Consider the following 72,089-nt stretch of genomic DNA (forward strand, 5'->3'; position numbering starts at 1 on the left):
GTCTTAGGGCTCAAGTGATTCACCGAAGCGATGAGACCTTGAAAGCTGCTTTTTTAAGTGTCATTAGCGGGACTTTCTGTCAATCGGGGAAGGTTTTTGCTGACAACACCTGGAGATATCAGAAGTGAGAATGTTGCATAGTTGGCCAAACAAAGGATGATACAAATAGGTATCGTCCGGGGATAGGCAAGCTCAACATCCTATATCAATGTGTGTCGATTTCCCGATAACGAAAAGTGGCTTAGTTTGGAGCATCCAATGATTAGCTTAGCCCGGTAAGCCCACATATGAAGTAGGAGAATCATAGTACCAGAATGACTCGCTCATTCACAATCAGACATTTTGACACTAGCCAGAGCGTACTACTACAGCAATGGGAAATTCCTCAAGTAGCAAATAGTATAGAACTGGAAAAGGAAGTTTAATTCTCAAAGACTTATAAAGAAAGAAATCTAAAGCAAAATACTCTACCTCTTCTGGGCTATCATGCTGACGATCGTATAGGCGCCATCTTAGATAGTATAGGTGAATTGTATGTGTAAGGCTTGTGCATCCATGGGGTTTAGTGATTGAGATCTGATGTCGCTGGACGTTGAATTGACTAAACCATGCCAGTGGGCCTATCTTTCTCTTCAAGAAGATTCAGGGGAGAGAACCACACCTTATGAAGAGAGTGATGAGACCACTCCGAGAACGAGACACCCTTGGTCCTATTTATTATGGCCAAAAAGACGGTTCCAACGGGTTTTCCTAAAGATCAATCCCTTTCCGGAGCGAAACTTCCATCTTGGAGGAAGGAACGGGATTCGCAGCGGGCACAGCAAGCAACAAGGCATGAGCTAATTATTCAACAAAAGCAAGGAAAAAGGTATTCGCACCGGCAACTCAAAAAACTAGATTTGATCACTGAGAGCCGGCAAGAAGGGCAGGAGCTTTTTAGACCGAGGCTGGGGGTTTACAAAAAAAATATTTACAGAAATCGGAATGAAATAGTCCATTCCCTAAACGGAATAGACAGAAACGACAGAAGTCGACCGATGGAAGTCGAAACTGTCACATTATTACAGCCCAAAAACAAGGTATAGATTACATTGGATTCATTCATTCCTATATCTTTCAATCGGTCTCAGGTCTGAGGTCATGGCATCCTTGCTTAAAAGAGTTCCTCTCCTCTGGCCCTGGCCTAGTAGCTCGGGTCGGGCATGCCCTTGATTCTTTTCTTTCTCATCTACGAAGCTGGTCGCCTCTGTCCATTTTTTAAGATAATAATGTTAGATTTTGTTTCCGGGCTGAGAGACCCGTGTTTAGTCGGTGAACCCCGTTGAGGCGGTAAATGAAATTGAGGGTCCACACAATCCTGAAAAAGATGCGGACTGGCGAGAGCCTTTTATATTATAGAATATCTTAGAAACGGGAGGTTGCCCGATGAAGCTCTCAATAGGGTGGAGATAAAGAGGCGTGCTGTTCGATATACTTACATCAGCAACACCCTCTACCAGAGATCCATTGATCAGCTCTTCCTAATCTGCCTCTCGCATAAACATAAAGAAGCTCGGTAAGTCATGGAAGATGTAGACGCCGGTGTGTGTGGTGCTCATCAGTGAGGGCCTAAACTAGAATATTTAATATTATAGTAAAGATAACAGAAATGGCTGACTACTGGTTGGAAAGGGAAGGATTGGTCAATAGGTTCCAATGAGTACTTCAACTATCCATTGAAAGATTTTTAGCAAAAGCTAAAGTCCACACTACTTCTCTTCTCATTCGGCAACGCAAAGGCAAAGAGGAAAGCTGGAAGAAAAACAACAAGGGCGGTAGGAGAGAAATGAATTGCATTCCCGATTCATACTATAAAGGAACTGAAAGCATTGCTTTCTCGTCTCTTCTATGGTTTGTTTAGTCACTCGAAATTGAAAGTCACATCACAGGGAGCAAGTAAGCATATATAAGCAGCTGTTTAGTGTATAAGCAATTCTTTAGTGGCCGCAGGCAGGCCCCTCAGTGTAAATGGCGGTGGAAGTTGGTTAAAGAAGATGACGTTACGAGGCGTTTAGAACCAGCCGTCAAAGTGAATGAACTTGAAAAAACGAAGAAGTAAGGAAATGATACGACTTTCTCTTGAACTATTTCATAAGCAGATCCTCCCCTCCACACCAATCACGAGTTTTTACGCGTCGTGTAGATAAAGATCATGAAAGAAACGATCAGAATGGTACCCGAATCCATTTACGATCCCAAGTCGCTTCACTCTCTCGGCCATGCGAATAAGGTAGCCAAGATAACAAAGTAGATCTCGCCCAGTAGCGCCTTCTTAGGCCGGTGACCGGGGTTTAAGCAACTTGCTACTTCTATCGCATGAAAGTTCAGAGTTCGATAGAGTGATCAGTCGTACTAGCTTGCGATTCGAAGGCTAAAATTCTGACGCGGTGCAGGTTATGAAAAAATTTAATCTGGAGGGGCAAAGTGGATGAGTGCGACACTAAGGCTGTTTCTAGATTTTTTGAAGTAGTAGGCGATTGGTTTTGTTTTAACGTCGAGCTTTCAACAGGTTTTGATACATATTGTTTTTGGAACTGAATAGGCTGTAGGGGTACTGAGAGTCTCAATACTACCAACTGAATGGATAATAATTGGTAACGAAATTGGATCCATGGGAACAGGCTCAAAATTTCTTACTCACGGACTAGCCCTATAATCTGTTGACCTAGAACCTGCTCTCCCTACTACTACCTTATTCGATAGAGCTGGAGATACTCCTGCCCATTTGAAAGACTTCTTCAAACTAGGCTTGCTACAAGTATTTTAAAAAGCTTGATAAGAGCTAACTATAAATACATATCTAACTGGCTTTCTTCAAATCAAAGGCTTTCTCATAGGATAGATTGTGCCCTATTCCCCACTACCTACTTAAATTGAAATAGTAAATTTTGATTGCTCACACTCAAATGAAAAAGTCCTCCAATGTTGTATTCTATACTATGCACTGACATAAACTTAGCACACATTACAGGCCTGCCATCGAAAGCTTTTATTTAGCCCTTGAAAAGCTCTATCTCTACTTTATCCCTCGCTTGCTTTACCGTTTCTACTGTAAAGAAAGGTGTTTAAACGAACTCTCTTTTAAGAGATGGCTTTCAAATTCCCTTTCATATGAAAAACTTTCTTAACTTAAAAAGGCTTTATGGAAACATATTTGCTTTGCCTTAAACAAAGAGAGCCCTCGCCTTGTATGGACCGCCATAGAAAAATCTTCTTGGTACAAATGATATTTAAGCAATAAGCTATCTAGTAACCTCACTAGGAAATATACAGAAATACCCTAATATGATATGCTAAAGATTTATAAATGAAGGAAATCATAGCCAAGAGCAAAGATGCACTGGAGGACATTTTTTTTGCCACCTAGAGCGGAGGATGAAAGATTGAATGCCGGAATGACCCAGTATCGGATCATCGGTAATAATATCAACAAAAAGAACGTTCTCCCATGCTTCCGGACATGCTAAAGCTCAAAAAAATTCTTTTTACAGATAAAAAGGGGAATCGATTCCGTGAAAGATGGGATCGATGAAATAGAAAAACAACCGATATTTCATCTTTGCTTGTGAGACAAAAAAATTTCTTACTATACTAAAGGGGTGTCTTTAGAGTATACTAAATCGAGTATAGCTATCCTTCCTCCAGCACTGACAAGGTAGTATCCCAAAACGCTATATAATTCCTTTATACTCTTTTTTTTTTCTTGTCTATACTTAACTATATGTTTGATAAGTGCTTTTGTGATATTAATGCGAAGCATTCTTTCCTTATGTTGAGCATTACTATTCTCAGCTTTTTACACAAATATATGTGTTTTTATGTTATTTTTGTGCAGATAGGGTTGTGAGGCCGAGTACGAAGGAAAGAAGCAAATGTGGATCATAATGTACCGATTTTTGGAGGAAATCTTGCTAAGGTTCAAACGCGAAGACATAGGTCGGGTGCGAGATGCTAGAGTGTGTGCCAACCTCCTCGTATTTGAGTTAGCACAACCATTTGGAGGGGCACAAGGGCAGTTACACTCAAGCATTCTGACTTATGCACATAGAATAAGATCTCCACTAACTTGTCCGTCATTAAAGAAGCAAAGCGATCCACGACATGAACGTAGTCCCTGCTTTGCATCACCTCGATGAAAGTATGGACTCGGGGAAGTATTTTTAGGCAGAGCATCGTAGCGTAACACTATAGTGAAAGTATTGTAGCAAAGACTGCTCACGCTGCCCGAGAAAAACGAGAATTCAGAGAATCCACACGAGGCAGTGGAAATTATACACGGCCGTGTGGAAATTTCACATGGGCGTGTGTAAAATCCACAGGCCCATGTGGTCGCCCGATTCTAGCCCTATTTAAAGGCTATTCAACCCCGATTTCACCATTCTTTTCTCCATCTTTTCCCCAACTTGAGAGAGGGTTTTCGGCTAGGATTTTGAGAGGTATTGGCTATGGTTTTGGAGAGGTTCTATGGCTCCGACATCGTCATTCCTTAGGAAGAAGGTTGGTAGGGCAGCTTCAGTCGAGGCGTATCCTATACCGGATAAGGGAATCTTTAGACGACAAGTAGAGGACTTTTCCACAAGACCATCAACACGACTATCGAGGGGGTTTCTCTATGGATTCATTGCTTTTACATTCTATTTCTTTGATTGTACTTAGCTCCATGGAGAGCTAAACCCCTAGTGGGTACTTGGGTATTTGTGAACCCTAGGATGTATTTGTTTCATTGAATCTTTTTATTATGCTTTCAATTAATTGATGTTTATTGTGAGTTCCAACCTTGAATGCTTGATTGTATGAACATTTCCCTTAGAGTGACACTAGGGTTGAGAGTTCTTGATGGTAACCTTGTGAGTGAGTGACACACCACGAGCGTTAGACAAAGCTAGGTTGGAGATTGTTGAGAGGGTGAGTCGAGAGGTACAGGAGCGTCCCCTTTCTCCTCCGGCGTGATAGATTCTACCTCCGTTCCTTGAGTTCTTTACGGCTATAATAGAGTGAATGGTCTAAGAAATGACCCTCCGCTGGGGCTTAGTTGCGGGTACAATGGAGTGAAGTGTTGAGATGATCTTAGTATCTAGGGCTTAATTGTGGTTAGGGACCTTCCACCTGGACCAAAGGGTTAGATCTATAATTAGGAGGAGATTTATTACTTGGAATCCCTAGAGCTCATTGCAACTCTATGGGAGTGCGAGGTTGAGAGGTTATCTAATCTCTCCTCCTAATTATAGAGTTCAGCATAGTTGACGTTAGATTTGGGACTATGTATTTAAGGATTTCCACAACTCACCATTGCATTGATTAGGAAGTATAATAGAGGGTTCTTGCACTTGAAACGATTGTCCTAGGCGGAGCATTATCCGAGTACTCCATCTTTATCAATTGCCTTACCTCACTATTTACTCGTACTCTCTTGACTTGTTGTTTTTACTTTTGAGAATTGAACCATTGTCACACTTATCACTACTGATCTTTCACATAGCTAAGAAGCGGATTAAGTGTTTTTATTCCCTATTCCCTGTGGATTCGATACCCGCTCATCCGGGATTATTACTTCGACAAACCCGTGCACTTGCGGGATATACGCAATGGGACCTTGTCAATGTTATTCAATAGACCAATAGAAAATTCCAAACCTCAAAAGGGTTCCATTATTGGCTTCGTAATAGAAAAAAAAAGATTATGGTGAAGTGTGAATCAATGGGAAAAATAATTCATTATATATTATCTGCAAATAATTATTTTATTATAAATAACTATATAATGTTAAATAATAAAAAGCCCTTTTAATTTAGGGTTAAAAAGTTTTTTTGTTTGAATCCTTTTTATTTCAATTCAAGTAATTAGTTGGTCATACTATAATATAATACTAAAAGTCAAGTAGTTCAAGTATTAAAAAAAGTAAAAAAATTTGAGTTTTTCTATTTGGAATTGTCTTAGGTCTAATTCCTATTACTTTGGCAGGATTATTTGTAACTGCATATTTACAATATAGACGCGGTGATCAGTTGGACCTTTAATTGAGTAATATTTCTTTTTTTGATTGACCTCCTGCAAAGAGGAGGTCAAATTCAAATTGTAATTCAACTTTTTAAAAATTAAGTTATTTTATTGTGATTCGACATAAGATAAACAAAATCACGCTCTGTAGGATTTGAACCTACGACATCGGGTTTTGGAGACCCGCGTTCTACCGAACTGAACTAAGAGCGCTTTCTTATAACAGGAGATCAACCTGTAAAGAAAAGGATGATTTTGTACAGCATGCATATTGTTGTATAAGAAAACAAGAAATTTTGTCCAATTTGAATCGATCTTAATTGATCCCTTGTTACTACCCATAGGATAAGTAATGGGTAGGGATGACAGGATTTTAACCTTAGTTCTATTTTTGACACCAATCAAAGGAGCTACCAAGCTGCGCTACATCCCTTTTTAAAAAAACTTATTGTACAGTGTCATTTTACAAAATGCTTGTCTTGTTTTCCACATCGTTATTTTTTCCTCCATCTATATTATATATAATTTTCTTGCCATTTTTTCTTTTTGGTATCAATATATATATTTTTCTTTATATTCATATTCTATAATCAATGAACACTCATCATCCCGATCCCACCGCTCCTACCAAGGAAGATAGAAGTTTCGAGGGTTTCCCGATAGAAAGATTTGCATGCGAGAGAGATCCCAATTCCGTGTATCCGGTTAAGCAAGCCCTGCCGCAAGTTTCCACCCATTCAGGAAGGTCCTGATCTGAGTGTTTAATAATTACTTTATTCGTTATATATACAGGGAGAGATAGGAGTAATCCGACCCCAGCTACATTTGCTCCCGCTCTGATTATTGGGCTAATCGATTGCTCTCCTATGCCTGCCTGATGTATCGATGGGATACGAAGAAGAACCAGATGTAGGGGATTGAACACCGATCCTGGAAATGACAAGGGCTTGGGGAAATGCTTGAGTCACCAGAAATGGTTGGTGACGAAGAAAATCATAGGTAGCTTGCAAGTATAGGAATTGATAACCTAATTCATTTATTCCCCCAAACTAATGTGCTAGATCATTTCCTGCTGATGTCCCAACCCCAATTCCTTTGCGAATATATGGGTTAGAATGAAGGGTTGGTATCTTGGCGATAGTTATCATGGCATTATCTTATTTCGTGGAGCGCTAAGTCGCTGAATTACGTCGATCTTTTTCCCGACCGATGAGTCTTGGATTATTTACATCTTTACCATTCGCTTATTTCTTTTTTGAGCTTCTGTTTCCATCTCCTGCACCTTCTATTTCTTATTTTAATGCCTAACCTCCTCTCCTGAGCCTTGCCTTCGAAAGCCAAGCCAACTCAAGAGCTCCTGCTCGCTCCTACAACTATACTCGCGAGTACCTATTGATTTCTCTCCTGTGTCAATTCGGAACCTTTTTCATTCCCACCATCTGCTTTGTTTGGATTGATGGCAATCTAGATGGGTTATCTAGTTGCCAGATTTTCAACATTGGCACGGGTAGAAGGTGCAGGCTTTAAAGTCTTGGCGAAGCTAGATCATAAGAGACCGAGACCAGGAAGAAGTAGGCCATGAGATCATGTGTAACAGCCTTGTTTGTCCCTTAAGTGCTAACTAAATCCAAGACGAGAGAAGGCCTGCACGGGTAACAAGATATCATCTTGTATTGTCTACACATGGTCCTACAGGGATTGTTTTTCAATGCATGGAGCAATTTTTTTAGTTTTAGTGACCTTTGGTAGAACGAACGACAACAGCGTAAACGTTTTAAAGTAGCTAGAAAAAAATAGGCCCACCGGTTAAAAATATAGCCACTAGTTGCCCTTTTTGTGCATCTCGAGCATGAGACAGATATGCGAGGTTGACCCACTTAAAGCTCAAATCTATCGGTCAAACCAAAAACTAACAATCCATCCTATGAATCAGGGGCTAACCCGCTTGGAACCCGACCTTAGATGGAATAGAAAACCCTCGTTCCTTAAATCGAGCTAGCTCGCGAGGAAGGCCCTTAGACCTGAAGAAAGAATAGCTTCTCTCTTTTCATCTTAATCAATTTTTTTCAGTTTAACTGTAAGAGAGGGAATCAAGATCTCATATGTTCCATTCCGTATGTGAGTGTGTACGGGGTTTGACCGGTTGGAGTGTGGATGGAAGTTCGAGAAGCCCTCGGGGCAACGAGAAGTTTTTCGGGAAAATCAGATGCTTTATGAGTTTCGAACACCTTCTTCACTATTTTCATCAGTGTCTTGTTTGTAGCCTCTACTTGACCATTGCCCTGGGGGTGAGGATTAATGAAAAAATTAAATGTAATCCCTATCACATAATTTCTGAGACAAACTGTAGCTCGTTATCTGTTAATAGCATCTTGGGTACACTAAAGCAAGTGATGATGTTCTTTTTAATGAACCGCATGAGGGTAGAAGCTTTGACATGTACGAAGGATTTGGGTTTTGCCCATTTTCTAAAGTATTCAATAGCAGTGAGGACGAAGGCATGCCGGTTGGTATTCTCAACTGTGCTTTCGAGGGGCCAATCAAATCTTTGCAAATCGAATAAAGAACCTAAGGAAGGGAATCAAATGACTTTCCTCACTCCAAAAAATGTACAGACTCACCAACCTGTCCAAAGGCTGATCGCTTCGCTTGTCCCATACTTGAAGTTTTTACCTACCCAACTGAGGCCTTCCTTGGACTTGCCGGGTATATAACCGCTCTAAAGGTGCTCCTTGATTCTTCCTTTTAAAAAAATTTGAATAGGATCTAGCCTTGGCAATTAAGCCAGCGTTCTCACCAGCCAAATTGGAAGTGAAATTCCCAGATGTAGCGAACCAACCACTTGCTATGTAGGGACTGAGTCTATATGCCTTCCTTTGTTTAGTTAGTAAGAATATGCCAGTTCTCTCATTGAGAGGTACTAGGGTCCAGTTACAAGTCTTGATAAGAGGGTGCCTTGGCACCAAGCATTCGAAGTCTCTCTATGCAACATCCCTTCTTCAATCGAGGAGATAGGGGTCCCGCTAGTAAGAACTCTCGATAAGGCACCCTCATTTCCCTCTTAAGTCAGCCTTTTTTGCATTACCCTTTGAGTTTTCAGCTTATGGAAGTATGCTTCAGTTAGAACATGCCCTGGACCAGTTCTTCACATCCGGATGTGAAGAACTAGGACAATATATGCCTTTGACTCTTAGAATACATGGATGGCGAACGAGGACCTTGATTGGTTTGAATGGTGGGTTGGTCCAAAACTACCTACTTGCGCTCAAATCGGTTATGATGCCTTCATGGGCAGGCAGGTTAGGTTTAGTTTAGGAAAGAGCTAGTAAGAGGAGAAGATTAGCCATTCATAATTAAGTAAGCGGCTCTTGCGTCCCTTGGTTAATGACGATTTTCTCGTGCATACTCATGGACGGGACTTTCAATCAAACGAAACCTTTATTTTATATAGGTTAGTGGGTTGTAAACAGGCTTTCAGTTATGATCTGAAGTAGGCCACTGATAGGTGGCCTCTGACTTTACTCTTTTCCCTAATGTCGGTGATGTTAGGACCAACACTGGATAGTTCGAGTATTCAAGCAGCACTCGGGTTTCATAGCGGATTAGCAAAATGTATTTTGGTGTATCCTTGGTATTGCCTGTCCTTGTCTTCCGGTCTAAATACCTACGACGAATCCCTTATAGGAAGCTGTGGGAGTGGATCAGTCGCTAAGACATCGAGTTTTAGCTTTACAACCAAGACTGCTTCAATTTGGTCGTTTGTTTCGGTGAAAGGGCTGAAAAATGATCAGCAAGGCTCCTTCGCTTCGATCATCAGGAGAGAGAGAGAGAGAGTGATTGTGAAGGCCATATAGCAGTGGTTTGGACAATTGGATTTGTCCCAGATGGGAACATATTTTGGACCAGGAGAAGCCTTTCTATCTCTGGCATTCATTTTTTCTTATCTATTGTTACGCCTGTTTGCTAGGTTTTGGATGAGGGCTAAGGTCGAGGCATCGGGCCTCCCCGATTCCTCCCCTCTACTTGTACTTGTCATGTCTTAACCACTCATATGAGGTGCCCCTCGCAAGATACCACAGTTCGGTCTCTAATACGATTCTCAGAATTGACCTGCCCGTATGCTTAGTGATTATTGTGTGCAGAATAAGATAAGTAAAGTGCGCTAAAAGAGACCTCGTAGCTCACAAAGTAAAGTCGATCGGGCATTCCTATGGTTGATAAGCTCCGACTCCTTCTTCTCCTTTCCCCACATCATCTTCGGGGGATTCGGGATAAACAAGTGCTGTGGCCCCGGTTTGTTAGCATTCTATCCTTCAAACTTGGCTACACCCAAAGTCATCATTTCAACGGGAAACTCTATTCCACCTTCGCAACACGTTCCTAAGCGCTTGGTAGGTCTGGGGTTTCCATGTACTGCCCAATATCATGGGCCCTTTCGTACACTGATTTTAGGGTATTTAGCTAGCCTACTCTCGCTTCCGTACTTCTTTTTCCTATCTCTCTCTTGAGGGACTTCTTTCATCCTCGCCATCTTCCCAACGAAATTGATTAGTACACCATCAATCCTGTGTCTGGTTCATGGGAACTGCTAGTTTGACAATAAATCAAAGATTGGGATATCTCATTTGATCTCAGCAAGTCCCAACGAGCTTCGCGCTCAAAGCGAAAGCAAGATATTGGAGCTAGGATGCATGAGAACTAGAGCTTCAAAAGAAGCCGTAGTGAGGGTTGGTAGTGTGGCCGAAGGCCCACTTGCTTCTAACGTTCTGCACCTTCTAACATACAAGAAAAAATATGTTGAATTGTCTTAACGCGATAGATTCGTAGAAGAAAAAGCATTAATTCTGAAAGAGAAATTTCCTATTATTCTTCTGTCTCGCTAGGCTCATTCTGTGTGGGACTTGTCTCGACAAACTCGGCTTGCTTTCTTGCTTGGTTCTTTCTTTTCCATGAGTACTTATCTGTCGTACCCTACTCGCTTAGAGAGTTAAGCCTTCTTTATCAAATCCAATCCTAAAGCTCACTTGCGTCTAACATTGATTCTGTAAACTACTTTATAGAGATAGAGGCCAGCGCTAGACTAGACGGCTTGTCTGCTCGCATCTAGATTTTAATTCAGTCCATAGTAAGTAGCTAATACAAAGAAAGCTAGCTTTTGAGCTTTCTTTCCTACCCTTCGAAAAAACTCGATGAGTTCTACTCATTCTGTTCTCTTAGCTTACAGATTCTTTGATTGGTCTTCAGATTCAGTCAAGCTCCAAGCCTTCACTCCCTGATAAGGACAAAGTCTGACTCCTTACGTCGTTCGCAGATAAGGATTTTGCTCTCGTCGGTCAACTTGGATTGAGTCATGACTCAGTGAGACAATTGTGGGCTTTCCATGGATTCTTTACTTGAATCCCTACTTCCTTCTGCTTTTATCGCTTTCAAAGTTGACTACACATAACTACTAAGAAACCTTTGTAAGCCCTGAACTTGAGCTCACATGCCAATTGACAAGGTCCCCTTTCGTATATCCCGTAAGTGCAAGGGTTTATTGAAGTAATAATCCCGGATGAGCGGGTATCAAATCTACGGGGAGTACGGAATAAAAACACTTAATCCGCTTCTTAGCTATGTGAAAGATCAGTAGTGATAAGTGTGACAATGATTCAATTCTCGAAAGTAAAAACAACAAGTAAGAAAGCACGAGTAAAGGAGGAGGTAACGCAATCGATAAAGATGGGGTACTCGGAAAATGCTCCACCTTGGACAATTGTTTTAAGTGCAAGAACCCTCTATTATGCTTCCTAATCAATGAAATGGTGAGTCGTGGAAACTCTTAAATATATAGTCCCAAATCTAAGGTCAACTATGCCTAACTCTATACATGTCCCGGAGGAGAGATTAGATAACCTCTCAACCTCGCACTCGAATAGAGTTGCAATGAGCTCTAGGGATTCCAAGTGATAAATCTCTTCCGAATTGTAGACCTAACCCTTTGGTCCATGTGGAAGGTCCCTAACCACGATTAAGCCCTAGATACTAAGATCACCTCAGCGCTTCACTCCGTTGCACGCGCAACTAAGCCCCAGCGGAGGGTCATTCTTTACACCATTCACTCTATTATGGCCGCAAAGAACTCGAGGAATGGAGGTAGAATCTATCACATCGGAGGGGAAAGGGGACGCTCTTGTACCTCTCGACTCGACCCTCTCAACCCTCTCCAACCTAGCTTTGCCTAACGCTCGTGGTGTGTCACTCACTCACAAGGTTACGAACAAGAACTCTCAACCCTAGTGTCACTCTAGGGGAAATGTTCATACAATCAAGCATTCAAGGTTCGAACTCACAACAAACATCAATTAATTGAAAGCATAATAAAGAGATTCAATGAAACAAATACATCCTAGGGTTCACAAATACCCAAGTACCCACTAGGGTTTAGCTCTTCATGGAGCTAAGTACAATCAAAGAAATAGAATCTAAAAGCAATGAATCCATAGAGAAACCCCCTCGATAGTAATGCCGATGGTCTTGTGGAAAGTCCTCTACTCATCGTCCAAGGATTCCCTCGTCCGGTATAGGATACGCCTCGACGGAAGCTCCCCTACCAACCTTCTTCCTAAGGAATGACGATGTCAGAGCTGTAGAACCTCTCCAAAACCTTAGCCAATACCTCTCAAAACCCTAGCCGAAACCCTCTCTCAAGTTGGGGAAAAGATGGAGAAAAGAATGCTGAAATCACGGCTGAATCGGCTTTAAATAGTGCTGGAATCGGGCGACCACACGGGGCTGTGGATTTTACACACGCCCATGTGGAATTTCCACACGGGCGTGTATAATTTCCACATGCCCGTGTGGATTCTTGGAATTCCTATTTTCTCGGCCGGCTGTGAATAGTGCTGCTATAGTACTTTAATGATGGACAAGTTGGTACCTAGCCTAAAACACTACCCGAGTCCATACTTTCATCGAGGTGACGTAAATGGGCACACGTTCACGTTGTGGATCGCTTTGCTTCTTTAATGATGGACAAGTTGGTGAAAATCTTGTTATATGTACATAAGTCGAAATGCTTGAGTGTGACTACCCTTGTGCCCCTCCAAATGGTTGTGCTAACTCAAATACGAGGAGGTTGGCACACATTTTAGCATCTCACACCCGACCTATGTCTTCGCGTTTGAACCTTAGCAAGATTTCCTCCAAAATCAGTGCATTATGATCCACATTGCCTTCTTTCCTTCATACTCGACCTCACAACCCTACATGCATAAAAGTAACATAAAAACACACATATTAGTGTAAAAACCTGAGAAAAGTAATGCTCAACATAAGGAAAGAATTCTTCGCATTTATATCACACAAGCACTTATCACTAATACTTGCCTACCCCGCAGAAAGAAAGAAAGAAAGATGAAAATCCTTGATTGATGACTCGCTTGGAAAGAAAGATTATTAATTAAAAAAGCTGGCTCGCTTGCTAATGAAATGAGATAGAATTTAATTCTTTCTTCAATCCAAAGAACGGACAGCTTTCGAGCCTCCGTTTTCTTCGCTTCCTCGCGTGCTTTCTCAAAGCGTTGTTAGCGGAATGGCTGAACAACTAGCTTTAGGCTTACTCATAGCCTTGCTAGCTTGATGACTTTCTTTCTTAGAAAACTTGATTTATGGATTTATACAGAGCTTTGCCACCAATTCTAATTATTGTATGAGAATGAATTGGTTTTTGGTTTGGACTCTGCTCTCACTAACGTCGTAAAAACCATTCATCAAGCGACTAAGCAAAAATTGACTCTTTCACGTACCCCGATACCTATTGAGGAGCAAATCCCTACACTCTCGTAGTAAATTCTCCTTTCCTCGATGAACTAAAGTCCAGGCTTGGAATAAAAAGACAATGTTTATATGTAGAGCGTGAGAAAAGAATTTCTCTCTCATGAAGCTAGGAGGTTAAAGAGTCGTATTAATAGCTACTTTAAGTCTCGAGCTCTTTAGGAACGACCGAGTAGCATAAACATCCGAAGGCTGTTTTTAGTTGTATCTATCATTTTCAAATTAGTCGAGAACCTTGCTTTCGCAATATCTGCTAGAATAAAGACACGACTAATAGTTGTTGATACAGGAGAATACCCTGCTTCTTCTTCCTCTTCGAAGGGGGTAGGCTTCTTTAAGTCTTTCTTATTTATCTCCTCTTGAGTTTTTTTTAGCATTAAAGCTGGTTGTTTGAGTTCTTTCCGTCTCTTTTAATCCTTTGTATATGTTGAAAGTCGAGATCAGGATGTATTAATTTTGAAGATTTTTGAACACCCTTTCTGTTTCCTGTTCCTGTTCCAGTGTTAAAGAGTAAGGAAAGGTCTTTCTTTTCTGTACCGAAGAGCCCGTTTGGTTAGCTATCCCATCTTGCTTCGCCACTTATGCTAGCAGATAGAAAGGACTCTCAAAGTTTTATTAAAAAATTTTAAGTTAAGGAGAACAGCCTTCTTCTTTCCTTTACTAAAGGAGGGTTCAATCTCTCCTTCCTCACGTTCTGGTTAGCACCTTAAAGCTGGTTTAAGTCTTTCCGATCTCTTCCCTTCCGTGTCCTTCTGGTATCTTTTCTTCTTTCCGTTTGGTTCGGTAAAGCTTGTTGAAATCTATCCTATCCTATCTATTCAGTTTTGTTCCAAAAGTCCGGTGGATCAATCTATACTTTAAGTAAGTGGTTTAGGCCTATAGAGAGTGAAGCGACAAAACTCCTCTTCTTGTTGCGGGAAGCCTACCGTACCATGTACCACTTTTCTATAAGCCAGCTTTGTAGATTAGATCTCTTTCTAGGGATAGAGAATCTCTTTCTGGTAGCAGTAGCAGGTTTGAGACCTAGTGAAGTGAAGGGGATAGAATTACTTGTCTGGTTTCCTCGCGTGCCAACACGGGGCACCAAAAAGGGGGGATAATATAGTGTATTCAGTGCTCGCATAGAGGTAGAGCAAATCAAATAGCAATGAACCCTCTATATATACAGTCTTTCCTATCCTACCAATAAATGAATGAATAGAGCTCTCGATACTCTATACTAGTCCAAGGGTAAAGATAGGCGGATTGACACATCTAAGCAGGCAGGAAAACTGAGTGCTTGGATGATGAATGAGAAGGAAGGCTATGTGAGGCTTGGGCGAGAGAGCAAGTCTACTAAGGCCTAAGATTGCATTTGCATCATGTGAAAAGTGCAGTGCTCAAAGATATTTCCAATCTGAGTGTTTTTTTAACAAGTAAAAATAGGCACAAAAGGGTCTGGGGATATCTTTCATCAGACAGCACCTTCAACAGCCAGTGGGACAGATGCCGACATAGATTCTATTATAGATTCTAGATAGGGTACATGACCAGGCAGGGCGGGATGAAGCAAGTAGCAAGGGATTGGCTGAATAGAATAGATGGAACCGGGAATGAGATCTTGAATGAAAAGAAAGCGCTGTACGTACTGGAGTTAGAATAGTTTCATTTTTCTTACATTCCACATTGCGTTCCCGAAATGGATCCTATCCCAATCTTTTCCAACGACTCAAGCGTCTTTTGAATGAAAGGGATTTACAAATGCTTAAGTCAACTTTTCTTTTTTAATTTAAGGCAGGGGCAATGTTCTGAAAAGAAACTAGGATTCAGTATCAATCTAACTACTACTGCTGTTCTTAGGGTACCAAACCAACGCAATGGGATCTGTTTCAAATTAGACTATCAAAGGGTGAAGAAGAAAAGCTAGTCCCGCAAAAAGTCTCATTTAGTTCGTCGTAGGATTTCAGTTATGGTATATCCTAAACTAAACGCTAGCCCTAGTTTATTAATAAGTCATAAAGAATGAAACCTGACTTTCTTTTCTTGCTATTTTGAATGAGAGGGGAAAAAGAAGGAAAGCTACTGACTACTAATCTAAGTGGATGCAATCCAATCGGACTGAGGCAATGAAATGATTAACCAGAGTATGGTTATGGAGATTGATTAGTATAGGGCCGCCCGCCAATGGTAAACGCTTTTTTCTCAAACACAGAGGAAAAAACTTGACTTTACACCTTTTCAAACCGGTCCTATTCCATCTCGTTTTCTATTCTCTGATGATGGTTTCTTTTCTTTTCCAACAAAAAGAAAAATCAATTCCACGAGCGGATCAAACGAAAAAAATCCGGAATCTGCTTAAAAGATACTACTTCCCTTTTATTAAGGTAAGGAAATTGGTTCACTCAAAAACAAAAAGCCAAAGAGTCCGAAGGGGAAGCGGGTCGGATCTGGAGAAGATGGTGTGGAAAAAAACTAAAAATGGATAAGCCCTGCTTTTTTCTTATTCGAGGAGCTCTTGAGCCGTATTGATATTGGGAAAGTAACTGGAGCCCGCTTTTCTTGGATTCTTCGATGAGCAAGCTATGGAAAAATTTCACGGGGAAGAATTCGCACTCCACGTCAAAGAGGAATCAAAAACATCACGTCTTTCTGGGTCAATTCACAGACTCCAACCTGCCCTAATAATAAAAGAAGATAAGAATCTCTTTATCTATTTCATTTATTGAATAGATTCTTGGTTTCAAAAATGATCAAACCAGAGTCTTTTTTCATCTCTTTCGTCAAGTCTCACTGAGACTGTTCTTTAGAAACGTGCTACGGGTCCTTGCAGCCAGCCCATTCGTTTCTAGTAGCCATTGAATTTCCTTTTAGATTTTCGCCACGGAATGGAGGATTGGAGGGGCAGCAGACGCTGCAAGTCCGGACTCGATAGTCAAACGCGTGGCTTTGACTCCCTTTCTTCTTAGTGATAGGGTTGCACCAATAGCCTCCTGCTTCCTTTTTCATGAAAGGATTGTTACCACATACAGACGAAAGCCAACCAATTTCAAAATGGAAGAAAGAGTCAAGCATAATCAGGTTACGTTAAGGTCCCATTCACTATCATACTGTCGAAACCTCTATCTTACCTCCGCTTCACGCGCTACTTTACTTAAGCCCTTCTTTCGCTTATTATGAAGATTGTGTATAACATATATATTCCAATATTCAATGAAACAATATGTAAAAAGTTAACTGAACTGTGGAATGTATCGTCAGTCTTGTAAGATCTTTTATGAAATGTTCTTCCTGCGAGCGCGAGCAGAGTCTCTTTGAAGAGCTCCTCAGTTCTATACCCTTCAAAAAAAGAAAAGAAAAGAGGCTTGATGGAAGTGAGTTGAACACTTTCGGAGACGCCTTTTCCAATAGAAAGGGGATGCCGGGGAAGACTTTTCTTTGTTTTTATCTATCCCTCTCTCTTTTTCTTTTCGCACTTAGTTTATCCGATCCGAAATCCCCTGTTAGACACGGGGAATGCAGTGCATGAAAATCTAGATCTTTTTTATGAAAAAATGGAAGGCAGCATTCACGAAGGAAGGATAAAAAGAAAAAGAAAAAAGATCGATTCCTTTTTCTTCTTGGGGGCTTCGAAAATCTTCTATCAGAGTTGTTGTCACCGATGGCTCTTTCATCAGGTCAGCAGAGGAGTATTGCATGCTTGCTTGCGGTACCGTTGTCGATCCAGCCCATCCTTTCTTCTTCTTCGTCATACAACGGAAAAGACTTCGTCCAGTGCTCAGGCTTCTTCTTCGAGGTTTGATCCTACTTCTTCTTTCTTTTTGTTACGAAGGGGAGCCTTAACCCGAATTCTAAACCGGCGTGGCACTGCCTTCTGATCAATAGAACAGGAAGAGGAGAAAAGAAAGACCACCAAAAGTCACGACCACCAAGATACGCATAGTAATTCGATCTTTTGAGAACCCATTTTTTGAAAACTACCATTTTGGGGGGCTTACGCGTTACACACGGAAGATTGGATTGCCTGAATCACGAATTTTATATACTGTGTTACGATCACCTCATATTGATAAAAAGTCCAGAGAACAATTTTTCATGGAAATCAAGAAAAAATTTCTTTTCATAAAAACGGAAACGCATGAATTGCGCAATAAGTTCTTTCGGTTAAAACGCCGTGCGACTCGGAGGACATAAGACTTTTTGGTCAGGCCAAAAATCTTGCCGACTGGGTGCTCCTACCCCACCATGCCTAACCCTTTACTTACCTTCCCTTCAGAAGAGAAGGTATGAAGCGTGGGAAACTATGCAAGAAGTTTATGATACAACATGTAACCTTAAGTTAAGGAGTGGCGGCTAAACTCTTAATTGATCAACGCGAGTGAACTGTGCTTAGACGCTTCGTAAAACCGCACCGCATCTACGAGAGGAGCTGATGGATGATTGGGCAAAACCTTTCGATTCACGGAATGTGATCTGGGACACGATGGGAGTTAGCGTGCCTCGGTAGGCAAGAGATCACCGGAGTATAGCACAAGATCACCTTTTCTTACTGCCATAGGGTCAACCTGTAAACAAGGTAAACCCAATGGGATGGCAACCAAAAAACAGGAGGATACCGCATTGGGCAGAAGACGATCTAAAAAGGGAAGGCTCACCCTTCCCAATAGCAAGAGAACTCTAAAGATTGACTTCCTCAATGAAATAGTATCCAGGTCTCTCCTTAGCTTAGCAATCCATGAAGCAGCCTGACCTCCCCAGATCGCGTAGTTTGACCCTATCCTCATGTTGACACTGAGGCATACCATTCAACATAGTCCTTGCGGTCAGTCAAATACAGCTCGAAGAAGTCTCCTCAAACCTATTCTATTACGATGTGAACTCTCTGTATCCCTCCGTCATGAAAGAATATCCAATGCCTAGTGGTGTTCAAGTCTGGCATGGTAATCTTAATAGGAAGGACTTAGATAGCATCTTCGGCTTTATCAAGGTGTATGTCATCTATCCTAAGACAATCAAAAAGCCCTTTCTACCCTATCAAGACCAAAATGACACTCTTATCTTTCCAACTGGGTAATTTATTCGTGTCTACTATAGCGAAGAGTTAAAGTATACAAGAGACTTAGGCTATACAGTGATTCCAATCTTCGGCTACCTTTTTGAGAAAATGGAAAGCCCCTTCGGGGACTTTGTCAGCGAACTTTTTCAGAACGGGCTTGAGGCAAAGAAGAAAGGAAATGATGCCTTGTCATATGTATACAAGCCCATTATGAACACTCTCTATGGCATTAACCCTTAAAGCACCATTACCAAGATCTGCTCTAAAGAGAGATACTTTGATTTGATCCGGCATAGTGACTTAATTTTCGGTGACAGGCTTAGCGAGACATACTACATCTTTTCCTACCATATCAATACCGGAAAAAGCACGGATTATTGGGTACCACCAAAAAAACGTCTGCTGTACAACTAGTTGCTGCTATCACTGCATCCGCTAGGATCTATATGTACCCCTTTTATATCAAGAGAGGACTGCTACTACACGGACACTGACTCGGTTGTGCTTGGGCATCAACTGCCTAGTGATGTGATTTCTTCTTCTGACTTAGGAAAGTTTAAGCTAGAGGATGAAATAAAGATGGGATACTTTTTAGCACCCAAATCCTATGGTTACTATAACATTGACGGGTCAATTTATCTTTAAGTTCAAGGGACCAGCTAAAAAAACCAAATTGAACCTTCATTCTTTGAGCAACTATATTTAGATCCAACCCGGGAAATACTCGTTCAGGCGGAATTTCCCTTCCGGATCAATAAGCACACCCTTAACATCTTCAAGAAAGACTCATTCGTCAAAGTGGGAATTAAGCTGGGCAACAAGAGGTGTGAAGTATTCCATGGAGATGTGTGGGTGGATACTGAGCCAATTCATATCACAGACTTGTCTTGTCTAGATCACAGTAGTAAACTAATCATCTCCCAACTAAAAGGAAAAAAATGTTTACAGCTAAACAAAGAAATTACTAATCTAAATTATAAATTATCCCAGAAGGAAAGAGAGATTGAGGAGAGAAAGAAAGATATTCAATCACAGTTTGATCCGTCCCGGTAAAAAAATCTGTTATAGAATTTCGACTGCTTTTTGGTTTACATTTAGAGCAGTGCTCTTGGTCTGTCTGTCTTTGCCCCCTCTTCTTTGTTTCTGTGCTATGCTGTGAGACTTTCTACATCTTTTGTTCTCTTGGTTGATATTCTCAATTCTTCATCTTCTATTTTTTTTCTCTTTAGCTGACGCAGACTTTCCAAGCAACTACCCCCGTTGTCTGCTTTGCTTGGTAAACAAACGGACTCACGTAGCCCATGCGTCTGAATATAGAAATGAGGCATTCAAGCTCTTCTCTGTGAACCGATCATAAGGTGGATTTACTATGATGAATTGGGATCCATGTTAACCAACTCGCCTGTAATCTCGCTTTCAGTCTTCTCGTTGTCATTACACATTTTGACTACCCGTGTGTATGAAGTGGAGGAAGCAAACTAATATCGGATGTGTACGCAAGAGCCTTGTTTACACTTTATTGAATGCTCATTGAGACAATGCCTCTTCTGTGGTTATGCGACTAGGAAAAGTGATCCACAAAGAGATTAATGTGACATTGTTATTTTGTTTGGCCCAACTAGCGACACCCCGCTGCGGATGCTCTTGCTATGAACCTTTCCCTTATATCTCGTACGAATTTGATTTCTATTAAGCTATTCTTTTACGGCTTGATCACGGACATTGGGATAAAGACAATTGGAATTACACCCTACAAGGAGCTGGTCCAAGCCTTTCTTTCGTGCTCGCTCTCATTTACTACTGACCCCAAGCAAGGTACTATACGATGGAGAGAATATCCCGGCAAACCATAAAGACAGGGAAGGGCTATTCTAGCTGAAGCTTTAGATTCCTCTGCTAATAATTTTCCTTCTGCCTATGAAATAACATCCATTTTGGAGTAATAGTAACGGAACTGTTCATAGGCCGGGGCCTCGTCACCGATGATTTCAATCTTCATGTTCACTTGTCCCCACAACAAGGAGATGAAAAATCACCTGGAATGAGGACCAAGCTCTACACTCCGCGAGGCGCTAGCCGGGAAATTTCCACTCTACGGGGAGTCTTTGAGGGGAGAAAGCCCTTCCGAATGAGAGAAGGATCCCGACCGGAAAGCTATCGCCCTTTCTCTTTTTTTAGAATGAGAAGTCACACTTGGGTAGGCCGAAGGGAGTATGCCACCAGGTCTCCAAAGAAGAAAAAGATCCGCTTATAACAAATACTGAACCCGAGACCAATGAAAGGAGAGCTCACCATAATGCTATAAGGAACAAAGCAAACAAGCAAAGCAAGAGAGCCTTTTTCCGTTCTGAGAAGTTTTTCATACTCATTTATTTATAACATTAATTCAGAAGAAAGGTTGAGTCTTTAGTTCGAGTGTATAACACTAATTTCGAAAAAGGGGTTAGGTCGGGGCTTTCTTTCCTTCCAGTTTTGTAACTCAATGTTGAGATTGAGATTCCTCCTTTTAAAAAAAGTCCTCCACGAAGAAAAATTCAAATTTAATTTAAAGGAAAAATATTTTTAATGCTTCTCGCTTAATTCAGATTTCTTTTTTATATTTGCACCAATACCTTACCATCTTTCTTTCAACAGATGAGAACACGTCCGCCAGCGTCAAGACTTTGACTACAAACAAAAAGCAGGCGTGTTCTTACTATATGACTCTACCTTCACTTTTCCCTTATCAGATGACACAGCGTGTGAGCATGCTTTTGAGCCAAAGGACTCCTGTTCTCTGGAGAAGGAAAAGGACACATTGATGCAATTCCTAACCCATATCCAATACGCTCAATAACCTTTTATTCGCTATTAGCACTATGCACTCTCTCTCACTTTCTCTCCCACACGGCGAGCGTCATACACCACGTCGATGCTTTCTTCCTAAAGATTGTTGGGACCAAGTTGTGCTCTTAGTCTGTGCTTTTGAAAAGGAAGACCAACTTAGGCTTCAGGGAGACACTCAAGGGATATATCATCCCACGGAATAAAAGGGAAAAAGGGAAGTCCCTCTTTATTTGATTTGACCGCGCTGAAAAGCCGAGAGCTCACTTTAGTTTTTTAGTTGACTAAGATCCGCTCTTACACTTTCGAATTAGAAGCGCACAATCAATTTAGATTAACTTTCCAGTGGTTATATAAAGGCATAACCAATATAGCACCGAAGCGAACAAGAAAGCAAGGTAAAGCTCTACCGCATAGAAGCGGAAAGCGTGAACAAAGCAATAACGCAAAAAGAACTCGAGAAAGAAATAGCGTACTTAAGCGAGCAAGATAAGAATTGGAAATAGTAATCTTTCAGGGAGCTTCCACCTAGTACCCAGAACTCTGGGACACGTATGTAAATAAGGGGCTACCAGATGAGATCCATCAGTGGGTATTGCATCACATTTGTTGATTCATTTATCTCTTGTTAGAATGTGAAAAAAGAAAGCAAGTAGTTTTGTTAGTTGGTTAATTGGTCACTTTTTATTCATGAAATGGTTTGGATTGGTATTTATTATTCTAGATCCGGACAAAATAGATGAAACAGAAGAGATTCGAGCAAATGGAAAGGAAAAAACAAAGGATGAATTTGACTTTCACTTTATAAAGACATGCTAGAAAGATAGCCCTGGTTACGATCTTATCTCCCTAATTGACAATTGGGAAGACTTAAAGAAGATAAAAAAGAAAAGACTTAAGAGTTCTGTGCAGCGAGCCACTCCCCGAGGCCAAGGACACGGTTGAACCGTACAAAAGGTAACCGCTTTTTGCTCACCCGGTGAAAGGCATAGAAGGTACAAATGCTATTGGTTGCTTGACTTCCTTACCTCAGGGAGCTTGAAAAATCTGCTAACAATAAGAGTGTTTTTTTCTTTTTATCTTGCGACCTTCCATGCCAAACAGTGTTGAAGGGATCGATCCCAATAACCTTCATGAGGAGAAAGATCCATTCTTTATAGCCGTGACGAAAGCTCCCGAATAGAAAGAGGGCTTTGCTGCTTGACTGCCTGAACCAGGTCCAGGTCTTGCATTTTGCATTGCCACTGTTGACGTCCCATCTAGTTAGCTAGTTAACGGTGAAACATATTTTTGAATGAATAGCAGGCAAAGTAAAGTCCTTGCTACTCCGAGTACCATTTTTAATTCTTTTCTTTAAGGTCACAGGTCAGGTGAAGCTTACTTCCTGCGGTAACCCCTAGGGTATGTGACCATCGAGTATCTATTTCACTTTCAAAGAGACTTTTTCAATTTCATAGTTTCGATGAAAACATTATCCGAGGACCCGAAGAGGAGGCGGGAAATCGGTAGCTATTCTCTCGTAGAGACTCCCGAAGCAGATGCTTAGTTTTACCAAGAATTGCATTGCACGAGGCGAACGAGACACTTAAGGAAAGGCTACTTCTACTACGTCTTCGTTTTGGTCGCCGGGATAACTTATTTAGGAGTGAAAGAAGCCAAGTAAGTATACTTTTTTATTCAACCAAAGCTTTCGAGATAACTAGTCCAGCTGCAGCGTGAGCTAATACTTCAACTCCAAGGTAAGTTTTTGAGGAAAAGGAGCGGATGGTTCATGCTTCAAAGAAGAATCTTTCATTAGATCGAATGCGACATTCTTCCTGGTGATGACAAGGTCAAGCAAGGGAAAGAATAACTAGTTGATTTGGAATTGAATACGTTTTTATTTTAAGCAAGTATTCCATAGATTCCGCTGCAATTGAATCTAGTGCAAAGTAAGTAGTACTAGGGCCTTTGAGTGGGAATTTCCTTCTATAAGCAAGTGTAGCGAAGTCGGGGCTTAAGTAAGGCAGATCCTTATTCTTGGGAAGTAACTTCCGGATTAACTGATTAAGGATAAGGACTTCCAGTCGAAAGAAAAATGAGTTAGTTCATGCTAAGGGGGGCGTAAAATAAAATAGATAAGAAAGGCGATTCCTGATCTGAAGAGTTGAGTTGCTATGGTGGAATCTGTTGAATTTTTGAAGGTGGCCTTACTTATACTTACTTATATACTTATATAAAAAAGTAGTTTTGATCCCGGCTCCGGTCAAATGGATTTGAAAATTATTCAACCATTTCATTTTACCAAGTTCAACGTTAAACAAATTAGTCAACATTTATATGTTTCGATGCAACAACAAGATGTTATTTGTAACAAGTAGTTTTGTTGGTTGGTTAATTGGTCACTTTTTATTCATGAAATGGCTTAGATTGGTATTTATTATTCTGGATCCAGACAAAATAGATGAAACGGAAGAGATCCGAGCAAATGGAAAGGAAAAACAAAGGATGAATTTGACTTTCACTTTATAGAGACATGCTAGAAAGATAGCCCTGGTTACGATCTTATCTCCATAATTGGCAATTGGGAAGACTTAAAGAAGATTAAAAAAAAAGACTTAAGAGTTCCGTGCAGCGAGCCACTCCCCAAGGCCGAGGACGGGGTCGAACTGTCATTCCAGGATTTGCAGTCCGATACATTTCCATTATGTTACCTAGCCAAACCCAGCACCTCATGTGCCAAAGTAAAACGGTTGTTTTTCCTTCCACGCTCCCTCTTTTTCTACATATGCAGTGGCGGGCTCCGAGCTCTATATGACCGGCGGCGGGTTACTAGAGAAGAGAAGAGGGGACAACTTCTTTTTCCCTTATCTTGCTCAATCTTCCTTTTCTGATTGAAAGTTGCAAGCCACTCCACTACTGGTACAGAGGCCAAATAGAAGGTGGCTTCTTCTAGATGTATGTTCAGGCGAAGAACAGATAGAAGCTAGCTCTTGTTTTGGTTGTTTGCTTTGTTCCTTATAAAAGAGAAAATTAAAGGATAGTAAGTAAGCCTAGAGTTCCATTCCAAGTGACATGCCTTTTCACTATTTCCAGAGAAAGGTTGCTCATCCAGTCCTGCAGATCAATTGTTTATGCGGCAATGCGATGCGCTCAAAAATCTATCTTTCGCCTCTTCTCCTTTCCTTGTCTCCATTCTTTTTGATTTACTTCTTCGCGCAAGCGCTTGGTTCACACCCCTTGTTGCATTTCATGATCCTCCGCTTCAGGATGCCCCCCTTTTTCAGATAGCAGGGATCCGATGTTGATTTCCAATTTCAATATCAGCTCTAGGTTTTGGGCATCCCATCTGGTTAGTTTAGCTATCACTACTGGAAGCCCCTGCGGTTGTTCGGCTGTGTATCTCAAACTAACCCTACATATTTCATTTCCCTTTCTTGTATCTTTCTATCTATAGGTCGGCTTTGTGCAGATAGATGTTCGCCATGGGAGATGGATGCTCCTTTAGGTATGCCTTTCCCGGTTGCTTCTTCCCTTATCTGTCTTTTCCATCCAATGCCTGCACTGCGTCAAAAAATCTTCTTCTTCTTCGATGCAACGCAATAAAGAAGTCTAACTCTTTTTCTCAGCTCATGCGGTAATTGATTCAGTCAGGGGGTCATAGTTTACTAGAAAGCCTACGCCCGTCCATTCCTTGAAAGCTTGATCATGCCCGCCCCCCGCCTTTTCATCTTGCCCTTGTTACACAAGACGCCAACAAATCACCCTTTTGCTTAAAGGGCTCTATTCGGTCAGAACCGAAGTTGTCTTGCTTTAGATTCTCGAACCTTATCTCTAGGATTCCCTGCATTTCACCAAGTCATCGCCAGTAATCTGCTATCCCTTGGGTGAGTTCCTATCTTTTTTCTTGCCCAAAAACAGTCTCTTATTGGAAAAAAAACTATCCCACGGCAAGGCAGTCCAACTGCTTTCTTTATCTCGCTTGCCGCGTCTAGCGCCTTTCGGTGCCCCAAGGGTTAGACCGCTTGGGTTAGATTTTCTAGCAGTCAACGTTCTTCTCACATTAGACTTGTCAATCCTTTGTTTGCTCTTTTTCCTTCTCTCTTCCAGTTATCTCCGAAATCTCGTACTCGAATTGGGCTTTGTGATACAAGCTGAGTGACTCAGATAGTCTGTGCTACTGAGCCTTCAGCTTTTCTTATATATGATACCACTTCTTGCAGTTCTGGTAGTCTCTTTCTTCGGTAAGGTAGTCTAGTCTATCTACCCGCTAGTGTAGTCAAGCAAGTCGGTAATCCACTTAGGCTTAGTCAAGTAAGTCAGCCAGTCTCTATGCTTTGGTAAGTGACGTAGTCTTTACTATTAATCCGGTAAGTGGTACGCGATCGATCTCTTCTTCTTCTTAAAAGACATGCCGTTCTTGAGATCAGTTCCATTCTTGCTCCAGATTAGTCATGAAGGTCAACACACCCTTACATAAGAAAGAGATCCGGTAGTCTCAGAGGACTATTACAAACAATTTGGTGACATCAATCTAATTCTCATATAAGAAAGAACGACTTATGACATGGCCAACGAAGTAAGAGTTTGATATCGTTCAGAGATCTCTCAATTCCTTTCCTTTACATGGAGAAAAAAGCAAGAAGTGGACAAGGAAAAAAATAAAAGATTCGAAGATAAGAAAAAAATTTAAATTCATTTCTACCCGAAAAACAAAGAAAGGAGTCCCAATCGGCCGCTCTGTCATGGTCTGATTTTTTGTTTCATCAATACTCGATCTATCTACTTATCGTATTTTTGCCCCTGCTCAGTAGTTCCATAGCAGGTCTCTCTCTTTTATATTAATAATGTCTGACGTACACTGAGAGACGAAAGCTAGGGGAGCAAATGGGATTAGATACCCCATTAGTCTATTTTCCTAATTAAAAAAGAACTTTTCAGTGCCCCTTTGTCCAGAGAAAGGGATCTATTCCCGAATGGCTGACTCACCGATAAAGCTGGAAGGGGGGCATTTCCTTTGGGAGGGATGAAAGAAGCAGAGATATTAGACTCAGCCCGAGCTTGACTAAGACCAATAAAGTTTAAGTTAAGGTGAGTTTACATGTTTCATACCCTCATTTGAGAAAATCAGAGCCAATCAGGAAAGTTGGCAACTCCATAATTATTATTGTATCTATTCCCAAGTCCAGCTGCTAATTGGATACTTTTCTTAATGCTCTCCCTTTACAGGTGCATTACTCCTCGGATGAGGAGCCACCAAAGGAGGATCCCTCCCAATGGGTTTTGAGCACGGCAAAGAATACAAGATGCTCGAGCATCTTTAGAAAATCAACGCTAATCGAGTCGATCATGAAATAAAAAAACCCGCTCTCTTGAGGTTCTTAAGAATGGCATGGTGGCCGATGATCCGGTACTCGAAACTCTACCGATCATTGTTTCAGTGACATTTTTCCTCTCCGATTGTCATCTTCTTGGATGCAGACCTGCCAACAACTTAAATATTTGGTTTTCTTATATATAAGATTAAGATGAATAGCACAAAAAAAGATTTGGTTCGAGCTAGGGCCAATCATCTTGAGCCGCTCTTTCCAACATCATTTTCGGAAGAGAGTAGTGGTTCCCCGACATGTTCAGAAGAAAAAAAAGATCCGCCAGGCCATGCCAACCATGCCCGAGAAAACAGAACCATCAGCCATGGAGAATTTCTTATTCTCGACCGCTTTTATCCTTGAGAAGGGGATGGACTTACTAAAGTCAAAAGAAAGTCGGGAAAAGATCCTTTGTCGGCATTCCAAATGGAATGACGACCAATACCATCAAGGGGAAGGATTAACCTTATCCCTAATAGCAACAAACTGAATGACATAAACAACATCATTTTTTATTTCGGCACGATCAACAAGCTTGGATAAATCAGAATGATGTCTGTCTTGAAGATGGCAACAGATGTGATATGCAACCATATCAGAGCCGTCTGCATAATGGAATGATACAGGGGCTTGGGCCTGCATCATCTCTTCAAAGCCGGTTTCAGCTGGGAAGTTGTTATTTCTGAAAAAAAAATGGCAGCCATCTCATTGGCTTGGTCGCAAAGGCCTTACGCCTAGAAGCACTAGCCGCTCCGATCCCAATTCGATTGGCCTATTCATCAAATCAAAGAAATGACCATCTCATAACTAAGCTAAAGACCGACCATCCAGACTAGGTCGAGCAAATGTCGACTCGGGTAAATAGAGAAAGCCAACGAATGGTTATTAACCGTACAAGGAAGTTGGAAGGCAAGAGACGACCAGCTTAGAACTCGGCATCCCAATGAAGAGCTATTCGTCTTATTTCGATGATTGACTCCCCTTTCGGAGCGTGAGGCTTCTCCGACTAAGGTGGTGGGTGGCCCTAAGATATACCAAGCCAAAGGATTGGGATAGGATCAGACTAGCCCAATAGGACTACATTCATTCAGAGGTTACCAGAAAAGGCCGTGTCTAGGAGATGAGCATAGGTGATTTCGGATCCGACAATTGATGCTTTTCATTACCTCCGCTCTCATTCGCTTAGGCAGTCTTTCTTATAGACTAGACTCACTTAGCACAGAGAAGTGAGAAATCACACTTTGCCTTAACCCTTTGTGCGCCATCCAATACACAATGTAGTGGAAGAAACAAACTACTCAATCCAACCTAGCTAGCCCACACTATTTAGATCGATCAGAGTAAGTGCCAGTAGTCTCGCTTACCTTTCTTAGTGTACAACAGCAAGTATCCGTGAGCAACAGTAGTTCGTAGCGGAACGATCTGAAAGTAAGCTACTAAGCGTTCGGGCTACTAGCTAACAAGTTAAGCTTGAAAGTCCAGTTGTTGAAGTCCTATACTACACGATCGGCAAGCTAAGCTAATCCAATCGAGCAGTCAGTCTATCCAAGCTAACAAGCCAAATTATCCAAGCGTTGCGTTCAAGCCAGCCAAGCTACTTCAACAGGTGGACCATAAAACCAGGATCAAAAAGTGTAAAGTGGAGCTGCAAGTCGGAGTGACTTTCAACTGACTTACGGCTTTCGATATGCGTATGGTAGAAGAGCCTTATGAACTTGGGAGGACCTCTCTTTCTAAGCTTGCCTCTGTTCTTTGCATCCCCTTTCATGCTTCAGTTGATCAACCTAGCCCTTTCTCTTTGCAGATGGGAAAAGAAAATTGTTCAGCAAGCGTTATGTTTCGAGACCACGTCAGGAAAGATTGGATAGTCAGTTTTTTTTTTTAGAGCCCTCATTCTGTTTTTGTGTTTTTCAGACCCGCTCACAAAGGGGCCCCTCTCTGATAAGGAAGGAAAGTGAATTCAAACTTTAATGACAAATCCGGTCCGATGGCTGTTCTCCACTAACCACAAGGATATCGGTACTCTATATTTCATCTTCGGTGCCATTGCTGGAGTGATGGGCACATGCTTCTCAGTACTGATTCGTATGGAATTAGCCCGACCCGGCGATCAAATTCTTGGTGGGAATCATCAACTTTATAATGTTTTAATAACGGCTCACGCTTCTTTAATGATATTTTTTATGGTTATGCCGGCGATGATAGGTGGATCTGGTAATTGGTCTGTTCCGATTCTGATAGGTGCACCTGACATGGCATTTCCACGATCAAATAATATATCATTCTGGTTGTTGCCACCAAGTCTCTTGCTCCTATTAAGCCCAGCCTTAGTAGAAGTGGGTAGCGGAACTGGGTGGACGGTTTATCCGCCCTTAAGTGGTATTACCAGCCATTCTGGAGGAGCAGTTGATTCAGCAATTTCTAGTCCTCATCTATCAGGTGTTTCATCCATTTTAGGTTCTATCAATTTTATAACAACTATCTCCAACATGCGTGGACCTGGAATGACTATGCATAGATCACCCCTTTTTGTGTGGTCCGTTCTAGTGACAGCATTCCTACTTTTATTATCACTTCCGGTACTGGCAGGGGCAATTACAATGTTATTAACCGATCGAAACTTTAATACAACCTTTTATGATCCTGCTGGAGGTGGAGACCCCATATTATACCAGCGGTAATCTATCTACTTGAAGAATTAATTTTATCCCTTGGATGTGGGTCAAATAAAGTCCCTTGCCATACAGTAAGCAAGAAAGGATAGGGCAACTCTTTGAAAGTCAGGAAGTCATGGACTGATTAGAAGACCGGCTTGAGCTTTCTTATAGAAGTGTTATGATAGGTTTAATACCCTCCAATCAAAGCTAGCTTTCACATTGCTTCTTTCTAAAGAAGGAAAGCTTTTTAAGGCGCAATAAAAAAGGATAAAAGAAAAAAATTCAAGCCCGATGCGACTACTTACCAGTTCCTTTATTAAAGGAATAAGGGTAGGAGGAAATAGGCTTAATTGGGTTGCTAATGTGCTAAGCAAAGCCCATTCAATTGCTTCTCCTTTTTCGCTTCGCTCGAACAATTTCTTTTCTTCTCGCCTATTCTAGGAATAAGATTACTAGTTGTACTTTGTAACTGGTTCTATGGTATAAAAACAGTAAAAAAGGAAAATCCTCTGTTCCTTTCATTCCATTGCTAGTTCGGCGAGATATCTAGTTGCAGAAAAAAAGTAAGCCCCTCACGTGAAAGAAAAGGATTTTCTCCCAAAGGCAAGCTCAGGCAGGGAAAGTTTGAAAGCGGACAAGGGCCAGCAAACGAGGAAAAGAAGGAAAGTCTTTCTTTAATAAGAAAGTCATAAAAGTTCCTTCAGTAAAAAGCATCGATTGCAGTTCGAGTTTGAGTTGCAGTCCTAAGTTATTCCCCTTCTTTCTGTTGCATTGTCGGAATCTTTTTCTAAGAAAGGGAGGGAGCAGGGCTCGGCGAGGATAAGAGGTTCTTGGATAGGCTTAGCCCGCAAATAGATATGCTACTCGGGTTTTCCCTCGATATGCTCGGACCTCCTCAATCAAGTGGGCAGATATGAATTTTCTACTGCGACTACTTACTTACCTAAAGTTCACTCGACTTACGAAATAAGTTTCTTGAAGGAACCCGACCTAAGCATAGCTCTATCTCTCAAATACAAATGCCTTCAAAGAGATTCCTTGGATAAGCTAATCTCTTTAAAGTACTTTGTTTGTTTGTTCTACTTATTTATAGTCTCAGTCCTCCAGCCTATCTTTATTCGTGTTTTTATTAACCAACAACACATGCACTTTGTTGTCACTAAAGAAAAGGTTATTCAATTCAATCCACTTGTGCAATCGAAGTGAAGGAATGACCTATTCGAACCGGAACAAGAAAGAGCTCATAACCACCGCTTGTGAATAGCTCTACTCAAGCTGAAGGTGCACCCATCATACTAGAAGTCTAGTCTCTCTCGGGGACTCTTTTCGATCTCAAAATAACTTACTTAATAGGCGTGCCGGGCAAGAGGCCGGAAGAGACAAAAATTGATCTTTATCATTCGACTACATTAGCTAGAAAGTCTAGTTGGCATTAGCATTTTCTTTCGGAGGGAAGTGGAAGGTATTGGGACACAGAAGGAATAGAACCTTCTCATCTACTCATAGCTCCCAGACTCCCTCCCATTCATTCCCTTAAACAGGAAAGGGTAAAGGTGACGTGGAAACTTGAGAATATATCCGAATAGAATAACGAGGCGAGCTTAGCTGTTCTAATGGGGCATTGACATAATGGGAGAAAGAAACTCACCTATGAATGACTCCCATCGTCTTTCTATGTACTTGAATGACAACTATTTTCATGGTCAAACAGGATCCCACCCCTCCATCCATCTTTAAAAGACGTAGCTTATCCTCTTTCTTGGCTCTCCCTCATTCGGGCTAACACCTCATTCATGGCCTCTTCATTGAGCTGTATCCTCGCTACACGAGGAGAATCAGGGAATGGGAATAAGACACTCCTCTCATGGAAGCCCCTTGATTCCACCCTTCTCTCCTCTTATTACTTCCATTCTATCTAATGCTTATAGGAATAGAGTCCCTAGGAGGCACTCATTCTAAAGGTTTCGAATCAGGACAAAGTAAAACTGTTGGTAGATCCTTTTCTTGCACATGTGCCCGCACCATATTAGGAATCTGGAGCGGTTATCTATTCACCACGAATAAATGCCATTTCAGTGCAATTTGTCCATCCTTTTGGGGAGAAATAATCTTGCCGGAGGTCTGAACTGGAGTCGACGCATGCAGTGAGGCGTATCACTTGGTCACCAATCTTCAAGGTGATGGGAACATTCCATCTCTAAGAGATGTGAAAGGATTTGACGGTGGTCTGATCCAAAAATCAAAGAGTTTCTTACATTCCTCTTTTTTTTTAGGAGCTTCAGCTCCCTTTGTCGGTTATGAATTTTGTAGGTCTTGGGCTCGATGGCTCCAGGGCCCCAGCTTGACAAGACCGGGCGGGTGTAGGTCCTTAGCACTTGCAGGCTTCCTTTTGACCGCAGCTGGGAGGCCTCTAGAGGCTTAACTTGGCAAGGGGAAAGAAGACAGGAGGTCAGAGCCTTTACTACAGGCACCTCCTTTCGTGCCTGAACTCTCATCCCAATTCTCACTTTTGGGGGGTATGGGTGTACCCATTTTTTTTTCCCGGGAATCAACACGTGCTGACCCTCATATGCACCTCTCATCTACGGATGATAGTACCTCTTTCTATAGGGAGCCTGTGAACTTTGTCATTGAAGAGTCAGTCCCCTTTTAGTTCTTCGTATGAGCCAACCGAGTCCCCTAGAAGTTACGACGATGAGGAAGACATTTTGAGTCTATTCTATTTGAGTAGGAGATATCGCCCAGACTACGTCGCCACATGGATCTTCAGTCACCTGCTAAAACAAAAAGCTTTCTTTTGGTTGCGTTCTTCTTTCCTCCCTTCTTTGTATGGAGGAGGACCAAAGGATCTTGCTGTTGTTTAAGGATAGCTTCAGGAAGAGAGGGATAACGAGTCAGCAAGTAGCATTCATTGATTAGAGTTTTGTGCCCGATCCAATCTATCCGACTGAGCAATCAGAGTCGTCAGCATGAAGAAGAAGGATTTCGCTTAGAAAAACTGGATAAAAAAATAAGAGACGCAAGCGCAATGGTTCAACTAAAACGGCGAAAGGCTAGTGCGCACATCTTTAAGCTCCGCGCTCTAGAGCATTTTTTACCTGTCTGTCCCTTACTCGGTTCCGTACTTTGATGTAACTCACATCTCTTTCGACCTCTTTAAGTAGTAAGCCCACCCCAAGATGAGTGCTCTCCTATTCCGACTTCCCCAGAGCCTCCGGTAGCACAGCCGAGACAGCGACGGGTTCTCTGCCCCTGCGGGGATGGAGCGACAGAAGTATTGGGAATCCAAGATAAGGTCACGGCGAGACGAGCCGTTTATCATTACGATAGGTGTCAAGTGGAAGTGCAGTGATGTATGCAGCTGAGGCATCCTAACAGACCGAGAGATTTGAACCTTGTTCCTACACGACCTGATCAATTCGATCAGGCACTCGCCATCTATTTTCATTGTTCAACTGTTTGACAACATGAAAAAACCAAAAAAAAGCCCCGCCCTCCTTCTCTATCTATTCAAGGGATGGAAGGGCAGAGGCCTTTGGTGTCCCTTCCAGTCAAGAATTGGGGCCTCACAATCACTAGCCAATATGCTTTTCTCTCATCCTTTCTTCGTTCATGATTCGATATTCTGGTGTCCTAGGCGTAGAGGAACCACACCAATCCATCCCGAACTTGGTGGTTAAACTCTACTGCGGTGACGATAATGTGGGGGAGGTCCTACGGAAAAATAGCTCGATGCCAGAATGATAAAAAAAGCTTAACACCCCTTTAAAAATCAAAAAAGTAAAAATAGGAAAAAAGATAAAAAAAGAAAAAAATGCAAAGGTCGTCTTATTCAAAACCCCAATTATGACATCTCTTCTCTCCCTACTTCACACCTCGGAACGCACTGTTCTTATAGTCTTATAGAGAGAAACGCGCTTTCACATCTTCTTAACCCGAAATAGCTGAGGAGAGGAAAGGTTCCTTTTTGAGGGTACTCCCTGGAACAGATCCAGTGGAGACGGGGTGGGGCCTGTAGCTCAGAGGATTAGAGCACGTGGCTACAAACCACGGTGTCGAGGGTTCGAATCCCTCCTCGCCCACAACCGGCAAAAAAGGGAAGGACTTTTCATTTACCTCTGGGGTAGGAAAATCATGATCGAGATAGCGGACACAAAGCTCAAAATTTTTGATATTCTTTCTACAGCAAGTGTTAATGCTTGGGTTCGAAGAATCTTTATGAACTTTCTGATCAAATATCATATTATTTTTTTTAGTTCAGTTTTCTTTTTTTATTCTGTTTATTAATCCTGATATAGGATAATCCATCATTGGTGATTTTGCCTAATATCACTTTTCTCTTTCTTTCGGGGAGTAGAATTTCACCAGTCTTCCGACGCAAGATTGGTTTCTTGAGCTCAGGCTTGAGACCAAGGCTTCGCCATTTGAGAACACCGTCACCATCCATTTGGTCTCATGGCGGTCCAAATGACCTATTCTATCAAGCGTTTCACAACCCTTGCCAGAGTAGGTGTTGCTGGCTTTTGAACTATTGCATCTCTCGCTCACTCTAATATGCCTAAGCGCTATGAGTGGGTTTATGTGATGGGACTTCAACATAAACTTCCTATTTAGCTTTGGCTTGGTAGGGGGTGTCCTTTTAACCCATATCTTCGTGCTTTCATTATTAACTACTTATTAAATTAAATGAAATCATATGAACCCTGAAGATTTCTCTATCATTCCGGAAGACTTATTTTAGTCTCCAAACATGGTTGGTGGATTTCCTTGAATGGTCCACACTGAGAGGATCGGTTAAGCAGTGGCTGCACTCTTGTCTACAATGTTGGTCTTATGTGACCCTTATGTATCCATTGAACAGTTCTTTGAAGCTCTCGTTGTAAATCATGATCGGAAAATCACGCGCAAAGATACTCGAATTAGTGCGCTTTTAGTCTTCTATGGAAGGTTTATGATTTGGTCGCTTTAAAGGGTACCAATTTCTCAGTTCCAATCTTGGATGTTGGTATCAGTGTCTTACTTATTAGATGGAGTCAATGGTACCCAATTCCTAGTTGAACCTTCGGGCCTAAACCAGCCCAAGGCCCATAAGGCGTTATGACCAGATTCATACTCTGACTATCTAATGGCATGCGGAAGTGATCACTCCCCAATGCTCATTCGGGTTAAACCTGATATAAATCTTGGTAACCCTTATAATATTTCAGAATGAAGGAGAGCCACCCCCAGTTCCTTCCGTTCCGATTCAAGCTTTCCTTTCTTATGGAGCGGGGAATGTTCTATTATATTTTTTCCTTTTGTCTTGTTGAAGCGTGTTCAATGCGCTTATATTATAGCTTATAGCTAGACTTTATTAAAAAAAGAATTTAGAGCCCCACAGAGCGTGTTAAATTACTTTCTTTTGAGTGATTTTATTCATCAACTGGGGACAATCCCATACCATAGGAAGTTGCTTCTTGGAATGCCGTCATTTAAGCACAGGCTGACCACTCAAACCAAACAAAAAAGCCGATCTTGCTACTACAAAACCGAAGGAGCACACAAAGTCGAAGGGACTCACCAAACAAGAACATAGTTGTTTGTTTGTGTAGGCGGTTTCAAATCATAAGATGACGTAAGGATCGCACCAACGAATCAAGCTGAACACATGTTTGATCCACTCTACGAACTAAAAGCGAAATCTTGCAAAACAACCACGCAACGCCCGAATCTGCAAGAATGGCTATGTAGGTCAAGGGATCGGCGCTATGATCGCTTTGAGTTCCGCTTTGAAGTGCAACATGTATGCTTACGCATGCGAGTTGCTATTCGGCTGCAGATCAGGTTCTGGGTTCTTCCCTCAAACTCCTCGAGTGGTATTTCATAATGTAAAGCTAGTCTAAAGTAGATGAAGGATCAATTAGGGCGGTGGGTGGGTGTAGTACCGCACAGGAACACGGTTTAGCACTTAGACCAAGACTGTGACTCTTACCCGTCTAGGGTAGCAATCCTTCCCCTGGGATTGTGAGAGGCCGGATTTGTGGACCCTATGATTATATAGTTATGAATATCCATCTCGAAAGCCCATCTTTAAACCGCTTAATATTTGGCTATGTTGGTCGAGAAGTATAACGATAATTATTATCATGGCCCTATGGGTAAATAAAGAGCTATGCCGACTCCAGAACAACGCCCTCATGTGTGAACCATAAAAGAATAATAACCATAAGGTAAGGTCTATCCTCAAAAAAACCCTTTTTGATCGCCGCTCATATGACTTTCTTTTTGGAACTAGTGAATTGATGTTCCTTTCCTAAACCATATGAATCAGCTGACTCCCTAATCGTTGAAGTGCTGTAGTAATTTTTGAGGGGTTTTTCTCTTTTGTATGGAATGGCTTTTAGTTAGTGGACAAAAGTTGCTGCTCGTCTTCTTTTCTTATGGATATTGACCTAGAATCAAGAAAGACCAGAACTTTGGAGCGACCCAAAGTAGTATACTACTTATTCCTTGAGTGGAGCCTTGGAAGATTCATGATCCAAAAAACTTAGTTTAGTTAATCCGCTTTTTTTTTCTTATTATGCCTAGTGCCCATTAACAAGAGCTCAACTCGAAGTAAGGAGTCAACACGAGGCGATTAAGCAGGAGGAGTAAGCCAATATGAATGGCCTCGTTGTGCCTTGTTGTTGCTTAAACTAATCTGCCAATTGTTAGGGCAATTACTCATTGCGCGTAAGAGGAGTTGCTAGATTGCTTTTTAAATCGATGGTCTATCACCACTCCGGTTGATGATATCGACAAGTGTGTATCGCTAATGGGTGACATTAAAATTGTTATTAAATCACTCATTTTGCGGTACATACCCGGATTCCAGGGATGACATGGGAGCTGACTTGGAAGGCCTTACCAACACACCAGATGACTCTGCAATTGTGAAAATGAAGGCGATCCCCGATTGCTAGGGTAGGCTTTGAAATCCGTCCACACTTTCCTGTACTATGAGCTCTCCGGGTTTCAGTTCCTTATGCAGTTTGTCCATGCTTATGGGGAGCAGTGGTCGCAGGGCGCATTATGTTATCCTTGCATTAGATATACCTTTGTTCTGAATGGCTGTTATTGGTCTGAAAGATCTTTGGAGTGGGTTGATGAGGTTTGATGTATACCTACCCGCCCCTCAGGCCCTCGAGGTCCCTCCGGTTGTTGGCTAACTTGCGTGCTCTGTTGAAGGGGCAGGCAAGAGACGTATATTCACCATTGGGAACTATGTAAATCAGCGGCGTCTTCGACCAGTTCATGATTGGTTGATGAGGTTGTTAAGGGAAATCCCTATGGATGGTACCTTCAATCAAACCACTAGATTTACTAGTTGGCAGCAAGGTTTGCTTTTCTTTTGACTTGAAAGCAACCACTTAGATAGGCTAGGAATGGGTTAAACGGTAGCCACTTTAGGACATCACTCTTATTGGTCAGATAAGGCTAGTATCGGTATATTTTATATTAATGCCTATGGATCCAGGAAAGACTTTTAAGGGAAGGCTCACTTATACTATACTTATACTTATTGATAAGTGCTTGTGCGATATGAATGCGAAGCGTTCATTCCTTATGTTGAGCATTACTTTTCTCAGGTTTTTACATTAATATGTGTGTTTTTATGTTACTTTTACGCAGGTAGGGCTGTGAGGCCGAGTATGAAGGAAATAGGCCAATGTGGATCATAATGCACCTATTTTGGAGGAGATCTTGCTAAGGTTCAAACACGAAGACATAGGACAGGTGTGAGATGCTAGAGTGTGTGCCAACCTCCTCGCATTAAAGTGAGTACATCCATTTGGAGGGGCACAAAGGCAGTCACACTCAAGCATTCCGTCTTATGCATACAAGAATAGGAGCTCCACCAACATATATATCATTGAAATAGCAAGTGATTCACGACGTGAACGTGTGCCCATTTGCGTTATTCCAATGAAAGTATGGAATTGGTAAGTTATCCAGGTCGAAGACTACAGCAGAGTAATGTTGCAACAACGTAGCAATATCATGAGCAAAGACTGCTCACACTGGCCGAGAAATCGAGAACAGAGAATCCACACAGGCGAGTGGAAATTATCCACGCCTGCAGTGGAAATTCCAGACGGGCGCTGTATCGTCCCAAGCCCGTGGAGTTGCCCGATTCAGCCCTCTATTTAAAAGCCGATTCAGCCCACGATTTTGGTATTCTTTTTCTCAATCTTTTCCCCAACTTGCAGAGAGGGCTTCGGCTAGGGTTTCGAGGGGTATTGGCCAAGGTTTTGGAGAGGTTCTATGGTCTCCGACATCGTGATTCCATTAGGATGAAGGTTGGTAGGGAGAGCTTCGATCCAGGCGCATCCCTATACCGGACGAAAGGAATCCTTGGACGACGAGTAGAGGACTTTCCACAAGACCATCGACACGACCATCGAGGGGGTTTCTTTATGGATTCATTGTTTTTACATTCTATTTCTTTGATTGTACTTAGCTCCATGGAGAGCTAAACCCCCTAGTGGGTACTTGGGTGATTGTGAACCCTAGGATGTATTCGCTTTCATTGAACTTCTTTATTATGCTTTCAATAAATTGATGTTTATTGTGAGTTCCAACCTTGAATGCTTGATTGTATGAACATTTCCCCTAGAGTGACACTAGGGTTGTGAGTTCTTGTTGGTAACCTTGTGAGTGAGTGACACACCATAAGCGTTAGACGAAGTTAGGTTGGAGAGGGTTGAGAGGGTGAGTCGAGAGGCACAGGAGCGTCCCATTTCCCCTCCGACGTGATAGATTCTATGTCCGTTCCTCAAGTTGTTTGCGGTCATAATAGAGTGAATGGTCTAAGGGATGAACCTCCGCGGGGGCCTAGTTGCGCGTGCAATGGAGTGAAGCGTTGAGGTGATCTTAGTATCTAGGGCTTAATTATGGCTAGGGACCTTCCACTGGACCAAAGGGTTTAGGGTCTAAATCTAGGAAGAGATTTATCACATGGAATCCCTAGAGTTCATTGCAACTCTATGCGAAAAGTGCAGGTGTTGAGATTGTTTGATTTCTCCTCCGGGACATGTATAGAGTTAGGCATAGTTGACCTTAGATTTGGGACTATGTATGTAAGGATTTCCACGACTCACCATTGCATTGAATAGGAAGCATAATAGAGAGTTCTTGCACTTGAAGTGATTATTCTAGGTGAAGCATCATCCGAGTACCCCAATCTTTATCGATTGCCTTGCCTCCTCCTTACTTTTGCTCTCTTACTTGTTGCTTTTAATTTCTGAGAATTGAATCATTACCACACTTATCATTGTTGATACTCCACATAGCTAAGAATCGAAATTAAGTGTCTTTACTCCCTACTCACCGTGGATTCGACCCCGCTCATCCGGGATTATTACTCAACAAACCCGTGCACTTGCCGGATATAAGCAAGGGGACCTTGTCACTTATTAATTAAGGACTACTGATATGAAGTTTCTTAAGGCTTTTGAACTATCTTTTTGATAACTATACATCGATAAACATCTCTAACAGGCTTGCCTTGAAATTGTCTGAAGGATAACTTGCTTCCTTATTCCCTATTGACAGGAACTGCTTGTTTCCCTTCTTGCTTACCTAATCGCCTAAGCTATCTTAGGTAGTCTGTCTTCTTTCTCTATTCTATTAGATAGACGAAATTTCAAATGAGCGTGTGAGTAGCGAAACTATATTGCTTGCGGGATTTTAGGCATTTTTGATTGAGAATACTCTCTCTTTGGGACTAGGAAAGATTTCCGTGAGTCCTACTTATGAACCGGTCCTGTCTATAAGGCCTCCTTTCTCTTTTCTTGACTTTCATGTACGTTCCTCGAGCGAAAACAAAGATAGTCGGGGGAAGGTGACTGAACCTCCTATAGTTCTCAAAAGAAGTCGCTCCGCCACCGAAGAAGGAGAAATCGGGCCGATCGATCTGACCACAAGTAATGACAATTAAAAAATATTATTACTCGAATCCTTACTATGAACGAGGATATTCCTAAGGGAGTCGCCCTCATCATAAGCCGATTGAGATCTGATTGCGCCCATCCAAGTGCACTTCCTTGAAGGGGAAGGAAAAGTTGCATGTCTGCGAGTCATGTGATGATTCCAACCGGATCGATGCCTCAGAAGATTTGTCAAAGCAAGCCATTATGCATCGACATCAAGCCATCCAAAGAGTAGATTCTAGAAGTTAACTACATCGACGGTTTCTCCGTGAGTCACCAATAGTGAGCCATCAGTCGAAGAAGTTACAAAAGACCCCTAATCTTCTAGAAGGAGGTTGATCAAGGTCACCGACGCACCTACAGAGAAGACTAGGCCGACTGAGGTTCTAGCTACTTGAACAAGAAAAAGACTATGCAAGGGCTTCTTAACCCGAGAGCTAAGAAAAAAGCTGCTCTAGATCAAAGCAATAAAGGTCGTTCCACTATCTCGAATATGACCTCCTTGGTCATCTCGAGAAGCTACCGACTCGGATCTCTATCTTTTTAGTTGTTGGATTCTTCACAAAAAGCATAACATAAGGAGTTGTTCTTCAATTTCAACCAAACAAAAAGCATAGGTTCCCGCAATCCTCGATGCCGGAAGAGCCGTAAGACATGGTCAAAACAGATACGACTATGTTTGTGCCGACCTTTAGAGGACATACAAAAAGGGAATGGATACATCATAATAAGCGGCCTCACGTATCCAAGCGGGAATGCTTTTCCTCAATGCCGCTTTAGGTGGTTTCATCTTTCATCTGTTAAGGCCTTCCCTTGTTCCGCTCTATCTATCCTCTAACTCACTAGCATGACTCAATATCCCTACTCGAACGGGCTAGACAAGAAATGAGTTTGCAAGTCACTAAGACAACAAAAATCTAAGGAAAAAGGCACCACTGCTACCTGTGATGGTTTTGTTCGCATGGATATGATGGATCTCCCACCTCGCAGGGAACTTGCCTCTGCAACTTGCATCTATGCTAATTTAGGGTATAAACACCCGGATCTAGGCGAGGTGATGGCGGGGAACTCCAATAGGTTTTGGCTTTATACCTCGATCGTACAATCATGCGATGAAAGCTATCTTAACATTAACGCTGCTACCCGACACACACAAAAACAAAGAATTGCGATTTCATCATGGCTCACAACTCAAAAGATTCTTTTGTAGTCTTTTTCTAGCACACTCGTGGATTTCGCTCGAGTTGTCGCGAGCTCTATGTTTGAAGCTTCAACACGCTCACTCCTTAGTAGCTTGTTGCTACAACTTCTCTTTGGCTCGTTCTGCGCCTACTCACTCAATCGCTCTAGTTCTAGTAGCGGTTTTTCAGCTAATGAAGAGGTCCCCGACGCTTGACTACATTAACGCTTTCAAAGAGCTTCACGATGGATTGGATTAGATAGTCCTGCTTTTTCTTTTTCTTTCTATATGTCTCTATCAGCTTTACAAGTCTATAGCTCTACCATTGCCGGAGTTGAGAAAGACCAAGACTACTTATATTATAGGAGTAGAAACAAAGGAGACCACTAATTCGGACAAAGATTACTTTGGTTGTCCCGGCATAGTGGAGCCACAAGCCCTATATAGATAAGCGACTAGAGCCGGCTTGAGATGGATTGGCTAGTGAGTGCTTTACCGACTATAGATATCAGCATGAGGATGCATACCAGCCTGAGTATATGCACTGTGTCAATACCATTGCTTGTGTGGAGCGAGACCCGCTATGGACGAGTTTGTCTAGCCCAGCTCCGAGAATATGAGAAAGTAGGCAGCATCCCAGATTCGCTAGGGCTTTAATCCAATGGGTTTGGATGTTGGTGAGGGAGCTGATCTCTGTTCTGGATGGTAGGTTCTTTCTTCGAAGTGCTACACACCACTGCATGGGTCTTTCTCTCTCTGCTCTCATTGCCCCCTATTTGTAAAGTGCCACTCTTTCCTCAGCTTGGTCTAGGCCTTCGGGCAGTTTCTTTCTCTCTCTTGGTCTAGGCCTTCTCTGCATTGTCTATCTCCTCCTTCATTCATAGCTGTAGGAGCATGTTTATTATAGTTGATGCCCTGCTTGGGATAGGTTCCTTTTAGCGACACTTGGTCTATTCTACCTAAGCTCGTGGTCCATCCTCGTCTCTAGCTCCGACTGCATTGTGTGACTAGGCAGCTTCGGAAGGTAGCGAGGTCGTGACTATACACGAGACTCCCCCCAGTTTATATATATATATAAATAAGTACAAGTGAGAACCTGTCTTCCACTCACGAAACCTAGATAAAAAAGGAGAATTACCCAGTCCCATACCGACTACTATCTTTTTGACTTATGAGCGCAATCAACCTTGCTCTAACCCCGTGTGTGGGTCACCACGAGTCATAACTCTAATTATGATCTTTCTGAGATTAACTGTGTGTAGCGGCCCACAGACACTGCCGACGAAGGCCATACGTGCCTTCACGCACCCTAGGAAGTGCGCTCTTACGCTGTAGGCTCATCCTTTGCTACTTCTACCTATCCTTTCTGTTGAGTATCTCAAGACCATATCTATGCACATTGAATATAGCCAAGTGGTAAGGCATCAGTTTTAAGTTACCTGGACTTGCAGCAGAATAAACTTGTGCTTTGTCTTTTGTGATAGCCAAATTTGCATTTAGCCATGGGCAGTGGGGAAGTAAGCAGACTAGGAATCCTCCGTGGAGTCATAAGCCTAATCAAACGCAGAATTCTCCACGGAATCGTTCGCAGAAGCGCCCTTATTGGTCTTTTCGTTTGGAAGAACGATCAAAACTGCGAAAAGCGGGATCGGCTCACTACTCCACATATTCAGAGTTGGAAGCAAGGGCTTTGGCTTTCTTCGACCTTAACGGAGAATTCCGTTATTTGGGACCTATAGGAAATGGTGATGTTGACCGGGTGGGTCACACCTTTCATTTCAGGGATTCAAGGACACTGACGAGCACTTTCATCCTCTAGTCTTCTACGATTACAAAGCTGCTCATATGACAAAAAAAATGGGGTTTAATATCTAAAAACTGGAAGGCCTGAACGATGGGAGAGGCATGATGGCTCCATTCGTAGCTATGCTAACTTCTATAAAGAGGAAAGCAATGAGGAAGGATTCACCCTGTCAAGTGCCGCTATGGCCTCGGCTTTGAGGCCTTGGTAAATATGGTCTCGGTTGTGGAAATCCCCAGGAATAAGAGGTACAAAACTCAGATTATGATGGCACTTCTCAAGAGGTGGTGGAAGTCCAACCTGTGCCTCCTCAATTCGAGAAAGGTGGACAAGCTACAGTTGATGATTTCCTTTCCTTTAGGTTAACCTTGGGATGAAGGAAGATCGGCGACCGACTTTTATTAGCGCAAACATGCCTGCTGAAGAGCAGCCGAGTCAAGACATCGGGTCATGCGCATCGAGGCTTCATTCGTCATCCCAAGAAGAAGAAGTAATCTATTTTTTCCAAGCACTTAGTCCGAAGATTATATATAACTAGGTGTCAAATTTGTCGTCAGGTCAGGAACACGAGGTACTAAACTAATGCTGCTCCTTAAGCCGTTGTGCCCTGCTTCGAATGCATTCTTCCTTTTTCTTTCTCGGGTTAGTAAAGTAGTTTCGGTAAACTGAATCTTTCCTACGCTTGTCAAGTGAAAGTCAATTGCTAGTGGACAATCTCTCAAAGTCCTCGTAGATTCCTTTACGTTCCAGGCGCATTTTGGGTAGAGTGAGAAGCCTAGTAGATAATATTCTTTTTGATGTGGAAAAAAGACGCAAGTGACGCACTCTTAAATTTTGAAGGGTTTTTCGGTGACTTGATGCTCGGCACCCTACTCGGGACTCGTGCTACTCGGGAAGTTAAATTGCTTTTAGACTTTTTTTGTGTTTATTTGGAGGCTTGGTAGGCATAATAGGAGTTATGTTGCATTGAGGGGCTGTGTGGAGGCAGTTATGGTGATGTCAGCTGATGTATGGAGGCACATGTTAGCCAAAGTACTAGTCTTAGGTTGTAAATCTAAATGGATGGACGACACGATGCCCCCGTGTCCTAGTTAGTTGGCAGAGAAAGATTCGAACTACCTAGTAGGCTTCCGCAGTCGGCTCCTCGGATTTAAAAGTTCAGCCCTATAGTATAGTATAGTATAGTTAAACGGGTACACCACTCAGTGCTTCAGCTGCCTCAATTGATGTGGATCTCAAAACGGAGTTACGTTCGCCTTACTTCAATAATGCAATGAAATGAGTGGCGAGACATTGCTTAGCACATTAATTCCATTCTACACGACACCACGATGTGTGAACTCTTGTCTCTTCCAATACCCTTCTTTAAAGCCTTCGCATCGCCTATATCTTTGACTTGGACTTATCTCGGGAGGGAGTTGAAGCCCCTAGGGACTCCACGGCAAGGAATCCCCTACAGACCAAGGAGAAACCTAACTATTATAATTAATATAGTATCTGACTAACCCTCTATAATTAGTTAGTCGAAAGTATAAAAAAAGTAAGTAATAAGTAATAAATAATAGTTAGCCATAACTTATATTTGTAAAACAGTACTATTTCTTTCCCGTCGTACTTTTGCTTGCTTCTTGCTTATTGGTTAATACAAACTTGGGATTCTTGCCTATGCTCTTTCCTGCCTTGCCCAGATTGCTTGCTATAGTGTTTTGGTTGAACTAAGGCTTTGGCTGAACTACCACCTGACACTAGTATTCTTAGCTTACTATCTGATTGATGCTGACTACCTTGTCTTGGGTCTGCACTTCTGGCTTACCGGCTTGCTTGACTAACTGACTATTTCGACTACTAGGACTATTTTGCTTGGCTATAGGGACTACTAAACACCGGGATTCTTATCCGTGCTAGCCCATTCGACCTTGCTAGGACTCCTTACCCTTCGGAAAAAGTTCAAACAAGTATTCTTATTCTCCGGTTACGGACACCCGACCTTATAAGCAGAAACCTCTATGCTTAAAACATATGCTTGCTTAGTCCATGTCTTCTTACCTTAAAAGCTTCATAGCTCTCTCATTCGACTTACGACCTACCACTTGCTACCCTTACGACTCGATAGCTCGGCCTAATACTAACTACTTCTTTAATCAAGGTTACAGTGTATAGTGCAACTGGTCTTCGCTCTAATTGAATGCCGGTCTCACTGACAGTTGCTTACCTGACCGCAAACAAAGCTAAGAAAAAAAGAAGAAGCAAAGCTAGCTCTCTCTCGGTGCGGAACGATATGATCTTCCAACCGTGAGAAAAAGAAAAAAAATCTCTTTTTTCTATTTTTTCTTAAATGAACCGAACTGGATAGATGACTTTCTTTCCATCCAAGCAGACACCCACTACACGAGATGAAGTTTCACTACAGACCATCACTTCACTTTTCTCGTATCAAAACTACGCATGTTTCATTCAAGCCAAGTAGCTCCTTTGATCCAAGACGAAAAAAAACAACTCAAATTTGGTAGTTCCCCTTGTATGCAGGCTACTGCGGGCTACGTTGGTCTGCGGGCACCTGTCTTTCTATGGTCCACTAGTTTGGGACTGGGCTTCTTACAGGGAAGGAGGCTACTACTTTGATGGGGCACCTGCGCGATTCCGTTTTTCACATCCGCTTGCTCGTTTCACCCCTTAATAAACGAAGAAGACTTATTCATATTCGAGGAGAAGCTTCTCACTCCCGTGAAAAGCTTCCATGTTGACGTACCTCCTACCTGAGTTGCACCAAAGAGGGCAAGAAGGATTAATGTTACCGTAGCTACTAGTCTGAGCTACTATACTAACCCGAAAGCTGGTCCGACGACAGCGGCGGAAGTTGGCTTCCAAGACGGGCTTCTTTGTTTCTTGACGAGTGCAATAAGAAGTCGAGGTCTTAACCAGAAAAGAGGCATTCCATGGCCCATAATGTAGCCGGTCAGCTTACGGTTGGGGTTTGCGCAATAATGGCTGGTGCTTTCCTCGACTTCCACTTCCGGCTTCCACATCCGCTTCAGTGCTTGGGCCTTTCTTTAGGTATTCCCATTGGGGCTTAGGGTTAGGAGGGAGGGGCTCGGAGCTAAGTCGTGTAAATCTACTTCCTTGCCGAGACCTAAAGTGCACTAATTAGAATAGAGAGAAGGTTACCTCACCCGGCGCTTCTTTGATGATTTTTTTTTCTTTGAGATAGAAAGTACGAAGTCAGACTCCAATTGAGTTCCTCACCAGGACTCAAACCATACCTCGATGATAAAGTGAAAGAGGGGGAATCAATTATTTAGAGACATGGCACCCATTCTTTCAACACAAGGCAATTGGATTCATTTATTTGGGTATAGGAAAAAAAAACAAATTTCTTATGCTGACTTTCTAGTTGAATTGCAGTTTTCATCATTTCTCGGTATATGAGCATTCAAGTTCCACAATAAAGGAGGCTGTCTCTAGAGAAACATTTTAAATGCACGTATATTATAAACAATCCAACTAGAAATGGGATGTTTAGATATAGGCAAAAGAACCGAACAATAGCTATTTATTTATGAGAATTTTGAAAGAGGATCTGATTTAAGAGTCGAGGTTAAAGAGTCAAGATGCAGAGGAACCACCGCCCCAAGTGCCCTATAGATAGAAGAAGAATTTTTGCTAATTTGATTTATATATATAAAGCTGGTCTTCGATGGCTAATGGTTTTACTTTTTTGGACCAAAGTAAATGAAACTGAGCCTTTCCTAAATGGAAATTGGGTTGATGTGGAGTCTTTATTAGAGTAGTAAATTCTTTCCTTTTTTTTTTCTACTGTCCCGTTTTCCGATCGTGAGGGAAGGGTTGGTGAGAAAGATGGATGTCAGGTCTGACTAGGTAAAGGGGAAACTAGTGACCTGTGACGCTTTGTATCGAGCCCGCTTGTCGAGTAGTTGGCTTGTGAAGCACACAATGTCAACCTCGGAGATTCTCATGACCGATGGACATAGCTAATCGTGTATCTGTTTATTTAAAAATAAAAATTTCTTTTAGCCAAGCCAATAAAGTAATTTTTCAGTCATGTCCGAAGTCATTACTAAGACAGCAAGGTCGGGGTTGAGTTGAGAATTTGGGAGGAGCATGCGGACCGCTTGCTTCGGCAAGAACAACCATTGGTTGTAGCATTTTTTATCAATGGGAAGAGGAGAAGTTCATTAGGAAATTTTTACATGCCACGATGATCCATATACATATAGAAGGGAAGTTTTGTTGATGGATTCTTGTTTAAATGACAAAGACGAACTTATAGAATCTTTTGCACGAGTCCGAGATCTATCTTCACTCTCCCCCAAAAAAACAAGGCGGATTCTTCTTTCGGCTCGTCTTTCGCTTTGCCAACTCATGCTCTTTCTTTAAACACATGACTTACTTGTCTTTGTATTCCTTCTCTTCCTATCATCGTTATCGCAAGGTGCAATGATGAAGAGGATCTGCATCAAAAAATGGAGGGATTGGCACCCATTTTTTATTTGTCTCCTCCAGCAACCCAGGAGCCTGTTCCCCATTTGTTGGAAATCCCCGCAGCTGTGGTCAACCTGGAAGACCTCTGGAGGAGTAGTAGGAGGAGGCTACTCCAGCCCATCCATAGCCCGATGCGGATCGAAATCTGGATCCCCATCCCGAGCTACCTGGGAATAGCATGGGGTTTCTTCCAAGGTAGCGACAATCCTACTCCAAAATAGTTTAGGTGATCTATAATCGCCTCATCTTATATCATAGGGATGTGAGTACTCTTCCTGAACCCGAACGACTGTTGAAGGAGGCTCAACAAACCTCTCATATCAAGGGGGAAATCCTCTATAAACCAGAAGATATGGATAGAGGAGGAGGTATACTTTGGAATGAAGCCCAATTCCTAAGGGGTCGATTTTTTTAAAGAAAAGCTCTGTAAGATACTGAAGGATGGAGGGTGCAAATAGGACTACTCTCATTCCTTCCACAAAGCTAAAAGAAGGGATTGGTAAACCATATTATTTCCGCCATGGCGGTAGGGGGAAAGAAGGCGTAGGGCTCACACAAGTAAGTGCAGGACCCCCTATGGGCCTTTTTGAAGTGTGGCACGGCTAGGGAGGTATGGGAGAGCCATTTTGAAGTCTAGAGAGGCGGAAGCTACAAATCAGTTCTAATGAGTTCCCCAGCACTTAGCTTAGTAGCTTAACTCTTCTGGCGTGGCGCTGCTGGATGCTTCTGATCAATAGGAATAGGAGGAAAAATCAAAGCTTATGATGAGCATCTATTGGAGTCGATCATTTCCAAGATCTAATTCCAGTTTCTTATTATGTAGTGGAAAGGCCTCATAATCTTCAGTTTTACGCTTAGGCTTAAGGGAATAAATGTTCTTGGTAGATACAGGACTTGGTATCCGCAAAATTTGTATGCAAGATGAGCTTACATAAGTGCCAATCAACCGAGCCACCAGGTTTGAGAATAAGGTGGGATCCTAGAATGTAGTGGCTGGTGAATCACTGAAAAAAAAGTGGATTTTTGAGAGATTCTTCATCGATCTAGTGGCCGGTGAATCACTGATCAAAGACCGAGCAGCTGCCAGGTTTAATGATTTTGTGGGATCTCTTGATGTAGTGGCTGGTGAACCACTTCTTCTTCCTTGAGATTCAGACAAAAGCGAGCTTGGATGGAATTGAAGAAGATTTGGCGAATGAAGAAAAAGGTCAATGGGTTTATTATTGACAAAGTAAAAGGAGGTTATTCAGTAGCCATCGCAGGGTTTCATTACTTTTTCTTCCATTCTCGTCCTCTTATAACTCAAAAAGATAGCGAATAATAGATTCACCATTGAGAGCATTAACCCCAAAAGGACAAATATTATGGTGTTATAAGAGCGGCAGATCAAACAAGAAAAGAACTTCTTAGAAAAATCCTATGTTCCTCCCGACCGGCTGGTAGAGGGACGAACGATGAAGCGTATACTTGGGCATTAGTGATAGTCCAGGGCAAGATGAGTCGGCAGGTCGATTGATTGATGGGACGGAGGATATTTTTGAGAAATTCTCAACTTGACCTTTAGCCTAAGCGTTATATTTGGTTATTTACTAAAATCACCTTTTGGGGGAGAAGGTTGGATTGTTAGAGTGGACTATTTAGAAGATCTAATTGGAGGGCATGTATGGTTAGGTTCCATTTGTATACTTGGCGGAATTTGGCATATCTTAACCAAACCCTTTGCATGGGCTCGCCGTGCATTTGTATGGTCTGGAGAGGCTTACTTGTCTTATAGTTTAGGTGCTTTATCTGTCTTTGGTTTCATCGCTTGTTGTTTCATAATACCGCTGAGTTTGACGGGCCCACTGGGCCAGAAGCTTCTCAAGCTCAAGCATTAACTTTTCTAGTTAGAGACCAACCTCTTGGGCTAACGTGGGATCTGCTCAAGGACCTTCTGGTTTAGGTAAATATCTCATGCCTTCCCCGTCTGGAGAGGTTCTTTTTTGCATTAAAACAATGCGCCTTTAAAAAATATAATGGTCGGAAAAAATGAAAAAAAGTTGAAATTAGCAAAAATTGATGCAAAAAAGACAAAACGTGATTGGATTTCCTGAAGAAAGGTTAGATACCTGCTTGTATTTTTTTTTAAATGAGATGGTCATCAAACTCCCAAGATGCAGTCTAGACAGCGTGCTCTGCCCTTTCTGACTGGAATGACTCGGGGAAGGCTCAATTTTACCTCCTCCGAAGCACGCTTCACAGCCACTCATTCCTCCTGACCAAAGAGTAGAATCAATCTCTCAGCGATTCCTTTCTCCGCTAATCACCCCTTCCCAACTATCCCCCCCTCGATCGATCGTCGGTTGATCGGCGATAGGGATTGAGATGGTTCGAAGTTGTCGGAACGAATCATTTGTTTGCTTTATCGAACAAAGCTTGATTAGGGGGTCATCGGTTAGCCCCCTATTTTCAACCATTATAGCTTGTGTTGACCAGCTTTTCAATACGAATGGACTCGAAGAAAAACGTAGGCAGTGAAAATGCAAAAAGAGAAGAACAAAGATTCCCGACCCTAATGACTCAACCACAAATCTGTTGAATGAAGAGGGATTGCTTACTCTCAGCCACTAGTTAGAAGGAAATCCCTTGATAAGCTCAGTCAAGTGAGGCGGGTGGAGATTCCATTTGAAGTAACATAACAGGATTTGTTAATGCACCATCTTCAAAAAAAAGCGGGATCTGGAGTTTTTGAGAAAAGGTCCCATCCATCAATATCATGATTGGGTCAACCAGGCCAGATCATAAGTGAAATATTATGATCGGGTCGACCAGGTCAGGCCCGATCATGAGTAAATAGAAAATCTAAAACGTACATTGTTGTTCCAGTAAAAATACTTGGTTTAATTCTATCACTTCTACTAGGAGTAGCCTTTTTAGTGCTAGCTGAACGTAAAGTAATGGCTTTTGTGCAACGTCGAAAGGGTCCTGATGTAGTGAGATCGTTTCGGATTGTTATAACCTCTAGCAGATGGTTCGAAATTGATTCTAAAAGAACCTTTTTCACCAAGTAGTGCTAATTTATCCCTTTTTTAGAATGGCTCCTGTGGCTACATTTATGTTAAGTTTGGTCACTTGGGCCGTTGTACCATTTGATTATTGTATGGTTTTGTCAGATCCGAACATAGGGCTACTTTAATTGTTTGCCATATCTTCTCTAGGTGTTTATGGAATTATTATAGCTGGTTGGTCTAGTAATTAAGGGGGCAGCCGTTCGATCGCCTATGATAGACGGACCAATTGGTGGAAAGAAAGGACTGAAAGCAGAGGCTGAAGGGAGTGGATCTTTGGAACTCCTACTTTCTCATTGAGATTGGGGCAACAGGGGGTGCTTCATCTGTTACGGTAATCTTCCCTTCTTTAATCAGATCTTGAATCTTGTGTTGAAGATTCCTACAATGATTTGTGGGATGTCCTTCATTCTTTTGCAATTTCCAATAGGCATTTGGATTTCGGGTTTGGTGGATGACGCTTTGGAAGGAGCTGAACTAAACCCCCGCGTAAGCAAGATTGGAATAATTTTTGTCGGCGTGAACTCGCCACCGAGGCACCACTTGTCTCACCATTGGGAGGAACAAAAGAGGCAAGGTTGATCCTCAAGTTCAAGGCAAGGGATTAGACTGACCGAAAAAAAAGGTATTTCCATACCAAAACAGATTTCCAACTTAATAGAGTGGAACGCTACCCCTCAGCGTGAAAGCGTGTAAACCTCTACCCTTCTTTTTAACATGAGACTCGTTCCGATATCTCGTAAGATCTCGCAAAACTTTTTTTAAAGGCCCCTAAGCTCTCAAAGGCCTATTCTAGATCGATAAGTACTTAACAATCTTAACACGAATCCCTACTTTTTTTCACTGCTTGTTAACCCCTTTTTTTTTCTTTATAGTACCAGTCCTTTAACCAAACGAAAGATGACGAATATCCAATCCAACCAAAAGAGCTCTTAATAAGCTCCTATACTCTTCATGCGCCTCTTTTCCCATATGAGCCTACCATCAGAAATCTTCTAGTTGCATGATGAGAGATGAAAAATTCCTCAAAGACTTTGGTCTATGAGATGCCTTATCTCTATGGCTTTAAATCCATCCTTGGGAAGGAAAGTCAATGAACCCATAAGAGTAGGCTTAGGCTTTTTAGTTGGGCCTAACGAAAAGGAGTAGAGCTATCCAAGGATTCATTTTTCCTTGAGGCTTGTGGTAGTCTAGTCTCCCCTTTTTGGGTTCTTAGGGTGTGTGGAAGGAAGAGTTTTTCCCTTCTCTATAAAACTTGAAAGAGTGTGACTTTTCCTGTACAAAGAAGGTTACGTATGACTATGGCACGCATGACGCATGGTTTACAACCGCAAGTGCCTTAGCGTACAACGAGTTATATAGAAAGCATGAACCACCTCAAACTCGCTCGATCGATGGTTTTACGTAATTAGTAGGATCGAGTTGCTACCCTAATCTAAGTGAGTTGTGAACTAAAGAGTACCGGTACGAGTTATTTTAGTAAGGAACTAGTAGCTGTTACTTATGTCAATGAGTGAGAACGGTAGTAGTAGATTGAGTTAAAGAGTTGGATCTTCCCCAAAAAAAGGGATATAGGGGGTAAGGGTCCTTTCTTTTGTTGTTGCACTAAACTAAAGGTTGTGTCCTATTCTCGAGAGGAGGAGTTGCCTAAAGGATTAGTTCATCGAGTCTAGTTAACTCGACGACTTAACACGAATAACGCACGAGCTTTCCTCGACTATAGCACGAGTAGAGTCTTGTCTAGCTCGATAAGAGGAACTCCTTAACTTGACAATAGCTCGACTAGGTCGCTTTCGCTTCCAATAATAAAAATACCCTCATTTCTTGTATTTATAGTGTATTTTATTACTTGTAATTGAGTACAGGTAGTAGTAGTTGTAGTTGAGTTGAAGAGGTTGCTATCTCCACAGTGAAGGCTCGCTCGTGAGAGACTTACCGACACTCACGACCCTTTACAGCTTACCAACAACAACTGTCACCATCCGTACCGCTTTAGCCCGCTGCTAGCTGGTCTCACTGCCACTCTTCGTTCATTGCTGGTTCACTGCCCCATCCTCTTCCAACCACTTTCTCTTTCTTTGCTGACTGTTTTTCATACCGCTCGGGCTACGAGGAAACATTGATGGAATTCTTCCACCGACTTGAGATTTTTCTTTGACCACTAGAACTTGAAGATCTGACCGATGGAGATGGGAAGAGAAGAGCGACAATCAATAAGGTAAGCGTCAAGAAAGATAGCAAGATGAGGATTTCTCTGATGATAATGTAGGAGATGAAGATCAACGTGCTGTTCTCATTTAGAACAAAGCCTTTACTAGAAGTGGCAGCAGAAGGAGAGAGTTGAAGCTTATCTTCGACTATTGGGAGAGAAGTGTTTTTTTCTTTATTGGTCTTTGTGCTGGTCTATGCTCTCGAAGTTCTCTTCAGTGGCTTTCTCTGGTATAAATCAATCCATGCAAGTAGTGCTTCCAACCGGTCTTCTAGATAGAGTTCCTTCCTGAATCCAATCTCTTAGATCTAGGTTTTGGCTTGAAGCTTAGAAGGGCAAGAAGATAGGAGAGCTCCAACCAAAGAGTAAAGGAGGAGTCTAAACTTGACTTTAAGAATTTCGAGTCTGATTGGATAAGAGGATTAATTCAATAGAACTCTAACTAAACCCCTTTTTCTTTTTTTTTCCTAATTCGACCTGGAGCATATGAAAATGCTGAACTCTTCCTTGCATTCTTTTTTCGGGCGGCCTTGAAGAGGGCGGCTTTACTCATGCAGGAAGGGCGAGAGGGGAAGAGCGGAGCTCCAACCTCTGCACCTAGCCGCAACCTAAGCGCTGGTTCTATCCAAGCCAAGAAAAGCTGGGGAACCCTAGTGGGAAGAGGGAAAGAAAGATCAGGGGAAGAAGCGGGGTAGAGGAATTGGTCGACTCATCGAGCTCATGACCCGAAGACTGCAGGTTCAAATCCTCGTCCCCCGCCTAATCACGTCGGATGCTTGGGGAGGTTTGTACTGTCTCGATCTTGAATCACTCCGGGCTTCAGTAATGTCTTCCGGGCTCAGTCACTCCTGGAAAATAGGTAATAGGCTATACGTGGTCTCTTGATCACAGTTCGACCTGCTATTCCCTGTCTGCTTTTAACATGCTCCGGGCCGGAATTCATCTAGAGTCTTCTGGCCGAGGCTAGCGAAAGGGGGCTTAGTCATGCCAAAATTTCTTGTCTAAGGGGACATAGTCATTGGCTGGTATAGAGGGTGAGGATATATCTGCATCCCTACCTTCATAGCAGCTATATTCCATAATATGCTGTTTTTTTCTGTGATGCTTGGTACACCTCGGGGATGAACGGGTCACACTCTCTTAACCTCTCGTGATAGTCAAGCCATGTGTTTGAATTTCATTAAGAGGCTCTCATAGCTTGATATGTAAAAAGAACCCATTCTTCTTCTCCTTCCGATCCGTCGGGTTTAGCATTTCCGTGTAACGTCTTCTATCCTCGTGTCGACTCATTGCTTCCTTTTTCTTTTCAATAGGAAGACGCTCCCGCCCGCTTGGTCAATAGACTCTCTTGGCGACCCAAAGCAAGTGATGGCGGAAAAAAGCCGTTGCGCTCCCTGCTTTAGTTTTTTTCACCGGCATGTGGCTCGAGAAAGAGAAGGCTCAAAAATAAGTTTTCCTTTAGACAATCAGTCGTTTGTTTTTAGAGCAAGAATCAACAAAGTCTCGCTTAGCTAGTCGTCACTACTAGAGTTCATTTCCCCAATTCCTTGTTCACTAATGATTTTATGTTAAGGGTAGGAGTCCAGAGGTAAGGCCCCATACAAAAGAAATAAGAGGGAATTGCCGCTCTTTCGTGTGATATCCCCTTTTATAGACTATTTCATCGAGCACCGACTTTTTCTATGCTCGCGACTATGGTAATAAGCGCCGAAACATATTTTTTGTTTTTTCTGAAAGTGTTTGAAACCTATTTTAGGATTTGATCGGTGACTATATTCACTTGCTTGCTTTATCTTTAATTTAAATAGTATATTTTAGGAGTTTTTTCAGATGCACGACTCGCCCGCAAAAATTTCTTCTAACCAATCTTTCTTGATCAAGGATCATGACCGATCAGTGCTTCACAACCCAAGTCTAAGTCCGTCTGTTATTGCCAAGAATTACGTTGCGTTAGAGACCGTCATCATGAAAATCAAGTCTTTTCCTTCTTTTGATCGGGAAGGGCAATCGTATAGCTTATAATAGTAGTAGTGTAGTGACAAGGTCCCCTTGCTTATATCCCGCAAGTGCACGGGTTTGTCGAAGTAATAATCCCGGGTGAGCGGGGTCAAATCCACAAGGAATAGGGAGTAAAGACAATTAATTTGATTCTTAGATATGTGGAGTATCAACAATGATAAGTGTGATAATGATTCAATTCTCAGGAATTAAAAGCAACAAGTAAGAGAGCAAAAGTAAAGAGAAGGCAAGGCAATCGATAAAGATGGGGTACTCGGATAATGCTTCACCTAGGATAATCGTTTCAAGTGCAAGAACCCTCTATTATACTTCCTAATTGATGCAATGTTGAGTCGTGGAAATCCTTACATACATAGTCCCAAATCTAAGGTCAACTATGCCTAACTCTATACATGTCCCGGAGGAGAAATCGAACAATCTCAACATCTCGCACTCGCATAGAGTTGCAATGAGCTCTAGGCATTCCAAGTGATAAATCTCTTCCTAGATTTAGACCTAACCCTTTGGTCCAGGCGGAAGGTCCCTAGCCACAATTAAGCCCAAGATACTAAGATCACCTCAACGCTTCACTCCATTGCACGGGCAACTAGGCCCTAGCGGAGTTTCATCCCTTAGACCATTCACTCTATTATGGCCGCAAAGAACTCGAGGAACGGAGGTAGAATCTATCACATCGGAGGGGAAAGGGGATGCTCCTGTACCTCTCGACTCACCCTCTCAACCCTCTCCAACCTAGCTTTGTCTAATGCTCGTGGTGTGTCACTCACTCACAAGGTTACCAACAAAAACTCTCAACCCTAGTGTCACTCTAGGGGAACTGTTCATACAATCAAGCATTCAAGGTCGAACTCACAATAAACATCAATTTATTGAAAGCATAATAAAGAAGTTCAAAGAAACGAATACATCCTAGGGTTCACAATCATCCAAGTACCCACTAGGGGTTTAGCTCTCCATGGAGCTAAGTACAATCAAAGAAATTGAATGTAAAAAGTAATGAATCCATAAAGAAACCCCTCGATGATCGTGGTCGATGGTCTTGTGGAAAGTCCTCTACTCATCGTCTAAGGATTCCTTCGTCGGGTATAGGATACGCCTCGATCGAAGCTCCCCTACCAACCTTTTTCCTAATAGAATCACGATGTTGAAGCCATAAAACCTCTCCAAAACCTTGGCCAATACCCCTTGAAACCCTAGCCGAAGCCCTCTCGCAAGTTGGGGAAAAGATGGAGAAAAGAATGCTGAAATCGGGGCTGAAATCGGCTTTAAATAGGGCTGGAATCAGGCGACTACACGGGCGAGTATGATGTCACACGCCCTTGTGGAATTTCCACACGGGCGTGGATAATTTCCACACACCCGTGTGGATTCTCTGAAACTGTCATTTTCGGGCGGCTGTGAATAGGAACTACTACATTGTTTGCTACAGTGATTTTTTACATTACCTGCTGCAGTACTTTGCCAAAAATACTCCCGAATCCACTTTTCATCAAGGTAACATAAACGGGCACACATTTATGCCGTGGATCGCTTTGCTTCTTTAATGACGGATAAGTTGATGGAAATCTTGTTCTATGTGCATAAGTCGGAGTACTTGAGTTTGACCGCCTTTTTGTGCCCCTCCAAATGGTTGTGCTCACTCAAATACGAGGAGGTTGGCACACACTCTAGCATCTCACACCCGACCCTATGTCTTCGCTTGAACCTTAGCAAGATTTCCTCCAAAAATCGGTGCATTGTAATCCACATTGGCTTCTTTTCCTTCATAATTGGTTTCACAACCCTACCCTGCATAAAAAGTAACATAAAAACACACATATTAGTGTAAAAACCCGAGAAAACGTAATGCTCAACATAAGGAAATAATGCTTTCAGCATTCATATCGCACAAGCACTTATCAAACTCCCCCACACTTAAGCTTTTGCTTGTCCTCTAGCAAAAATTAAAATGTTATGCGCATGGATGAAGGAAATATTGGAAGTGCTTGGCCTTAGGTTCACCAAAGCATACAAAGAGAGCATTCTATAAGAAAGGGAAATTTCAACACTAAATACGAAAACTCAATGCTCTAGCTAAAAACTTGAATAAAAAAGGACAACAAACCCAAAATCGTGTAAGTGTGTGAACTCACTCAAGTCAACCCAAAGTATACTCCTCAAAGCTCTAAGTATAAGGGACTTATTTATCTACAACAAGAAAACAACAAACATTTCAAAAATGATAGTAGCTTCACACATCCTCTAAGGTAGCCCTTTCATAAGCGGCCGCTAAGGTGGCTTTCACACTTTCGAGGTGGTAGCTCTTTCTACCCGAGTGGTAGCTTTCACTCATCCTATGAGATAGCTCTTTCTCTCATTAGGGCATAACTAGTATCCGACTTGTGAGATTAGCTTCATACTTCATAGGTGGTAGCTTTTTCCACCCAACAAATACAAATAAACAATAAAACTATTTTGTTCCTTCTTTACATTTTTTCCATTTTTTTTTTAGAATTAGCACAAGAAAATAAACCTAACTGGTCCCTTTAACATCGAACATGAGTTTCCAATAGAGTTCAAAGAGTGAGTAGTGCACTAAGTGTAAATCGGGCAAAAATTCCTAGAAATTCAAGCAAGAACTAGAGCATGAAAACATTCAATGTTAGAAATTCTCCTAAACTCAAGAATACAATCATTGCAACTAAGGTGAACCGCCATTGGCTATGTGAGCATATAACAATCAAGAACAATAGAAAAGATGTGTGCACTATGAAACTCCCCCCCACACTTAAGTTGTACATTGTCCTCAATGTACTCAAGCAAGCTCACTCAAAATATATCATTCAAAAAATAGATGTGGGAGAAGCAATCAAAACAATACTCCCCTGACTCCTAGTGTTGCATTTTGATGAAGCTAATTTGTTGGGGGTAGTGTTCCAACGGGTTGTGAAGCTCACACGGCCAAGTGCCGAAGCACCTTGGTCGTGCCCATGACTAAGTCTCAATTCCCAAGATGACAAGACCATCTGCACGCATACACAAGGGGGTTCAGTGATGCTCAATAAAAATAAAATATCTCAAGTATATATAAAACATAGACAATGAATATAACTCGAGATGCAACATGAAAATAAACTCAGAAGGAAAATCCTTTCTGAGTATACAAATCCAAAATAAAATGCAGAAAATAAAATGCAAAAAATAAGAACAAAGAAGGTAAAGACGCCTCATGTGTCGGTGTCAATAGCTAGTACATCTGTTTCCGCTGCTGGTGAAGATGACACTGGTGCTGCAAAATAAATGAAGATTGGCAAAGAAAAGAGAGAGAAGCTTACCGATAAAATGAGAATGAAAGACTATAAAATGGTCGGAAAACTCAATTAACAACCATTTAAAACGATGGTGAGAGGTCAGGAGAGAGCAAGGATGTGTTCTCAAAACGTTTGAGGGTGAAAAGATGAAGAAAACCGAAAGGATTTTAAAGAGAAACTGTGTTTCTAGCATTTCTATACATCCACAAGGGCGTGTGGAAATTACCCACGCCCGTGTGCTCGACCCACAGGGGCAGACGAATGCCCCTGTGGACTCTCCATGCAACCGAGAAAATTCTCTAAGACCCACACCCATGCGAAAATTCCACACGAGCGTGGACATTCACAGGCCCAACTCACAGGGGCAAACTCATGCCCCTGTGTCTACTCAGGATGGAGAGATCCTCTTCAGAGATTCGCACGGGCGTACGAAAATTACCCACGCCCGTGCGATTTTCACAAGGTCACCCACAGGGGTGAGTCCATGCCACTGTGTTCTCTCTGGATAAATTGCCCAACTCTGCAGGAATTCACACACCCATGCGAAAATTACCCACGGGCGAGTGACAGTCACATGGTCATTCATAGGGGCAGCCGCATGCCCCTGTGCATTCTCTGGATGAGCACGCAGTGCAAATCCACGGGCGTGTGGAAATTCCACATGCCCGTGTGTTTTCTCTGGATGCCTTAGAAAGTTCTGCAGGCTCTGCAGAAAATTTTTTAACATGTTTACACACTCGAGCCCCTGCCCTAATATGTAAGTTTTTACCGATGAAAAACATGTGAAATAGCTCAAACGACCAAAACTTCACCGAAACACATGAAAGCACAAGATAACACCAAAGGTCCACAAGAAAAGCATAGCAATGGCCTATAAGAATCAAAACACCAACACTCAATCTCTTATTCATGCAAACACTAAATTAAAAACTATGAAAATAGTAATTGCTTGGGTTGCCTCCCAAGAAGCGCTTGTTTTACGTCACTAAGCTTGATGTACCTCTTCTTTACCTTATGGTGGCTTGAAAAGAGTATGTTCCTCCCGACTAGACATTGCATAGCTACTTCCATTAAACCAAAAATTTGCTTGCCGGGGGTGGAATATTTGTTGGAGACTCCAACCATCTTACCTTTGGCCTCCAAGGAAACAATTTGGGTTTGGAATTGTCCAAGATTAGCACAGGTGTGTCATTGGATGGCTTCAATCTCCTACCCACGTCTTCTTCCAAACCCAAAACCTCTTTCTTGCAATTTATGAGTTGATTAATCCCAAAGAGAGATGCTTTCTCCATTACCTTAGGATTTGCATCTTCTTCCATTTCAACTTGAAAGCAATATGTCTTAACCAACTCTCCTTGCACCATTTCTTGCTCACAAACATACTGCCCCACTTCTTCATTGTCATTCACTACCATATCTTCTCTATAAGGAACTTGAATTGCTTGCTCAAATACTTGTTGTTCCCTAGAGAGTGTGTCAAGTATCCCTCCTAGTTGATGCTCAAGGCTTTTATAGGAGGCTTCATGACATCTTCGTGTGGTCTCCATATTTTGGACGCAGACATCGGATGCTTCAATAAAGTTAGCTAATACTCTTTTGTAACTGAAATGCATCCTCTCCGAGTATCTCACCTATTTGACATTCCTCTTGAGGTGCCTCCCAATGTTGTTCACCATTATCCCATAATATGTTTTGGTAGCCCACTTCAGTTGGATAATATGCGTTGTAACATGGAATGTTTTGTTGTCGTGAAGTAACAATTCTATCAACTATTTTACTGAGAGCTTCGACCTGCAAATATAGAGCAACGACTGGGTTAATCATCATTTAAAAATCCTTGCAAGAAAAAAAGTAAAAACATGACAAAAAGAAAAGAAATGAGAATGATGGAAGAATAAGAAAGTGTGAAATAATAAAAAACAAATAAGAACGGTGATAGAGAAGAGATGTGAAATAGAATGAAGGGTAAATAGCTAAGAAAACAAAGTGCAAAGTATCTCTAAATGCCTAGCTACCCGGCAATGGCACCAAAAACTTGACAAGGTCCCCTTGCTTATATCCCGCAAGTGCACGGGTTTGTCGAAGTAATAATCCCGGGTGAGTGGGGTCGAATCCACAGGGAGTAGGGAGTAAAGACACTTAATTTGATTCTTAGCTATGTGGAGTATCAACAATGATAAGTGTGATAATGATTCAATTCTCAAGAATTAAAAGCAACAAGTAAGAGAGCAAAAGTAAGGAGGAGGCAAGGCAATCGATAAAGATGGGGTACTCGGATAATGCTTCACCTAGGATAATCATTTCAAGTGCAAGAACCCTCTATTATACTTCCTAATTGATGCAATGGTGAGTCGTGGAAGTCCTTACATACATAGTACCAAATCTAAGGTCAACTATGCCTAACTCTATACATGTCTCGGAGGAGAAATCGAACAATCTCAACACCTCGCACTCGCATAGAGTTGCAATGAGCTCTAGGGATTCCAAGTGATAAATCTCTTCCTAGATTTAGACCTAACCCTTTGGTCCAGGCGGAAGATCCCTAGCCACAATTAAGCCCTAGATACTAAGATCACCTCAACGCTTCACTCCATTGTACGCGCAACTAGGCCCCAGGGGAGGTTCCTCCCTTAGACCATTCACTCTATTATGGCCGCAAAAAACTCGAGGAATAGAGGTAGAATCTATCACATCGGAGGGGAAAGGGGATGCTCCTGTACCTCTCGACTCACCCTCTCAACCCTCTCCAACCTAGCTTTGTCTAACACTCGTGGTGTGTCACTCACTCACAAGGTTACCAACAAGAACTCTCAACCCTAGTGTCACTCTAGGGAAATGTTCATACGATCAAGCATTCAAGGTTGGAACTCACAATAAACATCAATTTATTGAAAGCATAATAAAGAAGTTCAAAGAAACGAATACATCCTAGGGTTCACAATCATCCAAGTACCCACTAGGGGTTTAGCTCTCCATGGAGCTAAGTACAATCAAAGAAATTGAATGTAAAAGCAATTAATCCATAAAAAAACCACGTTGATGGTCGTGTCGATGGTCTTGTGGAAACTCCTCTACTCGTCGTCCAAGGATTCCTTCGTCCGGTATAGGATACGCCTCGATCGAAGCTCCCCTACCAACCTTCTTCCTAATGGAATCACGATGTCGGAGCTGTAGAACCTCTCCAAAACCTTGGCCAATACCCCTCGAAACCCTAGCTGAAGTCCTCTCGCAAGTTGGGGAAAAGATGGAGAAAAGAATGTAGAAATCGTGGCTGAAATCGGCTTTAAATAAAGCTGGAATCGGACGACTACACGGGCGTGTATGATGTCACACGCCCTTGTGGAATTTCCACACAGGCGTGGATAATTTTCACATGCCCGTGTGGATTCGCTGAAACTGTCATTTTCGGGCGGCTGTGAACAGGAACTGCTACAGTGTTTGCCACAGTGATTTGTTACATTACCTGCTGCAGTACTTTGCCAAAAATACTCCCGAATCCACTTTTCTTCAAGGTAACATAAACGGGCACACGTTTATGCCGTGGATCGCTTTGCTTCTTCAATGATGGATAAGTTGATGGAAATCTTGTTCTATGTGCATAAGTCAGAGTGCTTGAGTTTGACTGCCTTTGTGCCCCACCAAATGGTTGTGCTCACTCAAATACGAGGAGGTTGGCACACACTCTAGCATCTCACACCCGACCTATGTCTTCGCGTTTGAACCGTAGCAAGATTTCCTCCAAAATCGGTGCATTGTAATCCACATTGGCTTCTTTCTTTCATAATTGATTTCACAACCCTACCTGCATAAAAGTAACATAAAAACACACATATTAGTGTAAAACCCCGAGAAAAGTAATGCTCAACATAAGGAAATAATGTTTCGCATTCATATCGCACAAGCACTTATCATGTAGTGGTTCTTACAGTTCATCGCTGGGTGACTAGTCCTATGCTTCTTATTGGGGTGTCCATTTGGACAATCATATCAACTAGTGACCTGCCAGTTCATGAGCTAACGTTTTTGTTAGTGTTTAGCGGGTTAATTCTCTTGCCTATTCTAGGTACTTTTACTCTTTTGAGAAAAAATATACTGGGAGTTCTTCTTTTCATTTTTATTTGAGAAGGCTTTCTCAATTATGATAAGATTAAATCAATCTTTAACTAATGAAATACGGGATTGAATATAGAACTATACATATAGTTCACTCTATTTACTAATATAGTCAGTCGGCTGTTAGGACAGGATTTTCGTGAATAGCAAGATGAGCTTGACTTGATTGAGTTGCATGATGGAATATCCTGATTAGTTGCAAGCAAGCAGAGTAGTCAAGCCAGAAGAGCAGTTCGGTGAAAGGCAGCCATAATAGGGAAAGCGGCGCCGAGGGAGCCAGTAGTCTCAAGCTTCGGAGCATATTGCTGGAGGAAAAACCTCAATGAAAACTCTACTTCTTGCCCAAACCCCTCAATTGGCTTCACCTATCCTTGAAGATGAATGAAAAACGAAAGTTTAGGGGGGTCCTCAGCCACAATGGAAGCAGTAGCTAGAGCTCGTCCAAAAGCAGAGAGAAAGATCTAAAGCTTACTCGACTAAACATCCTAATTCACCTTCGGAAAGGAAGGCCCTCTCTTTCTATCTTTTTGGGCGGTTGGAAAAGAAAGTGAAAAAAAAAAATGACAATGACTAAGTCAAGGCGTGGTGGACTTTCAGTCATATAGAGGAGATGTGGTTTTTAATCCTCTCTTCGTCGCAGCATCCTACTAAAGTCAGTGGAAGGAGATCAATCCAGCTTGCTCACACAAGATGGAGCTGAAGTTCAATTCGGAAACGAAACGAAGGGATAAAGAAAAAAAGCAAGATGATCAGCTACGAAACTCCCTCTACAGATGATTAGTTAAGCACCTCTTCCTATGGGGGATCGGCTTCGCCAAAGGGCCTCATCTCTAGAAAGAAAGCCCGCCTCGCCCCTTTCACTCTCTCCTGTCTGAAACTTCCTCTCTCTCCACAGTAGGTAAAGTCTTGCTCTTGTTTGTGACATGCGATCTTTTCTCTCTTCATCATCCTTCTTCAGTAAGAGGGTTTCCTTTCCAAGAGCAGTAATCGTGAGAGCGGATTTTGAGTGCGGGAAAGGTTCATTAGAGAATCTCGGAATTGGATCAAGATCCCGGCTCTCCCTGATCGACCAAAGGTTTGGCTCGATTCTCCATTTCATTGTAGTCGCGAAAAAAAAAAGATGGATTTCACCTTGCTTGCTCTAAGGAGAAAGATTGACGAGAAAGGTATTATGCCCTTCCGGCGGGATCCTTTATAAAATAAATAATAAAAGGTGCAAATCACTAGAATTTTGAGGCTTTCATGGAGTCTCGGGTCCTGCTGTGCGTGCTTCAATCGGTCTTTCTCTTCCCTAAGAACTCTACTTCCTCCCTAAGGGTGTTGGGGGGTGAATCTACATCATCAGCTATGTTAGTTGGAGATTTCCACCATCGGATCGCCAGCCTATCCTCCGTACGGTTCGTGGTCGTAGAGATTTCCTGGATCGACGCGCGTGGCTACAACCTCGGTTCGAAGAAGCACGATGGGAGCCTCTGGCTATGCATAGACTATCGAGCCCTAAACAAGGTGATCATCAAGAATAAGTACCCCATCCCTCTCATAGCGGATTTGTTCGACCTGGGGCGCGATATTTCTCCAAGTTGGACCTACGATCGGGGTACTACCAAGTGCGGATCTCCGAAGGAGACGAGCCAAAGACAACGTGCGTGACGCGGTACGGAGCTTACGAATTTCTCGTAATGCCCTTCGGCTTGACTAACGCCCCGGCCACGTTCTGCACCTTTATGAAAAAATTGTTCTATCCTTACTTGGATAGGTTCGTTGTAGTGTACTTCTATTACATTTTTTTCTATAGCAAGACAAAGGAGGAGCATGCCCAACATCTAAGTACTAAGGGCGAACTCCCTCTATGTAAAGTAAAGAGAGAGAAGTGCTCCTTCGCCCGACAGGAGGTGTCCTTCCTTGGGCACTGGATCAAGGATGGAACGAGTTGGATGGATGAGGGCAAGGTGCAGGATATCAAAAGAATGGGAGACCCCAAAAACAAGGCACAAGACTTAAAACAAGTCGTGATAGAGGATCCTCGAGACTACGGGATCACAAGAAACCCTGAAGAAGTGTACACCGATGCATCGGACTCACGTGATCGGGGAGTGCAAAGAGTAATATGTCATCAGCATAAGCCACATGAGTGAGGGTCTTGTTTTCTTGATCAATCCCGATTCCTCTTATGAGTTTAGTCTCGATCGGCATTAACTTAAAGAGGAGATCCGAAAGAACTTGATCAGGTAAAAAGGGCGGGACAAAGGATCGCCTTTGTCTAATTCCCCGCTTTAGGAGTAAGCCATCGAGTCATACAACCATTGATAAGAAAGGAGTAATGAACAGTGGAGATGCAAGTATAAATCCAGTTGCAAAAAAAAGGATGAAAACCATAGCCCAGCATCAGCTACCTAGTGAGATCCCACGAAACCCCATCATAGGCCTTAGAAAGGTCAATTTTGAAGGCCATCATAGCATTCCTACCCCCTGGCTCTATGAATGGAATGCATGATCTCCTGATTGAGAATGATATTATCGTGAATGGATCTATCGGGAAGGAAGGCAAACTGTTCTTCAGCAATCAGAGTTTAAAGAGAGAGGTTAAGGCGAGAAGATAAGATCTTAGAAATAATCTTGTAGCAAAAGTTATATAGGCAAATAGGCCTATAATCTTTGATCTCAGACACATTGCAGGAAAAATTAGAGATGGCCAAATTTGCGTGCTACGTTGTATTCGTCGGTAGACATCCGGTCATTTTTTTGACATGGGAGAAGTTAGACTTTGACTTGCAATTAAAGTAATATGGGTATCATGGCGCATGTTATCATGGATTTAGAACAGAGTCTGTAGGTAGAGAAGTGGTAGCTGCGTATTTTGTAACGACGAAAATGGACATACCAGGAATGATGACATTTGCGAGAATAACAATGGAGGGGACGACAACTCTACTCCCAGACCCAGATGTCATGAATACGGTGGAGGTCACCTTCATGAATGGTGTGGACGGTGCTGAGAATGAACATGTCAAAAAAAAAGTTTGCGTGATGAGCGATTCGCAAGTGCACGGAGTCGTCAAGTAATACCTCTCGTGCGAGCACGAGAGGGTCGATTCCCCCGGGCCCAAGGAGCTACTATTACTTCCCTTTCGCTCTATTTCCCTAGCCCCGACACTCCGAAGATGAATAGTAATTATAAAAAGAGAAAGAATTAACTACAATGAAAATCCGGGTACTACTACACACAATACGAACTCAAGGGAGAATCAAACGAGTGAAGGGAGTGATTTGGACAACGAATCCCCTAGGGTTGTCATTAGGTCCCTGAATTTAGGATGAAATGCGAGATGGTAGTTGGGGCCAAGAGAATCCTAAATTAGCTCAACCCGATGGTCACGGCAATTGAACCCTAATCCCATACAAGTATTGGGTCGAATCGCTTCCACCCAAATCCTCGTGATGATTGCATTACACTCGGGAAATCTCTAATCGTGGTCGATACTCAAACTAGGTCCAACCATAATTCTCTGGAGGGGTACAAAAATACCCGATGGTCATGGTGTATTTGTACATGGATCCCTTCCAAGCCAAGTGTGTCTAGTAAAAGGGGCGATGGTCACGCAACCAAGTACAACCTAGAAGTTGAAATACGAGTTCTCATGCAAATCAACACATCAAAGTACACAAGACTTGAACCACAAACTACAAGATTCCATAAAAGAAATACAACATCCAATAATACATCAATAAAGATGATCATCCAAATTACAAACAGTCAACCCTAGAGTTCATCATATCCAAATCATAAATAAGTTAGTGCCTCATGAAAGAGGACCACTCATACAAATCCAAGGAACAAATAAAGAAGAAAAAGAAGTAACAACTACTCCCTCTAGCTTTAGATCCCCTTAGATGGTGAAGATCTTGAAGATTTGAATAGATCTTCCCTCAAATGATGCCCTGGATGCCTAGGATCTTCACCCAACCTTCTCCTCCAAAGCTTGCCTCCCACTTGCTGATGTCTTGCGTAGTAGATCGCCGGCGGGAAGAGGTCTGCGGCGGCCTATGAGTCCCAAGAGAAAACTGCACACCAAAAGCTCTCCAAAAACCTCCCCCTTTGCCCTAAAAGTTTAGCCTGAAATATATAGCGTCAGGTCCATGCGCGCTCCATGCGGGCGCATGGAGACCGTGAAGCTCACTGCCGTTTCGCCCAGAAAATATGCAGGCGCTACAGTACTCAGCTACAGTAATTCTGCTGCGGTGTTTATGCTACAGTACCGAGGGTTGTGAAATTCCAGCAAATCTCACAGACAAATGCCCGCAGCATGAATAGTGATCAACTACAGTAACGCTACAGTGCTGAGACCCCAAAAATGCCGTTTTCCCTGTCGAATTCATCCAATTTGAATTTTTGAGCTATATTCGGCACATTTATGATCTGCAACACCAAAAGAACAAATTTATACTCAAACGGGCATCAATTCATCAAGATATACACAAATAATACAAGATCAATACATATAAAATACGTACATTTAGGCGTTTATCATTGCGCTTTACTTATATCAGTTATCAGCGCTACTTATTATTTTATTGGCATACATGGTGTTTAAACTAATAATAAAAAGGTAACCCTGCTCTTTCTGATTTATATCGACTACCATCGCCCATGCATACTATGATCACACTAAGCATATCGTATGTTCGTTCAGTATTTTTAACGTAATATTATTCCCCCACCCCACTCCTTCCTTACAACCAAGCTCTCTACTGTATCAGCACATGTCATTTTATTTCGATGAAAAAATACGGTAAGTTTCTTAATATGTTATTTCCACATATATTTGCGGATGTATTTCTTATATAGAACCGGAATCGGGAAATTCGTTAACCATCTCAATGGGGCATATACTAACCGTCTTGATTTGGTCCACTGTCGAAGGTGACCACGAGGAAATGGACACTACATACGATGCCAAACTTCCTTATATGGCCTACACTGGTTGCTAGGTCTCCATGTGAATCAAGGGACAATATATATATAGGCGCAATGTCAAAATTTTTAACATTATAACCTTTCATGTAGGGGTCATTGACAATGTAAAGTTGGAATTTCCTGTCGTGAAGCTACACTTAAGATTTAACCGGTGTGCAGGCTTCGTAGAAAAAGTTTTTGTAACTTGGTTTCAATTTCCTTTCCAATATCTCTCATTTTTTTCTATCAAAGGGGGGAAAGAAATGCACAGGAATTTTTATTGTTCCACAAACACACGATCTTTTCTTTCCGTATCCAAATGGATAAAGGTAAAAATTAAATGCAGTGTTCCTTTCTTTGACCATAAAAGTTCTTCTGTAAGCCTCTTTTTATTGTAAGAACGTGTCATGAGCAGATAATCGGAGTTCGGCTTGTTCCGCCGACTGCGCCAAAGGAAGGTGAGTTTGGGTTTGTAGTGAATCGTCCGAATAGTTCATCATACAAAAGGTTTTAAGCAATTCATTTCTTTTTTTTAAATATTTTTATCAGGTTTAAATGAACCCAAAAAACCATCTAATCCCTTGAACTCGCCATGGGTTAAACCGTCAGCTCGTCGGGCATAGGGAAGAAAAAAACCCCCATCTATCTAGCCTATAACTCTTTCTGTGTTAGGGTCTACTTTTTTTCTATTTATTGAGGAAATTTCCTTCTTCTATCTATGTTGCAATAACCCCCATATACGTTAGCTCACGTCCACAACTAATCTCAAATAAAAATCTGTGCTTTACACACCAAGAAAAATTTGACTGTCTATACAAAACAAAATAAACTAAGCGAAGGGATCGGTTTCAGCTTTATTCTCTTATCTTATCCCGACTAGGCTGATTAAAGCCAATATTTTAACTCAAACTAGAAGGTGGGATATTGGCTTAGGATTGTTGGATGTTTACTCCTTATTTTTGACTTATTACTTACTTAAGCAGGTATTGTATAAGATTTTTCTTTTTTTAACATAGTCTGAACATCTGATTTCCTATCACATTGATGTTCCAAGCCCTTTCCACTATCTGTAGGTCTGGGTGCTTTGTCCACATTTGAGAAAACTCAAATGGTTTCGGGCCACTGTTTAGCTAAGGTTTTAATGTAATCGATAGGGGAGAATGATCCGATACACCTGGATTGAGATACTCCACAAAACCATCCGGGCAATCCTGCAGCAACCATTCCGCATTGATCAGTGCCCTGTCAAGCCTACCAATCATTCTTCTGCTTCCTTGGGCCTGGTTACTCCAGGAGTGTTGATGTCCTGTGGCCCTCATATCCATGGCTGGCTTCTATACTTTAGTTCAATTTCAAAAGAAAGGAATGACGAAAGAATCTGCCTCCTCTCACTATTAGAGCGAACCAGGTGAAAATCCCCTGTTCCCAACCAGGTACCTTGAACCTGCTGTGATAAAAGTCAGAATGTCTCCTCATAGTTTAGTCCTGTCAGCAGCACAATGAGAAAAAAAAAAGGAAGATTGGAAGAAAGAGAATGAGAATGAAATAAGCTTCGGTATCATAAGTCATATCGTATCGACCAACCGGCCTTCGGTGGGGTTGGTTTATAACATAACATAAGGAGTTTTTTCGGTATACCGCTCCGCGAGCAAGGAGCGCCGCGAGCAGAGCGAGAGAACGAAGTGGGCTTTGGTGATGTCGGAATTTTTCACCTATTTTTTTCTCTATTTAGTGATCAGTCCGCTAGTTTCTTTTGATCCCACTCGGTCTTCCTTTTTCTATTTGCTTCCAATAGTTCGACCTATCCAGAAAAAAATTGTCGGCCCACAAATGTGGTTCCGATCCCTCCGGTGATGCCAGAAGTCGTTTCAATATATGATTTTATCCAGTTTCTATTTTATTTATTATCCATGATATGGATGTCACCTTTTCTTCTCCTTGGGCAGTACCTCCCAACAAGATCTCCACACTTTCTTGAATAGGAAGACCAAAAGAATAAGTGATCATGGTCTTCCACGTGCATCCTGCATAAGCATCAACTAGATCGACTAATTAGAATACTATACCACAAGAGACCAAGATATCTTGAGTGAGCAGTGTTTTCCGAAGAGCCATCCAAGTAATAAAAGAAAACCGAGGTACATGGCTACTAAACCAAACCAATCCAGCCCATTCAACCATCAGCGGAGATTCTATATAAGACTTTCTCATGCAGAATCTATAGAATACTCACCATCTGGGCTTGCTATCTACACAATTTAATCACCATGACTCTTCATTAGAATTTTGATATCTTCAACCTCGTCTCAAACTTGATACAAATCATGTGATAAAAGGAAAAAAGGCATCATTTTCCGTCTTCAACAATAGATGCTAACCGATTTGGGCACAAGAACCTGTCACCTAAAATATTTAGAAGAGTACTACAAGGTCGAGCCACATAGCTGTAAATCGTTCCCTTTAAGAAAAGATGAAACACAACATTTTCTGCAATGCTAATTCGAAGAGCTTTACTTTTCTTTTATTGGAGAGGGCTAGGTTGATCATCTCAGAAGGAAAGAAACATTTTCTATTCTAAGCACAAAAAAAATGGTCTTACCGGATGCTTGAGGAGATAAGGACTAAAAAAATCAAATTCTAGGCATCATTTCCAACCGCTTAAAAATGACCTTCAAAGCAAAGAATCACCGTCTTGCTTTTCGCTTTTGCTTGAGGCCATTTTTCTTATTTCTCCATAAGTTCTTCGAGATGTTGCTCTGATTAGGTTGTATTCTCCGAAGTACGAACATCTTCTTCAGTAGTCTTGATCATGCAAGTTCCCATGAGTTCTTCCATAAAAGAGTTCTTTGGTTGAGGGCTTCATCTTTCGGATGCTATTAGTTGAAGTTGGTATAATCTACCCCTCTTCGATTTCCTTGCTTTGCCATGTTTTCATTAAAGACCTCAAAGAAAGTTAACAAACTTCGCTTGCCTAGTTGCGGCAATGAATCCATCCCTCTTCGCTTTTGCTGGGTCAACCTAATCTTAAGATTCCTTAAGACCAGCATCTGGACAGCTTGAGATTCGGGTAGAGGGATCTCGGTTTTTATTATAACCTCCCTAAATCTACTAACAAAGGCTTCCAAGTCCTCTTCAGGGCATTGAGCTCTGTCCTGAAGATCGGCGATGGTTGGCTTCTTGCCAATGAGATAGGATGGTTGAGAAAGTTAGGGGTGAGATCCTCGAAGGATGTGATGCTACCAACCCAACCGGGAGACTCCCGAACCACCTGGGGCATCTCCTACCAAGCTCTTCTGGAAGAGATAAATAAGGTTGTCCTTATTATCCTGGCGGAGTGTCGGAAATGAAAAGTAGCAAGTGATGGTGTAGGTCACCTTTCCCATCAAACTTCACAAACTTAGGTATCTTGTACCAAAGTGGTAGATTGACATTTGGATAATGGCATATAGCTGCCAGAGAAAATTTTTAAGTTGTAGCCGCTTGGGTTAACTCTAAGACCTGTCGCTCAAAATCTTCCTGGAATTGAAGATCAAAAGATGAGATGCATTCCCGGTTGGATGAGGAGGGGGGATAGGGTTACCCCCAAAGGAGACTCTCTTTCAAATCCTACAGGCGAGGGGATTCGGTCATGGGGTCCTACATTAGGTTGTGAAGGGTAGCCTGAGTTAGGCTAGATAGATAGACCAGGAACATGGGAAGAAGGCTCTTGCTTTGCTAGACGAGGATAACCCTAATTGTGTTGAGAAAAAGAATCGAAGGGTAGCCTGAGTTTGGTTGTGCCTATTGACCGGGGCAGGGGGCGGAAGAGTCAAGTGTCAGTCAATTGAGACAGCTGGACATGGTTTGACCGACAGGTCATGGGTGGAGCATGGCCTGCTTGACCCAATGTCAGATGGCAGTCAGACTAAGGAGGAGTCGATAAAGTAGTACATAAGAAGGGATTTCATCTATTGTCCATTAGTCATCATACTAGTAAAAATGGAAATAAAAATAGCATTCCTCCACTTAACATCCATAGGAGTAAATGATTCATCCCAATCTGGATGTTCAGGAAGGGCATTAAAGAGATGGTTTTGTCAGCAGTCGGAGCGAGAGTCGAGCGGCAGTAGAAGGAGTAGGAGCTACAGATGCCAAGTATCTAGGCAGAGGAAGAGAAGCAGTACTCGACTGTAGTTAGAGGTCTCCATCTGCTTCAGGGGAATATTAACTTATCACTTTTTATTGTATAGTTTAGTTACCCGTTCCAGCCAGATACAAGTTTTTCAAAGGAAAGACATTCTTCAATTAGTGAAATCAAAGCAACAGCCCCCTCAGCATACTATTTACCAAACATCACAGTGGAAGCCATACGTGGGGCGCAAAGAGCTTGTTCCCTGTCATGATGTGATCCCACTCATCATTAAAAGAGGGCCCCTCTCAATCATATCGAAATTCGACATCACTTTTATGGATCCGGCGATAGGCGGGTTCGGACTTCTCCTTATATTATATACTATAGGTCTGACTCCGGCCCCAAACAAAGCATGAGGTGAATTTGACAAGGTGAAGTCCAATTTCTATCTTGCAACCAATGCTTGACAAAACTGATCCTTTCTTTCATTTGTTGGATCATTGTACACTGTCGAGAGGGGTTTTATCTTCCACGAGATGTCCCTATAATCGTCCTGTCCTCGCCAAAGATGCTTCAGTGCTCGCCATACGAGCGAAGAATTAAATTTATATGAAAGCATTAGTCTAAGTGAAGTGGGTATGTAAGGGAGTGATCTTTTGGCATGATTGAAGTGCCAATAAAAAGAAGATTTGAGGAAGGAAAGCGGCAGGCGAGAAAGCGGGGAATAAGAAGAAGCGCTAAAAGGTCGCTAGAAAGCAAAGCAACTCTATCTATATAACATAAGGGGAGAGGAAGGAGAGGTGTCCCTAAGCTTTCCGGCTCACTAGTAGGTGACGAAGGGATTTTAAAAAAGGGTCATTTTCATCTTCCAATGCATTTGTTCGGATGCATTCTTCCTTCTTAACCTTTTCAACCTACCGAACTTTCCTCTTCCTGGTAATGAATTGAGCGGCAGCGGGCTGAAAAGATCACGATTTGCCACAAGTTTCAAACTTCGGCAATGGGATGATTCGTATCGACCATGGAAATCCATAGTTGACACTCGGTTAGCTATCGGTCAATTCCTCCCAAGAATCCCCTAGTGGACAATCAATCCCATAGTGGGCTAGATGATCCCCTCTTGTCTTGATATGGGAAAAGGAAAAGACTCAAGAAGTAAAATGGCATAGAGGTTCTGCCCAACCCCTTGACCGGGCTAGGAAAG

General features: G+C 42.1%; 1 protein-coding gene and 2 non-coding genes across 3 annotated transcripts; 2 read left to right on the plus strand and 1 right to left on the minus strand.

Moving 5' to 3' along the window:
- Positions 1 to 6,175: 6,175 nt before the first annotated feature.
- TRNAW-CCA lies at positions 6,176 to 6,249 on the minus strand. Its single transcript has one exon. It is a non-coding gene; the product is annotated as a tRNA-Trp (tRNA).
- A 22,205-nt stretch (positions 6,250 to 28,454) lies between these two features.
- LOC120268775 (cytochrome c oxidase subunit 1) lies at positions 28,455 to 29,735 on the plus strand. Its single transcript, XM_039276049.1, has one exon. It carries the CDS (start codon positions 29,025 to 29,027, stop codon positions 29,733 to 29,735), a length of 711 nt encoding a protein of 236 aa, XP_039131983.1. The 5' UTR covers positions 28,455 to 29,024.
- Positions 29,736 to 33,714: 3,979 nt separating this feature from the next.
- On the plus strand, positions 33,715 to 33,793 carry TRNAC-ACA. The gene has a single exon. It is a non-coding gene; the product is annotated as a tRNA-Cys (tRNA).
- Positions 33,794 to 72,089: the final 38,296 nt, after the last annotated feature.

This window comes from Dioscorea cayenensis, chromosome 9 (assembly GCF_009730915.1).
Source record: "Dioscorea cayenensis subsp. rotundata cultivar TDr96_F1 chromosome 9, TDr96_F1_v2_PseudoChromosome.rev07_lg8_w22 25.fasta, whole genome shotgun sequence".
In the NCBI taxonomy this organism is placed as follows: domain Eukaryota; kingdom Viridiplantae; phylum Streptophyta; class Magnoliopsida; order Dioscoreales; family Dioscoreaceae; genus Dioscorea; species Dioscorea cayenensis.

Excerpts from the sequence above, each read along its gene's own strand:
- LOC120268775 (XM_039276049.1), top strand. The coding sequence starts at position 29,025 with ATGACAAATCCGGTCCGATGGCTGTTCTCCACTAACCACAAGGATATC.